Below are 72,089 nucleotides of genomic sequence, written 5' to 3' on the forward strand. Positions count from 1 at the left end.
AGACCCACTAGAACACACCTCCATCTCCATTAACTACAGAACACCTGTCCACTAGAACACACCTCCATCTCCATTAACTACATCACACCTGTTCCGACCCACTAGAACACACCTCCATCTCCATTAACTACATCACACCTCCCCAGACCCACTAGAACACACCTCCATCTCCATTAACTACATCACACCTGTCCACTAGAACACACCTCCATCTCCATTAACTACATCACACCTGCCCAGACCCACTAGAACACACCTCCATCTCCATTAACTACATCACACCTGCCCAGACCCACTAGAACACACCTCCATCTCCATTAACTACATCACACCTGTCCAGACCCACTAGAACACACCTCCATCTCCATTAACTACATCACACCTGTCCAGACCCACTAGAACACACCTCCATCTCCATTAACTACATCACACCTGTCCAGACCCACTAGAACACACTTCCATCTCCATTAACTACATCACACCTGTCCAGACCCAGTCGAACACACCTCCATCTCCATTAACTACATCACACCTGCCCAGACCCAGTAGAACACACCTCCATCTCCACTAACTACATCACACCTGTCCAGACCCACTAGAACACACCTCCATCTCCATTAACTACAGCACACCTGTCCAGACCCACTAGAACACACCTCCATCTCCATTAACTACATCACACCTGTCCAGACCCACTAGAACACACCTCCATCTCCATTAACTACATCACACCTGTCCAGACCCACTAGAACACACCTCCATCTCCATTAACTACAGAACACCTGTCCACTAGAACACACCTCCATCTCCATTAACTACATCACACCTGTCCCGACCCACTAGAACACACCTCCATCTCCATTAACTACATCACACCTCCCCAGACCCACTAGAACACACCTCCATCTCTATTAACTACATCACACCTGTCCAGACCCACTAGAACACACCTCCATCTCCATTAACTACATCACACCTGCCCAGACCCACTAGAACACACCTCCATCTCCATTAACTACATCACACCTGCCCAGACCCACTAGAACACACCTCCATCTCCATTAACTACATCACACCTGTCCACTAGAACACACCCCCATCTCCATTAACTACATCACACCTGCCCAGACCCACTAGAACACACCTCCATCTCCATTAACTACATCACACCTGTCCAGACCCACTAGAACACACCTCCATCTCCATTAACTACATCACACCTGTCCACTAGAACACACCTCCATCTCCATTAACTACATCACACCTGCCCAGACCCACTAGAACACACCTCCATCTCCATTAACTACATCACACCTGCCCAGACCCACTAGAACACACCTCCATCTCCATTAACTACATCACACCTGTCCACTAGAACACACCCCCATCTCCATTAACTACATCACACCTGCCCAGACCCACTAGAACACACCTCCATCTCCATTAACTACATCACACCTGTCCAGACCCACTAGAACACACCTCCATCTCCATTAACTACATCACACCTGTCCACTAGAACACACCTCCATCTCCATTAACTACATCACACCTGCCCAGACCCACTAGAACACACCTCCATCTCCATTAACTACATCACACCTGCCCAGACCCAGTAGAACACACCTCCATCTCCACTAACTACATCACACCTGTCCAGACCCACTAGAACACACCTCCATCTCCATTAACTACATCACACCTGTCCAGACCCACTAGAACACACCTCCATCTCCATTAACTACATCACACCTGTCCAGACCCAGTAGAACACACCTCCATCTCCATTAACTACATCACACCTGCCCAGACCCACTAGAACACACCTCCATCTCCATTAACTACATCACACCTGCCCAGACCCACTAGAACACACCTCCATCTCCATTAACTACATCACACCTGTCCAGACCCACTAGAACACACCTCCATCTCCATTAACTACATCACACCTGCCCAGACCCACTAGAACACACCTCCATCTCCATTAACTACATCACACCTGTCCAGACCCACTAGAACACACCTCCATCTCCATTAATTACATCACACCTGTCCAGACCCACTAGAACACACCTCCATCTCCATTAACTACATCACACCTGTCTAGACCCACTAGAACACACTTCCATCTCCATTAACTACATCACACCTGTCCAGACCCAGTAGAACACACCTCCATCTCCCTTAACTACATCACACCTGCCCAGACCCACTAGAACACACCTCCATCTCCATTAACTACATCACACCTGTCCACTAGAACACACCCCCATCTCCATTAACTACATCACACCTGCCCAGACCCACTAGAACACACCTCCATCTCCATTAACTACATCACACATGTCCAGACCCACTAGAACACACCTCCATCTCCATTAACTACATCACACCTATCCACTAGAACACACCTCCATCTCCATTAACTACATCACACATGCCCAGACCCACTAGAACACACCTCCATCTCCATTAACTACATCACACCTGCCCAGACCCACTAGAACACACCTCCATCTCCATTAACTACATCACACCTGTCCACTAGAACACACCTCCATCTCCATTAACTACATCACACCTGTCCAGACCCACTAGAACACACCTCCATCTCCATTAACTACATTACACCTGTCCAGACCCACTAGAACACACCTCCATCTCCATTAACTACATAACACCTGCCCAGACCCACTAGAACACACCTCCGCCTCTATTAACTACATCACACCTGCCCAGACCCACTAGAACACACCTCCATCTCCATTAACTACATCACACCTGTCCAGACCCACTAGAACACACCTCCATCTCCATTAACTACATCACACCTGTCCAGACCCACTAGAACACACCTCCATCTCTATTAACTACATTAGAACTGTCCACTAGAACACACCTCCATCTCCATTAACTACATCACACCTGCCCAGACCCACTAGAACACACCTCCATCTCCATTAACTACATCACACCTGTCCAGACCCACTAGAACACACCTCCATCTCTATTAACTACATTAGACCTGTCCACTAGAACACACCTCCATCTCCATTAACTACATCACACCTGCACCGGCCCCAGTAGAACACACCCCCATCTCCATTAACTACATCACACCTGTCCACTAGAACACACCTCCATCTCCATTAACTACATCACACCTGTCCAGACCCACTAGAACACACCTGCATCTCCATTAACTGCATCACACCTGTCCAGACCCACTAGAACACACCTCCATCTCCATTAACTACATTACACCTGTCCAGACCCAGTAGAACACACCTCCATCTCCATTAACTACATCACACCTCCCCAGACCCACTAGAACACACCTCCATCTCTATTAACTACATCACACCTGTCCAGACCCACTAGAACACACCTCCATCTCCATTAACTACATCACACCTGCCCAGACCCACTAGAACACACCTCCATCTCCATTAACTACATCACACCTGCCCAGACCCACTAGAACACACCTCCATCTCCATTAACTACATCACACCTGTCCACTAGAACACACCCCCATCTCCATTAACTACATCACACCTGCCCAGACCCACTAGAACACACCTCCATCTCCATTAACTACATCACACCTGTCCAGACCCACTAGAACACACCTCCATCTCCATTAACTACATCACACCTGTCCACTAGAACACACCTCCATCTCCATTAACTACATCACACCTGCCAAGACCCACTAGAAAACACCTCCATCTCCATTAACTACATCACACCTGCCCAGACCCACTAGAACACACCTCCATCTCCATTAACTACATCACACCTGCCCAGACCCACTAGAACACACCTCCATCTCCATTAACTACATCACACCTGTCCACTAGAACACACCTCCATCTCCATTAACTACATCACACCTGTCCAGACCCACTAGAACACACCTCCATCTCCATTAACTACATTACACCTGATCAGACCCACTAGAACACACCTCCATCTCCATTAACTACATCACACCTGCCCAGACCCACTAGAACACACCTCCGCCTCTATTAACTACATCACACCTGCCCAGACCCACTAGAACACACCTCCATCTCCATTAACTACATTACACCTGTCCAGACCCACTAGAACACACCTCCATCTCCATTAACTACATCACACCTGTCCAGACCCACTAGAACACACCTCCATCTCTATTAACTACATTAGAACTGTCCACTAGAACACAACTCCATCTCCATTAACTACATCACACCTGCCCAGACCCACCAGAACACACCTCCATCTCCATTAACTACATCACACCTGTCCAGACCCACTAGAACACACCTGCATCTCTATTAACTACATTAGACCTGTCCACTAGAACACACCTCCATCTCCATTAACTACATCACACCTGCCCAGACCCAGTAGAACACACCCCCATCTCCATTAACTACATCACACCTGTCCACTAGAACACACCTCCATCTCCATTAACTACATCACACCTGTCCAGACCCACTAGAACACACCTCCATCTCCATTAACTGCATCACACCTGTCCAGACCCACTAGAACACACCTCCATCTCCATTAACTACATCACACCTGTCCAGACCCAGTAGAACACACCTCCATCTCCATTAACTACATCACACCTGCCCAGACCCACTAGAACACACCTCCATCTCCATTAACTACATCACACCTGCCCAGACCCACTAGAACACACCTCCATCTCCATTAACTACATCACACCTGTCCAGACCCACTAGAACACACCTCCATCTCCATTAACTACATCACACCTGCCCAGACCCACTAGAACACACCTCCATCTCCATTAACTGCATCACACCTGTCCAGACCCACTAGAACACACCTCCATCTCCATTAACTACATTACACCTGTCCAGACCCACTAGAACACACCTCCATCTCCATTAACTACATCACACCTGCCCAGACCCACTAGAACACACCTCCGCCTCTATTAACTACATCACACCTGCCCAGACCCACTAGAACACACCTCCATCTCCATTAAATACATTACACCTGTCCAGACCCACTAGAACACACCTCCATCTCCATTAACTACATCACACCTGTCCAGACCCACTAGAACACACCTCCATCTCTATTAACTACATTAGAACTGTCCACTAGAACACAACTCCATCTCCATTAACTACATCACACCTGCCCAGACCCACCAGAACACACCTCCATCTCCATTAACTACATCACACCTGTCCAGACCCACTAGAACACACCTGCATCTCTATTAACTACATTAGACCTGTCCACTAGAACACACCTCCATCTCCATTAACTACATCACACCTGCCCAGACCCAGTAGAACACACCCCCATCTCCATTAACTACATCACACCTGTCCACTAGAACACACCTCCATCTCCATTAACTACATCACACCTGTCCAGACCCACTAGAACACACCTCCATCTCCATTAACTGCATCACACCTGTCCAGACCCACTAGAACACACCTCCATCTCCATTAACTACATCACACCTGTCCAGACCCAGTAGAACACACCTCCATCTCCATTAACTACATCACACCTGCCCAGATCCACTAGAACACACCTCCATCTCCATTAACTACATCACACCTGCCCAGACCCACTAGAACACACCTCCATCTCCATTAACTACATCACACCTGTCCAGACCCACTAGAACACACCTCCATCTCCATTAACTACATCACACCTGCCCAGACCCACTAGAACACACCTCCATCTCCATTAACTACATCACACCTGTCCAGACCCACTAGAACACACCTCCATCTCCATTAACTACATCACAGCTGTCCAGACCCACTAGAACACACCTCCATCTCCAATAACTACAACACACCTGTCCAGACCCACTAGAACACACTTCCATCTCCATTAACTACATCACACCTGTCCAGACCCAGTAGAACACACCTCCATCTCCATTAACTACATCACACCTGCCCAGACCCAGTAGAACACACCTCCATCTCCACTAACTACATCACACCTGTCCAGACCCACTAGAACACACCTCCATCTCCATTAACTACAGCACACCTGTCCAGACCCACTAGAACACACCTCCATCTCCATTAACTACATCACACCTGTCCAGACCCACTAGAACACACCTCCATCTCCATTAACTACATCACACCTGTCCAGACCCACTAGAACACACCTCCATCTCCATTAACTACATCACACCTGTCCACTAGAACACACCTCCATCTCCATTAACTACATCACACCTGTCCAGACCCACTAGAACACACCTCCATCTCCATTAACTACATCACACCTGTCCACTAGAACACACCTCCATCTCCATTAACTACATCACACCTGCCCAGACCCACTAGAACACACCTCCATCTCCATTAACTACATCACACCTGTCCACTAGAACACACCTCCATCTCCATTAACTACATCACACCTGTCCAGACCCACTAGAACACACCTCCATCTCCATTAACTACATCACACCTGTCCACTAGAACACACCTCCATCTCCATTAACTACATTACACCTGTCCAGACCCACTAGAACACACCTCCATCTCCATTAACTACATCACACCTGCCCAGACCCACTAGAACACACCTCCGCCTCTATTAACTACATCACACCTGCCCAGACCCACTAGAACACACCTCCATCTCCATTAAATACATTACACCTGTCCAGACCCACTAGAACACACCTCCATCTCCATTAACTACATCACACCTGTCCAGACCCACTAGAACACACCTCCATCTCTATTAACTACATTAGAACTGTCCACTAGAACACAACTCCATCTCCATTAACTACATCACACCTGCCCAGACCCACCAGAACACACCTCCATCTCCATTAACTACCTCACACCTGTCCAGACCCACTAGAACACACCTGCATCTCTATTAACTACATTAGACCTGTCCACTAGAACACACCTCCATCTCCATTAACTACATCACACCTGCCCAGACCCAGTAGAACACACCCCCATCTCCATTAACTACATCACACCTGTCCACTAGAACACACCTCCATCTCCATTAACTACATCACACCTGTCCAGACCCACTAGAACACACCTCCATCTCCATTAACTGCATCACACCTGTCCAGACCCACTAGAACACACCTCCATCTCCATTAACTACATCACACCTGTCCAGACCCAGTAGAACACACCTCCATCTCCATTAACTACATCACACCTGCCCAGACCCACTAGAACACACCTCCATCTCCATTAACTACATCACACCTGCCCAGACCCACTAGAACACACCTCCATCTCCATTAACTACATCACACCTGTCCAGACCCACTAGAACACACCTCCATCTCCATTAACTACATCACACCTGCCCAGACCCACTAGAACACACCTCCATCTCCATTAACTACATCACACCTGTCCAGACCCACTAGAACACACCTCCATCTCCATTAACTACATCACAGCTGTCCAGACCCACTAGAACACACCTCCATCTCCAATAACTACAACACACCTGTCCAGACCCACTAGAACACACTTCCATCTCCATTAACTACATCACACCTGTCCAGACCCAGTAGAACACACCTCCATCTCCATTAACTACATCACACCTGCCCAGACCCAGTAGAACACACCTCCATCTCCACTAACTACATCACACCTGTCCAGACCCACTAGAACACACCTCCATCTCCATTAACTACAGCACACCTGTCCAGACCCACTAGAACACACCTCCATCTCCATTAACTACATCACACCTGTCCAGACCCACTAGAACACACCTCCATCTCCATTAACTACATCACACCTGTCCAGACCCACTAGAACACACCTCCATCTCCATTAACTACATCACACCTGTCCACTAGAACACACCTCCATCTCCATTAACTACATCACACCTGTCCAGACCCACTAGAACACACCTCCATCTCCATTAACTACATCACACCTGTCCACTAGAACACACCTCCATCTCCATTAACTACATCACACCTGCCCAGACCCACTAGAACACACCTCCATCTCCATTAACTACATCACACCTGCCCAGACCCACTAGAACACACCTCCATCTCCATTAACTACATCACACCTGCCCAGACCCACTAGAACACACCTCCATCTCCATTAACTACATCACACCTGTCCACTAGAACACACCTCCATCTCCATTAACTACATCACACCTGTCCAGACCCACTAGAACACACCTCCATCTCCATTAACTACATCACACCTGCCCAGACCCACTAGAACACACCTCCATCTCCATTAACTACATCACACCTGTCCAGACCCACTAGAACACACCTCCATCTCCATTAACTACATCACACCTGTCCAGACCCACTAGAACACACTTCCATCTCCATTAACTACATCACACCTGTCCAGACCCACTAGAACACACCTCCATCTCCATTAACAACATCACACCTGCCCAGACCCACTAGAACACACCTCCATCTCCATTAACTACATCACACCTGCCCAGACCCACTTGAACACACCTCCATCTCCATTAACTACATCACACCTGCCCAGACCCACTAGAACACACCTCCATCTCCATTAACTACATCACACCTGCCCAGACCCACTAGAACACACCTCCATCTCCATTAACTACATCATACCTGACCACTAGAACACACCTCCATCTCCATTAACGACATCACACCTGCCCAGACCCACTAGAACACACCTCCATCTCCATTAACTACATCACACCTGCCCAGTCCCACTAGAACACACCTCCATCTCCATTAACTACATCACACCTGTCCACTAGAACACACCCCCATCTCCATTAACTACATCACACCTGCCCAGACCCACCTGAACACACTTCATTCTCCATTAACTACATCACACCTGTCCAGACCCAGTAGAACACACCTCCATCTCCATTAACTACATCACACCTGCCCAGACCCAGTAGAACACACCTCCATCTCCACTAACTACATCACACCTGTCCAGACCCACTAGAACACACCTCCATCTCCATTAATTACAGCACACCTGTCCAGACCCACTAGAACACACCTCCATCTCCATTAACTACATCACACCTGCCCAGACCCACTAGAACACACCTCCATCTCCATTAACTACATCACACCTGCCCAGACCCACTAGAACACACCTCCATCTCCATTAACTACATCACACCTGTCCAGACCCACTAGAACACACCTCCATCTCCATTAACTACATCACACCTGTCCAGACCCACTAGAACACACTTCCATCTCCATTAACTACATCACACCTGTCCAGACCCACTAGAACACACCTCCATCTCCATTAACAACATCACATCTGCCCAGACCCACTAGAACACACCTCCATCTCCATTAACTACATCACACCTGCCCAGACCCACTAGAACACACCTCCATCTCCATTAACTACATCACACCTGCCCAGACCCACTAGAACACACCTCCATCTCCATTAACTACATCATACCTGTCCACTAGAACACACCTCCATCTCCATTAACTACATCACACCTGCCCAGACCCACTAGAACACACCTCCATCTCCATTAACTACATCACACCTGCCCCGTCCCACTAGAACACACCTCCATCTCCATTAACTACATCACACCTGTCCACTAGAACACACCCCCATCTCCATTAACTACATCACACCTGCCCAGACCCACCTGAACACACTTCATTCTCCATTAACTACATCACACCTGTCCAGACCCAGTAGAACACACCTCCATCTCCATTAACTACATCACACCTGCCCAGACCCAGTAGAACACACCTCCATCTCCACTAACTACATCACACCTGTCCAGACCCACTAGAACACACCTCCATCTCCATTAACTACAGTACACCTGTCCAGACCCACTAGAACACAACTCCATCTCCATTAACTACATCACACCTGCCCAGACCCACTAGAACACACCTCCATCTCCATTAACTACATCACACCTGCCCAGACCCACTAGAACACACCTCCATCTCCATTAACTACATCACACCTGTCCACTAGAACACACCCCCATCTCCATTAACTACATCACACCTGCCCAGACCCACTAGAACACACCTCCATCTCCATTAACTACATCACACCTGCCCAGACCCACTAGAACACACCTCCATCTCCATTAACTACATCACACCTGCCCAGACCCACTAGAACACACCTCCATCTCCATTAACTACATCACACCTGCCCAGACCCACTAGAACACACCTCCATCTCCATTAACTACATCACACCTGCCCAGACCCACTCGAACACACCTCCATCTCCATTAACTACATCACACCTGTCCACTAGAACACACCCCCATCTCCATTAACTACATCACACCTGCCCAGACCCACTAGAACACACCTCCATCTCCATTAACTACATCACACCTGTCCAGACCCACTAGAACACACCTCCATCTCCATTAACTACATCACACCTGTCCACTAGAACACACCTCCATCTCCATTAACTACATCACACCTGCCCAGACCCACTAGAACACACCTCCATCTCCATTAACTACATCACACCTGCCCAGACCCACTAGAACACACCTCCATCTCCATTAACTACATCACACCTGCCCAGACCCACTAGAACACACCTCGATCTCCATTAACTACATCATACCTGTCCACTAGAACACACCTCCATCTCCATTAACTACATCACACCTGCCCAGACCCACTAGAACACACCTCCATCTCCATTAGCTACATCACACCTGCCCAGACCCACTCGAACACACCTCCATCTCCATTAACTACATCACACCTGTCCACTAGAACACACCCCCACCTCCATTAACTACATCACACCTGCCCAGACCCACTAGAACACACCTCCATCTCCATTAACTACATCACACCTGTCCAGACCCACTAGAACACACCTCCATCTCCATTAACTACATCACACCTGTCCAGACCCACTAGAACACACCTCCATCTCCATTAACTACATCACACCTGCCCAGACCCAGTAGAACACACCTCCATCTCCACTAACTACATCACACCTGTCCAGACCCACTAGAACACACCTCCATCTCCATTAACTACAGCACACCTGTCCAGACCCACTAGAACACACCTCCATCTCCATTAACTACATCACACCTGTCCAGACCCACTAGAACACAACTCCATCTCAATTAACTACATCACAGCTGTCCAGACCCACTAGAACACACCTCCATCTCCATTAACTACATCACACCTGTCCACTAGAACACACCTCCATCTCCATTAACTACATCACACCTGTCCAGACCCACTAGAACACACCTCCATCTCCATGAACTACATCACACCTGTCCACTAGAACACACCTCCATCTCCATTAACTACATCACACCTGCCCAGACCCACTAGAACACATCTCCATCTCCATTAACTACATCACACCTGCCCAGACCCACTAGAACACACCTCCATCTCCATTAACTACATCACACCTGCCCAGACCCAGTAGAACACACCTCCATCTCCACTAACTACATCACACCTGTCCAGACCCACTAGAACACACCTCCATCTCCATTAACTACAGCACACCTGTCCAGACCCACTAGAACACACCTCCATCTCCATTAACTACATCACACCTGTCCAGACCCACTAGAACACAACTCCATCTCAATTAACTACATCACAGCTGTCCAGACCCACTAGAACACACCTCCATCTCCATTAACTACATCACACCTGTCCACTAGAACACACCTCCATCTCCATTAACTACATCACACCTGTCCAGACCCACTAGAACACACCTCCATCTCCATGAACTACATCACACCTGTCCACTAGAACACACCTCCATCTCCATTAACTACATCACACCTGCCCAGACCCACTAGAACACATCTCCATCTCCATTAACTACATCACACCTGCCCAGACCCACTAGAACACACCTCCATCTCCATTAACTACATCACACCTGCCCAGACCCACTAGAACACACCTCCATCTCCATTAACTACATCACACCTGTCCACTAGAACACACCTCCATCTCCATTAACTACATCACACCTGTCCAGACCCACTAGAACACACCTCCATCTCCATTAACTACATCACACCTGCCCAGACCCACTAGAACACACCTCCATCTCCATTAACTACATCACACCTGTCCAGACCCACTAGAACACACCTCCATCTCCATTAACTACATCACACCTGTCCAGACCCACTAGAACACACTTCCATCTCCATTAACTACATCACACCTGTCCAGACCCACTAGAACACACCTCCATCTCCATTAACAACATCACACCTGCCCAGACCCACTAGAACACACCTCCATCTCCATTAACTACATCACACCTGCCCAGACCCACTAGAACACACCTCCATCTCCATTAACTACATCACACCTGCCCAGACCCACTAGAACACACCTCCATCTCCATTAACTACATCACAACTGCCCAGACCCACTAGAACACACCTCCATCTCCATTAACTACATCATACCTGACCACTAGAACACACCTCCATCTCCATTAACTACATCACACCTGCCCAGACCCACTAGAACACACCTCCATCTCCATTAACTACATCTACCCTGCCCCGTCCCACTAGAACACACCTCCATCTCCATTAACTACATCACACCTGTCCACTAGAACACACCCCCATCTCCATTAACTACATCACACCTGCCCAGACCCACCTGAACACACTTCATTCTCCATTAACTACATCACACCTGTCCAGACCCAGTAGAACACACCTCCATCTCCATTAACTACATCACACCTGCCCAGACCCAGTAGAACACACCTCCATCTCCACTAACTACATCACACCTGTCCAGACCCACTAGAACACACCTCCATCTCCATTAACTACAGCACACCTGTCCAGACCTACTAGAACACACCTCCATCTCCATTAACTACATCACACCTGCCCAGACCCACTAGAACACACCTCCATCTCCATTAACTACATCACACCTGCCCAGACCCACTAGAACACACCTCCATCTCCATTAACTACATCACACCTGTCCAGACCCACTAGAACACACCTCCATCTCCATTAACTACATCACACCTGTCCAGACCCACTAGAACACACTTCCATCTCCATTAACTACATCACACCTGTCCAGACCCACTAGAACACACCTCCATCTCCATTAACAACATCACACCTGCCCAGACCCACTAGAACACACCTCCATCTCCATTAACTACATCACACCTGCCCAGACCCACTAGAACACACCTCCATCTCCATTAACTACATCACACCTGCCCAGACCCACTAGAACACACCTCCATCTCCATTAACTACATCATACCTGTCCACTAGAACACACCTCCATCTCCATTAACTACATCACACCTGTCCAGACCCACTAGAACACACCTCCATCTCCATTAACTACATCACACCTGTCCAGACCCACTAGAACACACCTCCATCTCCATTACCTACATCACACCTGTCCAGACCCACTAGAACACACCTCCATCTCCATTAACTACATCACACCTGCCCAGACCCACTAGAACACACCTCCATCTCCATTAACTACATCACACCTGTCCAGACCCACTAGAACACACCTCCATCTCCATTAACTACATCACAGCTGTCCAGACCCACTAGAACACACCTCCATCTCCAATAACTACAACACACCTGTCCAGACCCACTAGAACACACTTCCATCTCCATTAACTACATCACACCTGTCCAGACCCAGTAGAACACACCTCCATCTCCATTAACTACATCACACCTGCCCAGACCCAGTAGAACACACCTCCATCTCCACTAACTACATCACACCTGTCCAGACCCACTAGAACACACCTCCATCTCCATTAACTACAGCACACCTGTCCAGACCCACTAGAACACACCTCCATCTCCATTAACTACATCACACCTGTCCAGACCCACTAGAACACAACTCCATCTCCATTAACTACATCACAGCTGTCCAGACCCACTAGAACACACCTCCATCTCCATTAACTACATCAAACCTGTCCACTAGAACACACCTCCATCTCCATTAACTACATCACACCTGTCCAGACCCACTAGAACACACCTCCATCTCCATTAACTACATCACACCTGTCCACTAGAACACACCTCCATCTCCATTAACTACATCACACCTGCCCAGACCCACTAGAACACACCTCCATCTCCATTAACTACATCACACCTGCCCAGACCCACTAGAACACACCTCCATCTCCATTAACTACATCACACCTGCCCAGACCCACTAGAACACACCTCCATCTCCATTAACTACATCACACCTGTCCACTAGAACACACCTCCATCTCCATTAACTACATCACACCTGTCCAGACCCACTAGAACACACCTCCATCTCCATTAACTACATCACACCTGCCCAGACCCACTAGAACACACCTCCATCTCCATTAACTACATCACACCTGTCCAGACCCACTAGAACACACCTCCATCTCCATTAACTACATCACACATGTCCAGACCCACTAGAACACACTTCCATCTCCATTAACTACATCACACCTGTCCAGACCCACTAGAACACACCTCCATCTCCATTAACAACATCACACCTGCCCAGACCCACTAGAACACACCTCCATCTCCATTAACTACATCACACCTGCCCAGACCCACTAGAACACACCTCCATCTCCATTAACTACATCACACCTGCCCAGACCCACTAGAACACACCTCCATCTCCATTAACTACATCACACCTGCCCAGACCCACTAGAACACACCTCCATCTCCATTAACTACATCATACCTGACCACTAGAACACACCTCCATCTCCATTAACTACATCACACCTGCCCAGACCCACTAGAACACACCTCCATCTCCATTAACTACATCACACCTGCCCCGTCCCACTAGAACACACCTCCATCTCCATTAACTACATCACACCTGTCCACTAGAACACACCCCCATCTCCATTAACTACATCACACCTGCCCAGACCCACCTGAACACACTTCATTCTCCATTAACTACATCACACCTGTCCAGACCCAGTAGAACACACCTCCATCTCCATTAACTACATCACACCTGCCCAGACCCAGTAGAACACACCTCCATCTCCACTAACTACATCACACCTGTCCAGACCCACTAGAACACACCTCCATCTCCATTAACTACAGCACACCTGTCCAGACCCACTAGAACACACCTCCATCTCCATTAACTACATCACACCTGCCCAGACCCACTAGAACACACCTCCATCTCCATTAACTACATCACACCTGCCCAGACCCACTAGAACACACCTCCATCTCCATTAACTACATCACACCTGTCCAGACCCACTAGAACACACCTCCATCTCCATTAACTACATCACACCTGTCCAGACCCACTAGAACACACTTCCATCTCCATTAACTACATCACACCTGTCCAGACCCACTAGAACACACCTCCATCTCCATTAACAACATCACATCTGCCCAGACCCACTAGAACACACCTCCATCTCCATTAACTACATCACACCTGCCCAGACCCACTAGAACACACCTCCATCTCCATTAACTACATCACACCTGTCCACTAGAACACACCTCCATCTCCATTAACTACATCACACCTGTCCAGACCCACTAGAACACACCTCCATCTCCATTAACTACATCACACCTGCCCAGACCCACTAGAACACACCTCCATCTCCATTAACTACATCACACCTGTCCAGACCCACTAGAACACACCTCCATCTCCATTAACTACATCACACCTGTCCACTAGAACACACCTCCATCTCCATTAACTACATCACACCTGTCCAGACCCACTAGAACACACCTCCATCTCCATTAACTACATCACACCTGCCCAGACCCACTAGAACACACCTCCATCTCCATTAACTACATCACACCTGCCCAGACCTACTAGAACACATCTCCATCTCCATTAACTACATCACACCTGCCCAGACCCACTAGAACACACCTCCATCTCCATTAACTACATCACACCTGCCCAGACCCACTAGAACACACCTCCATCTCCATTAACTACATCACACCTGTCCACTAGAACACACCTCCATCTCCATTAACTACATCACACCTGTCCAGACCCACTAGAACACACCTCCATCTCCATTAACTACATCACACCTGCCCAGACCCACTAGAACACACCTCCATCTCCATTAACTACATCACACCTGTCCAGACCCACTAGAACACACCTCCATCTCCATTAACTACATCACACCTGTCCAGACCCACTAGAACACACTTCCATCTCCATTAACTACATCACACCTGTCCAGACCCACTAGAACACACCTCCATCTCCATTAACAACATCACACCTGCCCAGACCCACTAGAACACACCTCCATCTCCATTAACTACATCACACCTGCCCAGACCCACTAGAACACACCTCCATCTCCATTAACTACATCACACCTGCCCAGACCCACTAGAACACACCTCCATCTCCATTAACTACATCACAACTGCCCAGACCCACTAGAACACACCTCCATCTCCATTAACTACATCATACCTGACCACTAGAACACACCTCCATCTCCATTAACTACATCACACCTGCCCAGACCCACTAGAACACACCTCCATCTCCATTAACTACATCACACCTGCCCCGTCCCACTAGAACACACCTCCATCTCCATTAACTACATCACACCTGTCCACTAGAACACACCCCCATCTCCATTAACTACATCACACCTGCCCAGACCCACCTGAACACACTTCATTCTCCATTAACTACATCACACCTGTCCAGACCCAGTAGAACACACCTCCATCTCCATTAACTACATCACACCTGCCCAGACCCAGTAGAACACACCTCCATCTCCACTAACTACATCACACCTGTCCAGACCCACTAGAACACACCTCCATCTCCATTAACTACAGCACACCTGTCCAGACCCACTAGAACACACCTCCATCTCCATTAACTACATCACACCTGCCCAGACCCACTAGAACACACCTCCATCTCCATTAACTACATCACACCTGCCCAGACCCACTAGAACACACCTCCATCTCCATTAACTACATCACACCTGTCCAGACCCACTAGAACACACCTCCATCTCCATTAACTACATCACACCTGTCCAGACCCACTAGAACACACTTCCATCTCCATTAACTACATCACACCTGTCCAGACCCACTAGAACACACCTCCATCTCCATTAACAACATCACACCTGCCCAGACCCACTAGAACACACCTCCATCTCCATTAACTACATCACACCTGCCCAGACCCACTAGAACACACCTCCATCTCCATTAACTACATCACACCTGCCCAGACCCACTAGAACACACCTCCATCTCCATTAACTACATCATACCTGTCCACTAGAACACACCTCCATCTCCATTAACTACATCACACCTGCCCAGACCCACTAGAACACACCTCCATCTCCATTAACTACATCACACCTGCCCCGTCCCACTAGAACACACCTCCATCTCCATTAACTACATCACACCTGTCCACTAGAACACACCCCCATCTCCATTAACTACATCACACCTGTCCAGACCCACTAGAACACACCTCCATCTCCATTAACTACATCACACCTGTCCAGACCCAGTAGAACACACCTCCATCTCCATTAACTACATCACACCTGCCCAGACCCACTAGAACACACCTCCATCTCCATTAACTACATCACACCTGCCCAGACCCACTAGAACACACCTCCATCTCCATTAACTACATCACACCTGTCCAGACCCACTAGAACACACCTCCATCTCCATTAACTACATCACACCTGCCCAGACCCACTAGAACACACCTCCATCTCCATTAACTACATCACACCTGTCCAGACCCACTAGAACACACCTCCATCTCCATTACCTACATCACACCTGTCCAGACCCACTAGAACACACCTCCATCTCCATTAACTACATCACACCTGCCCAGACCCACTAGAACACACCTCCATCTCCATTAACTACATCACACCTGTCCAGACCCACTAGAACACACCTCCATCTCCATTAACTACATCACAGCTGTCCAGACCCACTAGAACACACCTCCATCTCCAATAACTACAACACACCTGTCCAGACCCACTAGAACACACTTCCATCTCCATTAACTACATCACACCTGTCCAGACCCAGTAGAACACACCTCCATCTCCATTAACTACATCACACCTGCCCAGACCCAGTAGAACACACCTCCATCTCCACTAACTACATCACACCTGTCCAGACCCACTAGAACACACCTCCATCTCCATTAACTACAGCACACCTGTCCAGACCCACTAGAACACACCTCCATCTCCATTAACTACATCACACCTGTCCAGACCCACTAGAACACAACTCCATCTCCATTAACTACATCACAGCTGTCCAGACCCACTAGAACACACCTCCATCTCCATTAACTACATCACACCTGTCCACTAGAACACACCTCCATCTCCATTAACTACATCACACCTGTCCAGACCCACTAGAACACACCTCCATCTCCATTAACTACATCACACCTGTCCACTAGAACACACCTCCATCTCCATTAACTACATCACACCTGCCCAGACCCACTAGAACACACCTCCATCTCCATTAACTACATCACACCTGCCCAGACCCACTAGAACACACCTCCATCTCCATTAACTACATCACACCTGCCCAGACCCACTAGAACACACCTCCATCTCCATTAACTACATCACACCTGTCCACTAGAACACACCTCCATCTCCATTAACTACATCACACCTGTCCAGACCCACTAGAACACACCTCCATCTCCATTAACTACATCACACCTGCCCAGACCCACTAGAACACACCTCCATCTCCATTAACTACATCACACCTGTCCAGACCCACTAGAACACACCTCCATCTCCATTAACTACATCACACATGTCCAGACCCACTAGAACACACTTCCATCTCCATTAACTACATCACACCTGTCCAGACCCACTAGAACACACCTCCATCTCCATTAACAACATCACACCTGCCCAGACCCACTAGAACACACCTCCATCTCCATTAACTACATCACACCTGCCCAGACCCACTAGAACACACCTCCATCTCCATTAACTACATCACACCTGCCCAGACCCACTAGAACACACCTCCATCTCCATTAACTACATCACACCTGCCCAGACCCACTAGAACACACCTCCATCTCCATTAACTACATCATACCTGACCACTAGAACACACCTCCATCTCCATTAACTACATCACACCTGCCCAGACCCACTAGAACACACCTCCATCTCCATTAACTACATCACACCTGCCCCGTCCCACTAGAACACACCTCCATCTCCATTAACTACATCACACCTGTCCACTAGAACACACCCCCATCTCCATTAACTACATCACACCTGCCCAGACCCACCTGAACACACTTCATTCTCCATTAACTACATCACACCTGTCCAGACCCAGTAGAACACACCTCCATCTCCATTAACTACATCACACCTGCCCAGACCCAGTAGAACACACCTCCATCTCCACTAACTACATCACACCTGTCCAGACCCACTAGAACACACCTCCATCTCCATTAACTACATCACACCTGTCCAGACCCACTAGAACACACCTCCATCTCCATTAACTACATCACACCTGTCCAGACCCACTAGAACACACTTCCATCTCCATTAACTACATCACACCTGTCCAGACCCACTAGAACACACCTCCATCTCCATTAACAACATCACATCTGCCCAGACCCACTAGAACACACCTCCATCTCCATTAACTACATCACACCTGCCCAGACCCACTAGAACACACCTCCATCTCCATTAACTACATCACACCTGTCCACTAGAACACACCTCCATCTCCATTAACTACATCACACCTGTCCAGACCCACTAGAACACACCTCCATCTCCATTAACTACATCACACCTGCCCAGACCCACTAGAACACACCTCCATCTCCATTAACTACATCACACCTGTCCAGACCCACTAGAACACACCTCCATCTCCATTAACTACATCACACATGTCCAGACCCACTAGAACACACTTCCATCTCCATTAACTACATCACACCTGTCCAGACCCACTAGAACACACCTCCATCTCCATTAACAACATCACACCTGCCCAGACCCACTAGAACACACCTCCATCTCCATTAACTACATCACACCTGCCCAGACCCACTAGAACACACCTCCATCTCCATTAACTACATCACACCTGCCCAGACCCACTAGAACACACCTCCATCTCCATTAACTACATCATACCTGACCACTAGAACACACCTCCATCTCCATTAACTACATCACACCTGCCCAGACCCACTAGAACACACCTCCATCTCCATTAACTACATCACACCTGCCCCGTCCCACTAGAACACACCTCCATCTCCATTAACTACATCACACCTGTCCACTAGAACACACCCCCATCTCCATTAACTACATCACACCTGCCCAGACCCACCTGAACACACTTCATTCTCCATTAACTACATCACACCTGTCCAGACCCAGTAGAACACACCTCCATCTCCATTAACTACATCACACCTGCCCAGACCCAGTAGAACACACCTCCATCTCCACTAACTACATCACACCTGTCCAGACCCACTAGAACACACCTCCATCTCCATTAACTACAGCACACCTGTCCAGACCCACTAGAACACACCTCCATCTCCATTAACTACATCACACCTGCCCAGACCCACTAGAACACACCTCCATCTCCATTAACTACATCACACCTGTCCAGACCCACTAGAACACACCTCCATCTCCATTAACTACATCACACCTGTCCAGACCCACTAGAACACACTTCCATCTCCATTAACTACATCACACCTGTCCAGACCCACTAGAACACACCTCCATCTCCATTAACAACATCACATCTGCCCAGACCCACTAGAACACACCTCCATCTCCATTAACTACATCACACCTGCCCAGACCCACTAGAACACACCTCCATCTCCATTAACTACATCACACCTGTCCACTAGAACACACCTCCATCTCCATTAACTACATCACACCTGTCCAGACCCACTAGAACACACCTCCATCTCCATTAACTACATCACACCTGCCCAGACCCACTAGAACACACCTCCATCTCCATTAACTACATCACACCTGTCCAGACCCACTAGAACACACCTCCATCTCCATTAACTACATCACACATGTCCAGACCCACTAGAACACACTTCCATCTCCATTAACTACATCACACCTGTCCAGACCCACTAGAACACACCTCCATCTCCATTAACAACATCACACCTGCCCAGACCCACTAGAACACACCTCCATCTCCATTAACTACATCACACCTGCCCAGACCCACTAGAACACACCTCCATCTCCATTAACTACATCACACCTGCCCAGACCCACTAGAACACACCTCCATCTCCATTAACTACATCATACCTGACCACTAGAACACACCTCCATCTCCATTAACTACATCACACCTGCCCAGACCCACTAGAACACACCTCCATCTCCATTAACTACATCACACCTGCCCCGTCCCACTAGAACACACCTCCATCTCCATTAACTACATCACACCTGTCCACTAGAACACACCCCCATCTCCATTAACTACATCACACCTGCCCAGACCCACCTGAACACACTTCATTCTCCATTAACTACATCACACCTGTCCAGACCCAGTAGAACACACCTCCATCTCCATTAACTACATCACACCTGCCCAGACCCAGTAGAACACACCTCCATCTCCACTAACTACATCACACCTGTCCAGACCCACTAGAACACACCTCCATCTCCATTAACTACAGCACACCTGTCCAGACCCACTAGAACACACCTCCATCTCCATTAACTACATCACACCTGCCCAGACCCACTAGAACACACCTCCATCTCCATTAACTACATCACACCTGCCCAGACCCACTAGAACACACCTCCATCTCCATTAACTACATCACACCTGTCCAGACCCACTAGAACACACCTCCATCTCCATTAACTACATCACACCTGTCCAGACCCACTAGAACACACTTCCATCTCCATTAACTACATCACACCTGTCCAGACCCACTAGAACACACCTCCATCTCCATTAACAACATCACATCTGCCCAGACCCACTAGAACACACCTCCATCTCCATTAACTACATCACACCTGCCCAGACCCACTAGAACACACCTCCATCTCCATTAACTACATCACACCTGCCCAGACCCACTAGAACACACCTCCATCTCCATTAACTACATCATACCTGTCCACTAGAACACACCTCCATCTCCATTAACTACATCACACCTGCCCAGACCCACTAGAACACACCTCCATCTCCATTAACTACATCACACCTGCCCCGTCCCACTAGAACACACCTCCATCTCCATTAACTACATCACACCTGTCCACTAGAACACACCCCCATCTCCATTAACTACATCACACCTGCCCAGATCCACCTGAACACACTTCATTCTCCATTAACTACATCACACCTGTCCAGACCCAGTAGAACACACCTCCATCTCCATTAACTACATCACACCTGCCCAGACCCAGTAGAACACACCTCCATCTCCACTAACTACATCACACCTGTCCAGACCCACTAGAACACACCTCCATCTCCATTAACTACAGTACACCTGTCCAGACCCACTAGAACACACCTCCATCTCCATTAACTACATCACACCTGCCCAGACCCACTAGAACACACCTCCATCTCCATTAACTACATCACACCTGCCCAGACCCACTAGAACACACCTCCATCTCCATTAACTACATCACACCTGTCCACTAGAACACACCCCCATCTCCATTAACTACATCACACCTGCCCAGACCCACTAGAACACACCTCCATCTCCATTAACTACATCACACCTGCCCAGACCCACTAGAACACACCTCCATCTCCATTAACTACATCACACCTGCCCAGACCCACTAGAACACACCTCCATCTCCATTAACTACATAACACCTGCCCAGACCCACTAGAACACACCTCCATCTCCATTAACTACATCACACCTGCCCAGACCCACTCGAACACACCTCCATCTCCATTAACTACATTACACCTGTCCACTAGAACACACCCCCATCTCCATTAACTACATCACACCTGCCCAGACCCACTAGAACACACCTCCATCTCCATTAACTACATCACACCTGTCCAGACCCACTAGAACACACCTCCATCTCCATTAACTACATCACACCTGTCCACTAGAACACACCTCCATCTCCATTAACTACATCACACCTGCCCAGACCCACTAGAACACACCTCCATCTCCATTAACTACATCACACCTGCCCAGACCCACTAGAACACACCTCCATCTCCATTAACTACATCACACCTGCCCAGACCCACTAGAACACACCTCGATCTCCATTAACTACATCATACCTGTCCACTAGAACACACCTCCATCTCCATTAACTACATCACACCTGCCCAGACCCACTAGAACACACCTCCATCTCCATTAGCTACATCACACCTGCCCAGACCCACTCGAACACACCTCCATCTCCATTAACTACATCACACCTGTCCACTAGAACACACCCCCACCTCCATTAACTACATCACACCTGCCCAGACCCACTAGAACACACCTCCATCTCCATTAACTACATCACACCTGTCCAGACCCACTAGAACACACCTCCATCTCCATTAACTACATCACACCTGTCCAGACCCACTAGAACACACCTCCATCTCCATTAACTACATCACACCTGCCCAGACCCAGTAGAACACACCTCCATCTCCACTAACTACATCACACCTGTCCAGACCCACTAGAACACACCTCCATCTCCATTAACTACAGCACACCTGTCCAGACCCACTAGAACACACCTCCATCTCCATTAACTACATCACACCTGTCCACTAGAACGCACCTCCATCTCCATTAACTACATCACACCTGTCCAGACCCACTAGAACACACCTCCATCTCCATTAACTACATCACACCTGTCCACTAGAACACACCTCCATCTCCATTAACTACATCACACCTGCCCAGACCCACTAGAACACACCTCCATCTCCATTAACTACATCACACCTGCCCAGACCCACTAGAACACACCTCCATCTCCATTAACTACATCACACCTGCCCAGACCCACTAGAACACACCTCCATCTCCATTAACTACATCACACCTGTCCACTAGAACACACCTCCATCTCCATTAACTACATCACACCTGTCCAGACCCACTAGAACACACCTCCATCTCCATTAACTACATCACACCTGCCCAGACCCACTAGAACACACCTCCATCTCCATTAACTACATCACACCTGTCCAGACCCACTAGAACACACCTCCATCTCCATTAACTACATCACACCTGCCCAGACCCACTAGAACACACCTCCATCTCCATTAACTACATCACACCTGTCCAGACCCACTAGAACACACCTCCATCTCCATTAACTACATCACACCTGTCCAGACCCACTAGAACACACTTCCATCTCCATTAACTACATCACACCTGTCCAGACCCACTAGAACACACCTCCATCTCCATTAACAACATCACATCTGCCCAGACCCACTAGAACACACCTCCATCTCCATTAACTACATCACACCTGCCCAGACCCACTAGAACACACCTCCATCTCCATTAACTACATCACACCTGCCCAGACCCACTAGAACACACCTCCATCTCCATTAACTACATCACACCTGCCCAGACCCACTAGAACACACCTCCATCTCCATTAACTACATCACACCTGTCCACTAGAACACACCTCCATCTCCATTAACTACATCACACCTGTCCAGACCCACTAGAACACACCTCCATCTCCATTAACTACATCACACCTGCCCAGACCCACTAGAACACACCTCCATCTCCATTAACTACATCACACCTGTCCAGACCCACTAGAACACACCTCCATCTCCATTAACTACATCACACCTGTCCAGACCCACTAAAACACACTTCCATCTCCATTAACTACATCACACCTGTCCAGACCCACTAGAACACACCTCCATCTCCATTAACAACATCACACCTGCCCAGACCCACTAGAACACACCTCCATCTCCATTAACTACATCACACCTGCCCAGACCCACTAGAACACACCTCCATCTCCATTAACTACATCACACCTGCCCAGACCCACTAGAACACACCTCCATCTCCATTAACTACAGCACACCTGTCCAGACCCACTAGAACACACCTCCATCTCCATTAACTACATCACACCTGCCCAGACCCACTAGAACACACCTCCATCTCCATTAACTACATCACACCTGCCCAGACCCACTAGAACACACCTCCATCTCCATTAACTACATCACACCTGTCCAGACCCACTAGAACACACCTCCATCTCCATTAACTACATCACACCTGTCCAGACCCACTAGAACACACTTCCATCTCCATTAACTACATCACACCTGTCCAGACCCACTAGAACACACCTCCATCTCCATTAACAACATCACATCTGCCCAGACCCACTAGAACACACCTCCATCTCCATTAACTACATCACACCTGCCCAGACCCACTAGAACACACCTCCATCTCCATTAACTACATCACACCTGCCCAGACCCACTAGAACACACCTCCATCTCCATTAACTACATCATACCTGTCCACTAGAACACACCTCCATCTCCATTAACTACATCACACCTGCCCAGACCCACTAGAACACACCTCCATCTCCATTAACTACATCACACCTGCCCCGTCCCACTAGAACACACCTCCATCTCCATTAACTACATCACACCTGTCCACTAGAACACACCCCCATCTCCATTAACTACATCACACCTGCCCAGACCCACCTGAACACACTTCATTCTCCATTAACTACATCACACCTGTCCAGACCCAGTAGAACACACCTCCATCTCCATTAACTACATCACACCTGCCCAGACCCAGTAGAACACACCTCCATCTGCACTAACTACATCACACCTGTCCAGACCCACTAGAACACACCTCCATCTCCATTAACTACATCACACCTGTCCAGACCCACTAGAACACACCTCCATCTCCATTAACTACATCACACCTGCCCAGACCCACTAGAACACACCTCCATCTCCATTAACTACATCACACCTGCCCAGACCCACTAGAACACACCTCCATCTCCATTAACTACATCACACCTGTCCACTAGAACACACCCCCATCTCCATTAACTACATCACACCTGCCCAGACCCACTAGAACACACCTCCATCTCCATTAACTACATCACACCTGCCCAGACCCACTAGAACACACCTCCATCTCCATTAACTACATCACACCTGCCCAGACCCACTAGAACACACCTCCATCTCCATTAACTACATCACACCTGCCCAGACCCACTAGAACACACCTCCATCTCCATTAACTACATCACACCTGCCCAGACCCACTCGAACACACCTCCATCTCCATTAACTACATCACACCTGTCCACTAGAACACACCCCCATCTCCATTAACTACATCACACCTGCCCAGACCCACTAGAACACACCTCCATCTCCATTAACTACATCACACCTGTCCAGACCCACTAGAACACACCTCCATCTCCATTAACTACATCACACCTGTCCACTAGAACACACCTCCATCTCCATTAACTACATCACACCTGCCCAGACCCACTAGAACACACCTCCATCTCCATTAACTACATCACACCTGCCCAGACCCACTAGAACACACCTCCATCTCCATTAACTACATCACACCTGCCCAGACCCACTAGAACACACCTCGATCTCCATTAACTACATCATACCTGTCCACTAGAACACACCTCCATCTCCATTAACTACATCACACCTGCCCAGACCCACTAGAACACACCTCCATCTCCATTAGCTACATCACACCTGCCCAGACCCACTCGAACACACCTCCATCTCCATTAACTACATCACACCTGTCCACTAGAACACACCCCCACCTCCATTAACTACATCACACCTGCCCAGACCCACTAGAACACACCTCCATCTCCATTAACTACATCACACCTGTCCAGACCCACTAGAACACACCTCCATCTCCATTAACTACATCACACCTGTCCAGACCCACTAGAACACACCTCCATCTCCATTAGCTACATCACACCTGCCCAGACCCACTCGAACACACCTCCATCTCCATTAACTACATCACACCTGTCCACTAGAACACACCCCCACCTCCATTAACTACATCACACCTGCCCAGACCCACTAGAACACACCTCCATCTCCATTAACTACATCACACCTGTCCAGACCCACTAGAACACACCTCCATCTCCATTAACTACAGCACACCTGTCCAGACCCACTAGAACACACCTCCATCTCCATTACCAACATCACACCTGTCCAGACCCACTAGAACACAACTCCATCTCCATTAACTACATCACAGCTGTCCAGACCCACTAGAACACACCTCCATCTCCATTAACTACATCACACCTGCCCAGACCCACTAGAACACACCTCCATCTCCATTAACTACATCACACCTGTCCAGACCCACTAGAACACACCTCCATCTCCATTAACTACATCACACCTGTCCAGACCCACTAGAACACACTTCCATCTCCATTAACTACATCACACCTGTCCAGACCCACTAGAACACACCTCCATCTCCATTAACAACATCACACCTGCCCAGACCCACTAGAACACACCTCCATCTCCATTAACTACATCACACCTGCCCAGACCCACTAGAACACACCTCCATCTCCATTAACTACATCACACCTGCCCAGACCCACTAGAACACACCTCCATCTCCATTAACTACAGCACACCTGTCCAGACCCACTAGAACACACCTCCATCTCCATTAACTACATCACACCTGCCCAGACCCACTAGAACACACCTCCATCTCCATTAACTACATCACACCTGCCCAGACCCACTAGAACACACCTCCATCTCCATTAACTACATCACACCTGTCCAGACCCACTAGAACACACCTCCATCTCCATTAACTACATCACACCTGTCCAGACCCACTAGAACACACTTCCATCTCCATTAACTACATCACACCTGTCCAGACCCACTAGAACACACCTCCATCTCCATTAACAACATCACATCTGCCCAGACCCACTAGAACACACCTCCATCTCCATTAACTACATCACACCTGCCCAGACCCACTAGAACACACCTCCATCTCCATTAACTACATCACACCTGCCCAGACCCACTAGAACACACCTCCATCTCCATTAACTACATCATACCTGTCCACTAGAACACACCTCCATCTCCATTAACTACATCACACCTGCCCAGACCCACTAGAACACACCTCCATCTCCATTAACTACATCACACCTGCCCCGTCCCACTAGAACACACCTCCATCTCCATTAACTACATCACACCTGTCCACTAGAACACACCCCCATCTCCATTAACTACATCACACCTGCCCAGACCCACTAGAACACACCTCCATCTCCATTAACTACATCACACCTGCCCAGACCCACTAGAACACACCTCCATCTCCATTAACTACATCACACCTGTCCACTAGAACACACCCCCATCTCCATTAACTACATCACACCTGCCCAGACCCACTAGAACACACCTCCATCTCCATTAACTACATCACACCTGCCCAGACCCACTAGAACACACCTCCATCTCCATTAACTACATCACACCTGCCCAGACCCACTAGAACACACCTCCATCTCCATTAACTACATCACACCTGCCCAGACCCACTAGAACACACCTCCATCTCCATTAACTACATCACACCTGCCCAGACCCACTCGAACACACCTCCATCTCCATTAACTACATCACACCTGTCCACTAGAACACACCCCCATCTCCATTAACTACATCACACCTGCCCAGACCCACTAGAACACACCTCCATCTCCATTAACTACATCACACCTGTCCAGACCCACTAGAACACACCTCCATCTCCATTAACTACATCACACCTGTCCACTAGAACACACCTCCATCTCCATTAACTACATCACACCTGCCCAGACCCACTAGAACACACCTCCATCTCCATTAACTACATCACACCTGCCCAGACCCACTAGAACACACCTCCATCTCCATTAACTACATCACACCTGCCCAGACCCACTAGAACACACCTCGATCTCCATTAACTACATCATACCTGTCCACTAGAACACACCTCCATCTCCATTAACTACATCACACCTGCCCAGACCCACTAGAACACACCTCCATCTCCATTAGCTACATCACACCTGCCCAGACCCACTCGAACACACCTCCATCTCCATTAACTACATCACACCTGTCCACTAGAACACACCCCCACCTCCATTAACTACATCACACCTGCCCAGACCCACTAGAACACACCTCCATCTCCATTAACTACATCACACCTGTCCAGACCCACTAGAACACACCTCCATCTCCATTAACTACATCACACCTGTCCAGACCCACTAGAACACACCTCCATCTCCATTAACTACATCACACCTGCCCAGACCCAGTAGAACACACCTCCATCTCCACTAACTACATCACACCTGTCCAGACCCACTAGAACACACCTCCATCTCCATTAACTACAGCACACCTGTCCAGACCCACTAGAACACACCTCCATCTCCATTAACTACATCACACCTGTCCAGACCCACTAGAACACAACTCCATCTCCATTAACTACATCACAGCTGTCCAGACCCACTAGAACACACCTCCATCTCCATTAACTACATCACACCTGTCCACTAGAACACACCTCCATCTCCATTAACTACATCACACCTGTCCAGACCCACTAGAACACACCTCCATCTCCATTAACTACATCACACCTGTCCACTAGAACACACCTCCATCTCCATTAACTACATCACACCTGCCCAGACCCACTAGAACACACCTCCATCTCCATTAACTACATCACACCTGCCCAGACCCACTAGAACACACCTCCATCTCCATTAACTACATCACACCTGCCCAGACCCACTAGAACACACCTCCATCTCCATTAACTACATCACACCTGTCCACTAGAACACACCTCCATCTCCATTAACTACATCACACCTGTCCAGACCCACTAGAACACACCTCCATCTCCATTAACTACATCACACCTGCCCAGACCCACTAGAACACACCTCCATCTCCATTAACTACATCACACCTGTCCAGACCCACTAGAACACACCTCCATCTCCATTAACTACATCACACCTGTCCAGACCCACTAGAACACACTTCCATCTCCATTAACTACATCACACCTGTCCAGACCCACTAGAACACACCTCCATCTCCATTAACAACATCACACCTGCCCAGACCCACTAGAACACACCTCCATCTCCATTAACTACATCACACCTGCCCAGACCCACTAGAACACACCTCCATCTCCATTAACTACATCACACCTGCCCAGACCCACTAGAACACACCTCCATCTCCATTAACTACATCACACCTGCCCAGACCCACTAGAACACACCTCCATCTCCATTAACTACATCATACCTGACCACTAGAACACACCTCCATCTCCATTAACTACATCACACCTGCCCAGACCCACTAGAACACACCTCCATCTCCATTAACTACATCACACCTGCCCCGTCCCACTAGAACACACCTCCATCTCCATTAACTACATCACACCTGTCCACTAGAACACACCCCCATCTCCATTAACTACATCACACCTGCCCAGACCCACCTGAACACACTTCATTCTCCATTAACTACATCACACCTGTCCAGACCCAGTAGAACACACCTCCATCTCCATTAACTACATCACACCTGCCCAGACCCAGTAGAACACACCTCCATCTCCACTAACTACATCACACCTGTCCAGACCCACTAGAACACACCTCCATCTCCATTAACTACAGCACACCTGTCCAGACCCACTAGAACACACCTCCATCTCCATTAACTACATCACACCTGCCCAGACCCACTAGAACACACCTCCATCTCCATTAACTACATCACACCTGCCCAGACCCACTAGAACACACCTCCATCTCCATTAACTACATCACACCTGTCCAGACCCACTAGAACACACCTCCATCTCCATTAACTACATCACACCTGTCCAGACCCACTAGAACACACTTCCATCTCCATTAACTACATCACACCTGTCCAGACCCACTAGAACACACCTCCATCTCCATTATCAACATCACACCTGCCCAGACCCACTAGAACACACCTCCATCTCCATTAACTACATCACACCTGCCCAGACCCACTAGAACACACCTCCATCTCCATTAACTACATCACACCTGCCCAGACCCACTAGAACACACCTCCATCTCCATTAACTACATCATACCTGTCCACTAGAACACACCTCCATCTCCATTAACTACATCACACCTGCCCAGACCCACTAGAACACACCTCCATCTCCATTAACTACATCATACCTGTCCACTAGAACACACCTCCATCTCCATTAACTACATCACACCTGCCCAGACCCACTAGAACACACCTCCATCTCCATTAACTACATCACACCTGTCCAGACCCACTAGAACACACCTCCATCTCCATTAACTACATCACACCTGTCCAGACCCACTAGAACACACCTCCATCTCCGTTAACTACATCACACCTGTCCAGACCCAGTAGAACACACCTCCATCTCCATTAACTACATCACACCTGCCCAGACCCACTAGAACACACCTCCATCTCCATTAACTACATCACACCTGCCCAGACCCACTAGAACACACCTCCATCTCCATTAACTACATCACACCTGTCCAGACCCACTAGAACACACCTCCATCTCCATTAACTACATCACACCTGCCCAGACCCACTAGAACACACCTCCATCTCCATTAACTACATCATACCTGTCCAGACCCACTAGAACACACCTCCATCTCCATTAACTACATCACACCTGTCCAGACCCACTAGAACACACCTCCATCTCCATTAACTACATCACACCTGTCCACTAGAACACACCTCCATCTCCATTAACTACATCACACCTGCCCAGACGCACTAGAACACACCTCCATCTCCATTAACTACATCACACCTGCCCAGACCCACTAGAACACACCTCCATCTCCATTAACTACATCACACCTGCCCAGACCCACTAGAACACACCTCCGCCTCTATTAACTACATCACACCTGCCCAGACCCACTAGAACACACCTCCATCTCCATTAACTACATCACACCTGTCCAGACCCACTAGAACACACCTCCATCTCTATTAACTACATTAGACCTGTCCACTAGAACACACCTCCATCTCCATTAACTACATCACACCTGTCCACTAGAACACACCTCCATCTCCATTAACTACATCACACCTGCCCAGACCCACTAGAACACACCTCCATCTCCATTAACTACATCACACCTGCCCAGACCCACTAGAACACACCTCCATCTCCATTAACTACATCACACCTGTCCAGACCCAGTAGAACACACCTCCATCTCCATTAACTACATCACACCTGCCCAGACCCAGTAGAACACACCTCCATCTCCACTAACTACATCACACCTGTCCAGACCCACTAGAACACACCTCCATCGCCATTAACTACAGTACACCTGTCCAGACCCACTAGAACACACCTCCATCTCCATTAACTACATCACACCTGCCCAGACCCACTAGAACACACCTCCATCTCCATTAACTACATCACACCTGCCCAGACCCACTAGAACACACCTCCATCTCCATTAACTACATCACACCTGTCCACTAGAACACACCCCCATCTCCATTAACTACATCACACCTGCCCAGACCCACTAGAACACACCTCCATCTCCATTAACTACATCACACCTGTCCAGACCCACTAGAACACACCTCCATCTCCATTAACTACATCACACCTGTCCACTAGAACACACCTCCATCTCCATTAACTACATCACACCTGCCCAGACCCACTAGAACACACCTCCATCTCCATTAACTACATCACACCTGCCCAGACCCACTAGAACACACCTCCATCTCCATTAACTACATCACACCTGCCCAGACCCACTAGAACACACCTCCATCTCCATTAACTACATCACACCTGCCCAGACCCACTCGAACACACCTCCATCTCCATTAACTACATCACACCTGTCCACTAGAACACACCCCCATCTCCATTAACTACATCACACCTGCCCAGACCCACTAGAACACACCTCCATCTCCATTAACTACATCACACCTGTCCAGACCCACTAGAACACACCTCCATCTCCATTAACTACATCAAAACCTGTCCACTAGAACACACCTCCATCTCCATTAACTACATCACACCTGCCCAGACCCACTAGAACACACCTCCATCTCCATTAACTACATCACACCTGTCCACTAGAACACACCCCCATCTCCATTAACTACATCACACCTGCCCAGACCCACTAGAACACACCTCCATCTCCATTAACTACATCACACCTGTCCAGACCCACTAGAACACACCTCCATCTCCATTAACTACATCACACCTGTCCACTAGAACACACCTCCAACTCCATTAACTATATCACACCTGCCCAGACCCACTAGAACACACCTCCATCTCCATTAACTACATCACACCTGCCCAGACCCACTAGAACACACCTCCATCTCCATTAACTACATCACACCTGCCCAGACCCACTAGAACACACCTCCATCTCCATTAACTACATCACACCTGTCCACTAGAACACACCTCCATCTCCATTAACTACATCACACCTGTCCAGACCCACTAGAACACACCTCCATCTCCATTAACTACATTACACCTGTCCAGACCCACTAGAACACACCTCCATCTCCATTAACTACATCACACCTGTCCAGACCCACTAGAACACACCTCCATCTCCATTAACTACATCACACCTGTGCAGACCCACTAGAACACACCTCCATCTCTATTAACTACATTAGAACTGTCCACTAGAAAACACCTCCATCTCCATTAACTACATCACACCTGCCCAGACCCACTAGAACACACCTCCATCTCCATTAACTACATCACACCTGCCCAGACCCACTAGAACACACCTCCATCTCCATTAACTACATCACACCTGCCCAGACCCACTCGAACACACCTCCATCTCCATTAACTACATCACACCTGTCCACTAGAACACACCCCCATCTCCATTAACTACATCACACCTGCCCAGACCCACTAGAACACACCTCCATCTCCATTAACTACATCACACCTGTCCAGACCCACTAGAACACACCTCCATCTCCATTAACTACATCAAAACCTGTCCACTAGAACACACCTCCATCTCCATTAACTACATCACACCTGCCCAGACCCACTAGAACACACCTCCATCTCCATTAACTACATCACACCTGTCCACTAGAACACACCCCCATCTCCATTAACTACATCACACCTGCCCAGACCCACTAGAACACACCTCCATCTCCATTAACTACATCACACCTGTCCAGACCCACTAGAACACACCTCCATCTCCATTAACTACATCACACCTGTCCACTAGAACACACCTCCAACTCCATTAACTATATCACACCTGCCCAGACCCACTAGAACACACCTCCATCTCCATTAACTACATCACACCTGCCCAGACCCACTAGAACACACCTCCATCTCCATTAACTACATCACACCTGCCCAGACCCACTAGAACACACCTCCATCTCCATTAACTACATCACACCTGTCCACTAGAACACACCTCCATCTCCATTAACTACATCACACCTGTCCAGACCCACTAGAACACACCTCCATCTCCATTAACTACATTACACCTGTCCAGACCCACTAGAACACACCTCCATCTCCATTAACTACATCACACCTGTCCAGACCCACTAGAACACACCTCCATCTCCATTAACTACATCACACCTGTGCAGACCCACTAGAACACACCTCCATCTCTATTAACTACATTAGAACTGTCCACTAGAAAACACCTCCATCTCCATTAACTACATCACACCTGCCCAGACCCACTAGAACACACCTCCATCTCCATTAACTACATCACACCTGCCCAGACCCACTAGAACACACCTCCATCTCCATTAACTACATCACACCTGTCCACTAGAACACACCTCCATCTCCATTAACTACATTACACCTGTCCAGACCCACTAGAACACACCTCCATCTCCATTAACTACATCACACCTGTCCAGACCCACTAGAACACACCTCCATCTCCATTAACTACATCACACCTGTGCAGACCCACTAGAACACACCTCCATCTCTATTAACTACATTAGAACTGTCCACTAGAACACATCTCCATCTCCATTAACTACATCACACCTGCCCAGACCCACTAGAACACACCTCCATCTCCATTAACTACATCACACCTGCCCAGACCCACTAGAACACACCTCCATCTCCATTAACTACATTACACCTGTCCAGACCCACTAGAACACACCTCCATCTCCATTAACTACATCACACCTGCCCAGACCCACTAGAACACACCTCCGCCTCTATTAACTACATCACACCTGCCCAGACCCACTAGAACACACCTCCATCTCCATTAACTACATCACACCTGTCCAGACCCACTAGAACACACCTCCATCTCCATTAACTACATCACACCTGTCCAGACCCACTAGAACACACCTCCATCTCTATTAACTACATTAGACCTGTCCACTAGAACACACCTCCATCTCCATTAACTACATCACACCTGCCCAGACCCAGTAGAACACACCCCCATCTCCATTAACTACATCACACCTGTCCACTAGAACACACCTCCATCTCCATTAACTACATCACACCTGTCTAGACCCACTAGAACACACCTCCATCTCCATTAACTGCATCACACCTGTCCAGACCCACTAGAACACACCTCCATCTCCATTAACTACATCACACCTGTCCAGACCCAGTAGAACACACCTCCATCTCCATTAACTACATCACACCTGCCCAGACCCACTAGAACACACCTCCATCTCCATTAACTACATCACACCTGCCCAGACCCACTAGAACACACCTCCATCTCCATTAACTACATCACACCTGTCCAGACCCACTAGAACACACCTCCATCTCCATTAACTACATCACACCTGCCCAGACCCACTAGAACACACCTCCATCTCCATTAACAACATCACACCTGTCCAGACCCACTAGAACACACCTCCATCTCCATTAACTACATCACACCTGTCCAGACCCACTAGAACACACCTCCATCTCCATTAACTACAACACACCTGTCCAGACCCACTAGAACACACTTCCATCTCCATTAACTACATCACACCTGTCCAGACCCAGTAGAACACACCTCCATCTCCATTAACTACATCACACCTGCCCAGACCCAGTAGAACACACCTCCATCTCCACTAACTACATCACACCTGTCCAGACCCACTAGAACACACCTCCATCTCCATTAACTACAGCACACCTGTCCAGACCCACTAGAACACACCTCCATCTCCATTAACTACATCACACCTGTCCAGACCCACTAGAACACACCTCCATCTCCATTAACTACATCACACCTGTCCAGACCCACTAGAACACACCTCCATCTCCATTAACTACATCACACCTGTCCACTAGAACACACCTCCATCTCCATTAACTACATCACACCAGTCCAGACCCACTAGAACACACCTCCATCTCCATTAACTACATTACACCTGTCCAGACCCACTAGAACACACCTCCATCTCAATTAACTACATCACACCTGCCCAGACCCACTAGAACACACCTCCGCCTCTATTAACTACATCACACCTGCCCAGACCCACTAGAACACACCTCCATCTCCATTAACTACATCACACCTGTCCAGACCCACTAGAACACACCTCCATCTCCATTAACTACATCACACCTGTCCAGACCCACTAGAACACACCTCCATCTCTATTAACTACATTAGAACTGTCCACTAGAACACACCTCCATCTCCATTAACTACATCACACCTGCCCAGACCCACTAGAACACACCTCCATCTCCATTAACTACAGGACACCTGTCCAGACCCACTAGAACACACCTCCATCTCCATTAACTACATCACACCTGTCCAGACCCACTAGAACACACCTCCATCTCCATTAACTACATCACACCTGTCCAGACCCACTAGAACACACCTCCATCTCCATTAACTACATCACACCTGTCCACTAGAACACACCTCCATCTCCATTAACTACATCACACCAGTCCAGACCCACTAGAACACACCTCCATCTCCATTAACTACATTACACCTGTCCAGACCCACTAGAACACACCTCCATCTCCATTAACTACATCACACCTGCCCAGACCCACTAGAACACACCTCCGCCTCTATTAACTACATCACACCTGCCCAGACCCACTAGAACACACCTCCATCTCCATTAACTACATCACACCTGTCCAGACCCACTAGAACACACCTCCATCTCCATTAACTACATCACACCTGTCCAGACCCACTAGAACACACCTCCATCTCTATTAACTACATTAGAACTGTCCACTAGAACACACCTCCATCTCCATTAACTACATCACACCTGCCCAGACCCACTAGAACACACCTCCATCTCCATTAACTACATCACACCTGTCCAGACCCACTAGAACACACCTCCATCTCTATTAACTACATTAGACCTGTCCACTAGAACACACCTCCATCTCCATTAACTACATCACACCTGTCCAGACCCACTAGAACACACCTCCATCTCCATTAACTGCATCACACCTGTCCAGACCCACTAGAACACACCTCCATCTCCATTAACTACATCACACCTGTCCAGACCCAGTAGAACACACCTCCATCTCCATTAACTACATCACACCTGCCCAGACCCACTAGAACACACCTCCATCTCCATTAACTACATCACACCTGCCCAGACCCACTAGAACACACCTCCATCTCCATTAACTACAGCACACCTGTCCAGACCCACTAGAACACACCTCCATCACCATTAACTACATCACACCTGCCCAGACCCACTAGAACACACCTCCATCTCCATTAACTACATCACACCTGCCCAGACCCACTAGAACACACCTCCATCTCCATTAACTACATCACACCTGTCCACTAGAACACACCCCCATCTCCATTAACTACATCACACCTGCCCAGACCCACTAGAACACACCTCCATCTCCATTAACTACATCACACCTGTCCAGACCCACTAGAACACACCTCCATCTCCATTAACTACATCACACCTGTCCACTAGAACACACCTCCATCTCCATTAACTACATCACACCTGCCCAGACCCACTAGAACACACCTCCATCTCCATTTACTACATCACACCTGCCCAGACCCACTAGAACACACCTCCATCTCCATTAACTACATCACACCTGCCCAGACCCACTAGAACAATTCTCCATCTCCATTAACAACATCACACCTGCCCAGACCCACTAGAACACACCTCCATCTCCATTAACTACATCACACCTGCCCAGACCCACTAGAACACACCTCCATCTCCATTAACTACATCATACCTGTCCACTAGAACACACCTCCATCTCCATTAACTACATCACACCTGCCCAGACCCACTAGAACACACCTCCATCTCCATTAACTACATCACACCTGCCCCGTCCCAAAAGAACACACCTCCATCTCCATTAACTACATCACACCTGTCCAGACCCACTAGAACACACCTCCATCTCCATTAACTACAGCACACCTGTCCAGACCCACTAGAACACACCTCCATCACCATTAACTACATCACACCTGCCCAGACCCACTAGAACACACCTCCATCTCCATTAACTACATCACACCTGCCCAGACCCACTAGAACACACCTCCATCTCCATTAACTACATCACACCTGTCCACTAGAACACACCCCCATCTCCATTAACTACATCACACCTGCCCAGACCCACTAGAACACACCTCCATCTCCATTAACTACATCACACCTGTCCAGACCCACTAGAACACACCTCCATCTCCATTAACTACATCACACCTGTCCACTAGAACACACCTCCATCTCCATTAACTACATCACACCTGCCCAGACCCACTAGAACACACCTCCATCTCCATTTACTACATCACACCTGCCCAGACCCACTAGAACACACCTCCATCTCCATTAACTACATCACACCTGCCCAGACCCACTAGAACACACCTCCATCTCCATTAACTACATCACACCTGCCCAGACCCACTAGAACACACCTCCATCTCCATTAACTACATCACACCTGCCCAGACCCACTAGAACACACCTCGATCTCCATTAACTACATCATACCTGTCCACTAGAACACACCTCCATCTCCATTAACTACATCACACCTGCCCAGACCCACTAGAACACACCTCCATCTCCATTAACTACATCACACCTGTCCCGACCCAGTAGAACACACCTCCATCTCCATTAACTACATCACACCTCCCCAGACCCACTAGAACACACCTCCATCTCTATTAACTACATCACACCTGTCCAGACCCACTAGAACACACCTCCATCTCCATTAACTACATCACACCTGCCCAGACCCACTAGAACACACCTCCATCTCCATTAACTACATCACACCTGTCCACTAGAACACACCCCCATCTCCATTAACTACATCACACCTGCCCAGACCCACTAGAACACACCTCCATCTCCAATAACTACATCACACCTGTCCAGACCCACTAGAACACACCTCCATCTCCATTAACTACATCACACCTGTCCACTAGAACACACCTACATCTCCATTAACTACATCACACCTGCCCAGACCCACTAGAACACACCTCCATCTCCATTAACTACATCACACCTGTCCAGACCCACTAGAACACACCTCCATCTCTATTAACTACATTAGACCTGTCCACTAGAACACACCTCCATCTCCATTAAATACATCACACCTGCCCAGACCCACTAGAACACACCTCCATCTCCATTAACTACATAACACCTGTCCAGACCCACTAGAACACACCTCCATCTCCATTAACTACATCACACCTGCCCAGACCCACTAGAACACACCTCCATCTCCATTAACTACATCACACCTGTCCAGACCCACTAGAACACACCTCCATCTCCATTAACTACATCACACCTGTCCAGACCCACTTGAACACACCTCCATCTCCATTAACTACATCACACCTGTCCAGACCCACTTGAACACACCTCCATCTCCATTAACTACATCACACCTGTCCAGACCCACTAGAACACACCTCCATCTCTATTAACTACATTAGAACTGTCCACTAGAACACACCTCCATCTCCATTAACGACATCACACCTGCCCAGACCCACTAGAACACACCTCCATCTCCATTAACTACATCACACCTGTCCAGACCCACTAGAACACACCTCCATCTCTATTAACTACATTAGACCTGTCCACTAGAACACACCTCCATCTCCATTAACTACATCACACCTGCCCAGACCCAGTAGAACACACCCCCATCTCCATTAACTACATCACACCTGTCCACTAGAACACACCTCCATCTCCATTAAATACATCACACCTGCCCAGACCCACTAGAACACACCTCCATCTCCATTAACTACATCACACCTGTCCAGACCCACTAGAACACACCTCCATCTCTATTAACTACATCACACCTGCCCAGACCCAGTAGAACACACCCCCATCTCCATTAACTACATCACACCTGTCCACTAGAACACACCTCCATCTCCATTAAATACATCACACCTGCCCAGACCCACTAGAACACACCTCCATCTCCATTAACTACATGACACCTGTCCCGACCCACTAGAACACACCTCCATCTCCATTAACTACATCACACCTCCCCAGACCCACTAGAACACACCTCCATCTCTATTAACTACATCACACCTGTCCAGACCCACTAGAACACACCTCCATCTCCATTAACTACATCACACCTGTCCAGACCCACTAGAACACACCTCCATCTCCATTAACTACATCACACCTGTCCACTAGAACACACCTACATCTCCATTAACTACATCACACCTGCCCAGACCCACTAGAACACACCTCCATCTCCATTAACTACATCACACCTGTCCAGACCCACTAGAACACACCTCCATCTCTATTAACTACATTAGACCTGTCCACTAGAACACACCTCCATCTCCATTAAATACATCACACCTGCCCAGACCCACTAGAACACACCTCCATCTCCATTAACTACATAACACCTGTCCAGACCCACTAGAACACACCTCCATCTCCATTAACTACATCACACCTGCCCAGACCCACTAGAACACACCTCCATCTCCATTAACTACATCACACCTGTCCAGACCCACTAGAACACACCTCCATCTCCATTAACTACATCACACCTGTCCAGACCCACTTGAACACACCTCCATCTCCATTAACTACATCACACCTGTCCAGACCCACTTGAACACACCTCCATCTCCATTAACTACATCACACCTGTCCAGACCCACTAGAACACACCTCCATCTCTATTAACTACATTAGAACTGTCCACTAGAACACACCTCCATCTCCATTAACGACATCACACCTGCCCAGACCCACTAGAACACACCTCCATCTCCATTAACTACATCACACCTGTCCAGACCCACTAGAACACACCTCCATCTCTATTAACTACATTAGACCTGTCCACTAGAACACACCTCCATCTCCATTAACTACATCACACCTGCCCAGACCCAGTAGAACACACCTCCATCTCCATTAACTACATCACACCTGTCCACTAGAACACACCTCCATCTCCATTAAATACATCACACCTGCCCAGACCCACTAGAACACACCTCCATCTCCATTAACTACATCACACCTGTCCAGACCCACTAGAACACACCTCCATCTCTATTAACTACATCACACCTGCCCAGACCCAGTAGAACACACCCCCATCTCCATTAACTACATCACACCTGTCCACTAGAACACACCTCCATCTCCATTAAATACATCACACCTGCCCAGACCCACTAGAACACACCTCCATCTCCATTAACTACATGACACCTGTCCCGACCCACTAGAACACACCTCCATCTCCATTAACTACATCACACCTCCCCAGACCCACTAGAACACACCTCCATCTCTATTAACTACATCACACCTGTCCAGACCCACTAGAACACACCTCCATCTCCATTAACTACACTACACCTGCCCAGACCCACTAGAACACACCTCCATCTCCATTAACTACATCACACCTGTCCACTAGAACACACCCCCATCTCCATTAACTACATCACACCTGCCCAGACCCACTAGAACACACCTCCATCTCCATTAACTACATTACACCTGTCCAGACCCACTAGAACACACCTCCATCTCCATTAACTACATCACACCTGTCCACTAGAACACACCTCCATCTCCATTAACTGCATCACACCTGCCCAGACCCACTAGAACACACCTCCATCTCCATTAACTACATCACACCTGCTCAGACCCACTAGAACACACCTCCATCTCCATTAACTACATCATACCTGCCCAGACCCACTAGAACACACCTCCATCTCCATTAACTACATCACACCTGTCCACTAGAACACACCTCCATCTCCATTAACTACATCACACATGTCCAGACCCACTAGAACACACCTCCATCTCCATTAACTACATTACACATGTCCAGACCCACTAGAACACACCTCCATCTCCATTAACTACATCACACCTGCCCAGACCCACTAGAACACACCTCCATCTCCATTAACTACATCACACCTGTCCAGACCCACTTGAACACACCTCCATCTCCATTAACTACATCACACCTGTCCAGACCCACTAGAACACACCGCCATCTCTATTAACTACATTAGAACTGTCCACTAGAACACACCTCCATCTCCATTAACGACATCACACCTGCCCAGACCCACTAGAACACACCTCCATCTCCATTAACTACATCACACCTGTCCAGACCCACTAGAACACACCTCCATCTCTATTAACTACATTAGACCTGTCCACTAGAACACACCTCCATCTCCATTAACTACATCACACCTGCCCAGACCCAGTAGAACACACCCCCATCTCCATTAACTACATCACACCTGTCCACTAGAACACACCTCCATCTCCATTAAATACATCACACCTGCCCAGACCCACTAGAACACACCTCCATCTCCATTAACTACATAACACCTGTCCAGACCCACTAGAACACACCTCCATCTCCATTAACTACATCACACCTGCCCAGACCCACTAGAACACACCTCCATCTCCATTAACTACATCACACCTGCCCAGACCCACTAGAACACACCTCCATCTCCATTAACTACATCACACCTGTCCACTAGAACACACCTCCATCTCCATTAACTACATCACACCTGTCCAGACCCACTAGAACACACCTCCATCTCCATTAACTACATCACACCTGCCCAGACCCACTAGAACACACCTCCATCTCCATTAACTACATCACACCTGTCCAGACCCACTAGAACACACCTCCATCTCCATTAACTACATCACACCTGTCCAGACCCACTAGAACACACTTCCATCTCCATTAACTACATCACACCTGTCCAGACCCACTAGAACACACCTCCATCTCCATTAACTACATCACACCTGCCCAGACCCACTAGAACACACCTCCATCTCCATTAACTACATCACACCTGTCCAGCCCCACTAGAACACACCTCCATCTCCATTAACTACATCACACCTGTCCAGACCCACTAGAACACACCTCCATCTCTATTAACTACATTAGAACTGTCCACTAGAACACACCTCCATCTCCATTAACGACATCACACCTGCCCAGACCCACTAGAACACACCTCCATCTCCATTAACTACATCACACCTGTCCAGACCCACTAGAACACACCTCCATCTCTATTAACTACATTAGACCTGTCCACTAGAACACACCTCCATCTCCATTAACTACATCACACCTGCCCAGACCCAGTAGAACACACCCCCATCTCCATTAACTACATCACACCTGTCCACTAGAACACACCTCCATCTCCATTAAATACATCACACCTGCCCAGACCCACTAGAACACACCTCCATCTCCATTAACTACATCACACCTGCCCAGACCCACTAGAACACACCTCGATCTCCATTAACTACATCATACCTGTCCACTAGAACACAACTCCATCTCCATTAACTACATCACACCTGCCCAGACCCACTAGAACACACCTCCATCTCCATTAACTACATGACACCTGTCCCAACCCACTAGAACACACCTCCATCTCCATTAACTACATCACACCTGTCCAGACCCACTAGAACACACCTCCATCTCCATTAACTACATCACACCTGCCCAGACCCACTAGAACACACCTCCATCTCCATTAACTACATCACACCTGTCCACTAGAACACACCCCCATCTCCATTAACTACATCACACCTGCCCAGACCCACTAGAACACACCTCCATCTCCATTAACTACATCACACCTGTCCAGACCCACTAGAACACACCTCCATCTCCATTAACTACATCACACCTGTCCACTAGAAAACACCTCCATCTCCATTAACTACATCACACCTGCCCAGACCCACTAGAACACACCTCCATCTCCATTAACTACATCACACCTGCCCAGACCCACTAGAACACACCTCCATCTCCATTAACTACATCATACCTGCCCAGACCCACTAGAACACACCTCCATCTCCATTAACTACATCACACCTGTCCACTAGAACACACCTCCATCTCCATTAACTACATCACACCTGTCCAGACCCACTAGAACACACCTCCATCTCCATTAACTACATTACACCTGTCCAGACCCACTAGAACACACCTCCATCTCCATTAACTACATCACACCTGCCCAGACCCACTAGAACACACCTCCATCTCCATTAACTACATCACACCTGTCCAGACCCACTTGAACACACCTCCATCTCCATTAACTACATCACACCTGTCCAGACCCACTAGAACACACCTCCATCTCTATTAACTACATTAGAACTGTCCACTAGAACACACCTCCATCTCCATTAACGACATCACACCTGCCCAGACCCACTAGAACACACCTCCATCTCCATTAACTACATCACACCTGTCCAGACCCACTAGAACACACCTCCATCTCTATTAACTACATTAGACCTGTCCACTAGAACACACCTCCATCTCCATTAACTACATCACACCTGCCCAGACCCAGTAGAACACACCCCCATCTCCATTAACTACATCACACCTGTCCACTAGAACACACCTCCATCTCCATTAAATACATCACACCTGCCCAGACCCACTAGAACACACCTCCATCTCCATTAACTACATAACACCTGTCCAGACCCACTAGAACACACCTCCATCTCCATTAACTACATCACACCTGCCCAGACCCACTAGAACACACCTCCATCTCCATTAACTACATCACACCTGCCCAGACCCACTAGAACACACCTCCATCTCCATTAACTACATCACACCTGTCCACTAGAACACACCTCCATCTCCATTAACTACATCACACCTGTCCAGACCCACTAGAACACACCTCCATCTCCATTAACTACATTACACCTGTCCAGACCCACTAGAACACACCTCCATCTCCATTAACTACATCACACCTGCCCAGACCCACTAGAACACACCTCCATCTCCATTAACTACATCACACCTGTCCAGACCCACTTGAACACACCTCCATCTCCATTAACTACATCACACCTGTCCAGACCCACTAGAACACACCTCCATCTCTATTAACTACATTAGAACTGTCCACTAGAACACACCTCCATCTCCATTAACGACATCACACCTGCCCAGACCCACTAGAACACACCTCCATCTCCATTAACTACATCACACCTGTCCAGACCCACTAGAACACACCTCCATCTCTATTAACTACATTAGACCTGTCCACTAGAACACACCTCCATCTCCATTAACTACATCACACCTGCCCAGACCCACTAGAACACACCTCCATCTCCATTAACTACATCACACCTGTCCACTAGAACACACCTCCATCTCCATTAACTACATCACACCTGTCCAGACCCACTAGAACACACCTCCATCTCCATTAACTACATCACACCTGCCCAGACCCACTAGAACACACCTCCATCTCCATTAACTACATCACACCTGCCCAGACCCACTAGAACACACCTCCATCTCCATTAACTACATCACACCTGTCCAGCCCCACTAGAACACACCTCCATCTCCATTAACTACATCACACCTGCCCAGACCCACTAGAACACACCTCCATCTCCATTAACTACATCACACCTGTCCACTAGAACACACCCCCATCTCCATTAACTACATCACACCTGCCCAGACCCACTAGAACACACCTCCATCTCCATTAACTACATCACACCTGTCCAGACCCACTAGAACACACCTCCATCTCCATTAACTACATCACACCTGTCCACTAGAAAACACCTCCATCTCCATTAACTACATCACACCTGCCCAGACCCACTAGAACACACCTCCATCTCCATTAACTACATCACACCTGCCCAGACCCACTAGAACACACCTCCATCTCCATTAACTACATCATACCTGCCCAGACCCACTAGAACACACCTCCATCTCCATTAACTACATCACACCTGTCCACTAGAACACACCTCCATCTCCATTAACTACATCACACCTGTCCAGACCCACTAGAACACACCTCCATCTCCATTAACTACATTACACCTGTCCAGACCCACTAGAACACACCTCCATCTCCATTAACTACATCACACCTGCCCAGACCCACTAGAACACACCTCCATCTCCATTAACTACATCACACCTGTCCAGACCCACTTGAACACACCTCCATCTCCATTAACTACATCACACCTGTCCAGACCCACTAGAACACACCTCCATCTCTATTAACTACATTAGAACTGTCCACTAGAACACACCTCCATCTCCATTAACGACATCACACCTGTCCAGACCCACTAGAACACACCTCCATCTCTATTAACTACATTAGACCTGTCCACTAGAACACACCTCCATCTCCATTAACTACATCACACCTGCCCAGACCCAGTAGAACACACCCCCATCTCCATTAACTACATCACACCTGTCCACTAGAACACACCTCCATCTCCATTAAATACATCACACCTGCCCAGACCCACTAGAACACACCTCCATCTCCATTAACTACATAACACCTGTCCAGACCCACTAGAACACACCTCCATCTCCATTAACTACATCACACCTGCCCAGACCCACTAGAACACACCTCCATCTCCATTAACTACATCACACCTGCCCAGACCCACTAGAACACACCTCCATCTCCATTAACTACATCACACCTGTCCACTAGAACACACCCCCATCTCCATTAACTACATCACACCTGCCCAGACCCACTAGAACACACCTCCATCTCCATTAACTACATCACACCTGTCCAGACCCACTAGAACACACCTCCATCTCCATTAACTACATCACACCTGTCCACTAGAAAACACCTCCATCTCCATTAACTACATCACACCTGCCCAGACCCACTAGAACACACCTCCATCTCCATTAACTACATCACACCTGCCCAGACCCACTAGAACACACCTCCATCTCCATTAACTACATCATACCTGCCCAGACCCACTAGAACACACCTCCATCTCCATTAACTACATCACACCTGTCCACTAGAACACACCTCCATCTCCATTAACTACATCACACCTGTCCAGACCCACTAGAACACACCTCCATCTCCATTAACTACATTACACCTGTCCAGACCCACTAGAACACACCTCCATCTCCATTAACTACATCACACCTGCCCAGACCCACTAGAACACACCTCCATCTCCATTAACTACATCACACCTGTCCAGACCCACTTGAACACACCTCCATCTCCATTAACTACATCACACCTGTCCAGACCCACTAGAACACACCTCCATCTCTATTAACTACATTAGAACTGTCCACTAGAACACACCTCCATCTCCATTAACGACATCACACCTGCCCAGACCCACTAGAACACACCTCCATCTCCATTAACTACATCACACCTGTCCAGACCCACTAGAACACACCTCCATCTCTATTAACTACATTAGACCTGTCCACTAGAACACACCTCCATCTCCATTAACTACATCACACCTGCCCAGACCCAGTAGAACACACCCCCATCTCCATTAACTACATCACACCTGTCCACTAGAACACACCTCCATCTCCATTAAATACATCACACCTGCCCAGACCCACTAGAACACACCTCCATCTCCATTAACTACATAACACCTGTCCAGACCCACTAGAACACACCTCCATCTCCATTAACTACATCACACCTGCCCAGACCCACTAGAACACACCTCCATCTCCATTAACTACATCACACCTGCCCAGACCCACTAGAACACACCTCCATCTCCATTAACTACATCACACCTGTCCACTAGAACACACCTCCATCTCCATTAACTACATCACACCTGTCCAGACCCACTAGAACACACCTCCATCTCCATTAACTACATTACACCTGTCCAGACCCACTAGAACACACCTCCATCTCCATTAACTACATCACACCTGCCCAGACCCACTAGAACACACCTCCATCTCCATTAACTACATTACACCTGTCCAGACCCACTTGAACACACCTCCATCTCCATTAACTACATCACACCTGTCCAGACCCACTAGAACACACCTCCATCTCTATTAACTACATTAGAACTGTCCACTAGAACACACCTCCATCTCCATTAACGACATCACACCTGCCCAGACCCACTAGAACACACCTCCATCTCCATTAACTACATCACACCTGTCCAGACCCACTAGAACACACCTCCATCTCTATTAACTACATTAGACCTGTCCACTAGAACACACCTCCATCTCCATTAACTACATCACACCTGCCCAGACCCAGTAGAACACACCCCCATCTCCATTAACTACATCACACCTGTCCACTAGAACACACCTCCATCTCCATTAAATACATCACACCTGCCCAGACCCACTAGAACACACCTCCATCTCCATTAACTACATAACACCTGTCCAGACCCACTAGAACACACCTCCATCTCCATTAACTACATCACACCTGCCCAGACCCACTAGAACACACCTCCATCTCCATTAACTACATCACACCTGCCCAGACCCACTAGAACACACCTCCATCTCCATTAACTACATCACACCTGTCCACTAGAACACACCTCCATCTCCATTAACTACATCACACCTGTCCAGACCCACTAGAACACACCTCCATCTCCATTAACTACATCACACCTGCCCAGACCCACTAGAACACACCTCCATCTCCATTAACTACATCACACCTGCCCAGACCCACTAGAACACACCTCCATCTCCATTAACTACATCACACCTGTCCAGCCCCACTAGAACACACCTCCATCTCCATTAACTACATCACACCTGTCCAGACCCACTAGAACACACCTCCATCTCCATTAACTACATCACACCTGTCCAGACCCACTAGAACACACTTCCATCTCCATTAACTACATCACACCTGTCCAGACCCACTAGAACACACCTCCATCTCCATTAACTACATCACACCTGCCCAGACCCACTAGAACACACCTCCATCTCCATTAACTACATCACACCTGTCCAGCCCCACTAGAACACACCTCCATCTCCATTAACTACATCACACCTGTCCAGACCCACTAGAACACACCTCCATCTCTATTAACTACATTAGAACTGTCCACTAGAACACACCTCCATCTCCATTAACGACATCACACCTGCCCAGACCCACTAGAACACACCTCCATCTCCATTAACTACATCACACCTGTCCAGACCCACTAGAACACACCTCCATCTCTATTAACTACATTAGACCTGTCCACTAGAACACACCTCCATCTCCATTAACTACATCACACCTGCCCAGACCCAGTAGAACACACCCCCATCTCCATTAACTACATCACACCTGTCCACTAGAACACACCTCCATCTCCATTAAATACATCACACCTGCCCAGACCCACTAGAACACACCTCCATCTCCATTAACTACATCACACCTGTCCAGACCCACTAGAACACACCTCCATCTCCATTAACTACATCACACCTGCCCAGACCCACTAGAACACACCTCCATCTCCATTAACTACATCACACCTGTCCAGCCCCACTAGAACACACCTCCATCTCCATTAACTACATCACACCTGTCCAGACCCACTAGAACACACCTCCATCTCCATTAACTACATCACACCTGTCCAGACCCACTAGAACACACTTCCATCTCCATTAACTACATCACACCTGTCCAGACCCACTAGAACACACCTCCATCTCCATTAACTACATCACACCTGCCCAGACCCACTAGAACACACCTCCATCTCCATTAACTACATCACACCTGTCCAGCCCCACTAGAACACACCTCCATCTCCATTAACTACATCACACCTGTCCAGACCCACTAGAACACACCTCCATCTCTATTAACTACATTAGAACTGTCCACTAGAACACACCTCCATCTCCATTAACGACATCACACCTGCCCAGACCCACTAGAACACACCTCCATCTCCATTAACTACATCACACCTGTCCAGACCCACTAGAACACACCTCCATCTCTATTAACTACATTAGACCTGTCCACTAGAACACACCTCCATCTCCATTAACTACATCACACCTGCCCAGACCCAGTAGAACACACCCCCATCTCCATTAACTACATCACACCTGTCCACTAGAACACACCTCCATCTCCATTAAATACATCACACCTGCCCAGACCCACTAGAACACACCTCCATCTCCATTAACTACATCACACCTGTCCAGACCCACTAGAACACACCTCCATCTCCATTAACTACATCACACCTGCCCAGACCCACTAGAACACACCTCCATCTCCATTAACTACATCACACCTGCCCAGACCCACTAGAACACACCTCCATCTCCATTAACTACATCACACCTGCCCAGACCCACTAGAACACACCTCCATCTCCATTAACTACATCACACCTGTCCACTAGAACACACCTCCATCTCCATTAACTACATCACACCTGTCCAGACCCACTAGAACACACCTCCATCTCCATTAACTACATTACACCTGTCCAGACCCACTAGAACACACCTCCATCTCCATTAACTACATCACACCTGCCCAGACCCACTAGAACACACCTCCGCCTCTATTAACTACATCACACCTGCCCAGACCCACTAGAACACACCTCCATCTCCATTAACTACATCACACCTGTCCAGACCCACTAGAACACACCTCCATCTCCATTAACTACATTAGAACTGTCCACTAGAACACACCTCCAACTCCATTAACTACATCACACCTGCCCAGACCCACTAGAACACACCTCCATCTCTATTAACTACATTAGACCTGTCCACTAGAACACACCTCCATCTCCATTAACTACATCACACCTGCCCAGACCCAGTAGAACACACCCCCATCTCCATTAACTACATCACACCTGTCCACTAGAACACACCTCCATCTCCATTAAATACATCACACCTGCCCAGACCCACTAGAACACACCTCCATCTCCATTAACTACATCACACCTGTCCAGACCCACTAGAACACACCTCCATCTCCATTAACTACATCACACCTGCCCAGACCCACTAGAACACACCTCCATCTCCATTAACTACATCACACCTGCCCAGACCCACTAGAACACACCTCCATCTCCATTAACTACATCACACCTGCCCAGACCCACTAGAACACACCTCCATCTCCATTAACTACATCACACCTGTCCACTAGAACACACCTCCATCTCCATTAACTACATCACACCTGTCCAGACCCACTAGAACACACCTCCATCTCCATTAACTACATTACACCTGTCCAGACCCACTAGAACACACCTCTATCTCCATTAACTACATCACACCTGCCCAGACCCACTAGAACACACCTCCGCCTCTATTAACTACATCACACCTGCCCAGACCCACTAGAACACACCTCCATCTCCATTAACTACATCACACCTGTCCAGACCCACTAGAACACACCTCCATCTCCATTAACTACATCACACCTGTCCAGACCCACTAGAACACACTTCCATCTCCATTAACTACATCACACCTGTCCAGACCCACTAGAACACACCTCCATCTCCATTAACTACATCACACCTGCCCAGACCCACTAGAACACACCTCCATCTCCATTAACTACATCACACCTGTCCAGCCCCACTAGAACACACCTCCATCTCCATTAACTACATCACACCTGTCCAGACCCACTAGAACACACCTCCATCTCTATTAACTACATTAGAACTGTCCACTAGAACACACCTCCATCTCCATTAACGACATCACACCTGCCCAGACCCACTAGAACACACCTCCATCTCCATTAACTACATCACACCTGTCCAGACCCACTAGAACACACCTCCATCTCTATTAACTACATTAGACCTGTCCACTAGAACACACCTCCATCTCCATTAACTACATCACACCTGCCCAGACCCAGTAGAACACACCCCCATCTCCATTAACTACATCACACCTGTCCACTAGAACACACCTCCATCTCCATTAAATACATCACACCTGCCCAGACCCACTAGAACACACCTCCATCTCCATTAACTACATAACACCTGTCCAGACCCACTAGAACACACCTCCATCTCCATTAACTACATCACACCTGCCCAGACCCACTAGAACACACCTCCATCTCCATTAACTACATCACACCTGCCCAGACCCACTAGAACACACCTCCATCTCCATTAACTACATCACACCTGCCCAGACCCACTAGAACACACCTCCATCTCCATTAACTACATCACACCTGTCCACTAGAACACACCTCCATCTCCATTAACTACATCACACCTGTCCAGACCCACTAGAACACACCTCCATCTCCATTAACTACATTACACCTGTCCAGACCCACTAGAACACACCTCCATCTCCATTAACTACATCACACCTGCCCAGACCCACTAGAACACACCTCCGCCTCTATTAACTACATCACACCTGCCCAGACCCACTAGAACACACCTCCATCTCCATTAACTACATCACACCTGTCCAGACCCACTAGAACACACCTCCATCTCCATTAACTACATCACACCTGTCCAGACCCACTAGAACACACCTCCATCTCTATTAACTACATTAGAACTGTCCACTAGAACACACCTCCATCTCCATTAACTACATCACACCTGCCCAGACCCACTAGAACACACCTCCATCTCCATTAACTACATCACACCTGTCCAGACCCACTAGAACACACCTCCATCTCCATTAACTACATCACACCTGCCCAGACCCACTAGAACACACCTCCATCTCCATTAACTACATCACACCTGCCCAGACCCACTAGAACACACCTCCATCTCCATTAACTACATCACACCTGTCCACTAGAACACACCTCCATCTCCATTAACTACATCACACCTGTACAGACCCACTAGAACACACCTCCATCTCCATTAACTACATCACACCTGCCCAGACCCACTAGAACACACCTCCATCTCCATTAACTACATCACACCTGCCCAGACCCACTAGAACACACCTCCATCTCCATTAACTACATCACACCTGTCCAGCCCCACTAGAACACACCTCCATCTCCATTAACTACATCACACCTGTCCAGACCCACTAGAACACACCTCCATCTCCATTAACTACATCACACCTGTCCAGACCCACTAGAACACACTTCCATCTCCATTAACTACATCACACCTGTCCAGACCCACTAGAACACACCTCCATCTCCATTAACTACATCACACCTGTCCACTAGAACACACCTCCATCTCCATTAACTACATCACACCTGTCCAGACCCACTAGAACACACCTCCATCTCCATTAACTACATTACACCTGTCCAGACCCACTAGAACACACCTCCATCTCCATTAACTACATCACACCTGCCCAGACCCACTAGAACACACCTCCGCCTCTATTAACTACATTACACCTGCCCAGACCCACTAGAACACACCTCCATCTCCATTAACTACATCACACCTGTCCAGACCCACTAGAACACACCTCCATCTCCATTAACTACATCACACCTGTCCAGACCCACTAGAACACACCTCCATCTCTATTAACTACATTAGAACTGTCCACTAGAACACACCTCCATCTCCATTAACTACATCACACCTGCCCAGACCCACTAGAACACACCTCCATCTCCATTAACTACATCACACCTGTCCAGACCCACTAGAACACACCTCCATCTCCATTAACTACATCACACCTGCCCAGACCCACTAGAACACACCTCCATCTCCATTAACTACATCACACCTGCCCAGACCCACTAGAACACACCTCCATCTCCATTAACTACATCACACCTGTCCACTAGAACACACCTCCATCTCCATTAACTACATCACTTCTGTCCAGACCCACTAGAACACACCTCCATCTCCATTAACTACATCACACCTGCCCAGACCCACTAGAACACACCTCCATCTCCATTAACTACATCACACCTGCCCAGACCCACTAGAACACACCTCCATCTCCATTAACTACATCACACCTGTCCAGCCCCACTAGAACACACCTCCATCTCCATTAACTACATCACACCTGTCCAGACCCACTAGAACACACCTCCATCTCCATTAACTACATCACACCTGTCCAGACCCACTAGAACACACTTCCATCTCCATTAACTACATCACACCTGTCCAGACCCACTAGAACACACCTCCATCTCCATTAACAACATCACACCTGCCCAGACCCACTAGAACACACCTCCATCTCCATTAACTACATCACACCTGCCCAGACCCACTAGAACACACCTCCATCTCCATTAACTACATCACACCTGCCCCGTCCCACTAGAACATACCTCCATCTCCATTAACTACATCACACCTGTCCACTAGAACACACCCCCATCTCCATTAACTACATCACACCTGCCCAGACCCACTAGAACACACTTCATTCTCCATTAACTACATCACACCTGTCCAGACCCAGATAGAACACACCTCCATCTCCATTAACTACATCACACCTGCCCAGACCCAGTAGAACACACCTCCATCTCCACTAACTACATCACACCTGTCCAGACCCACTAGAACACACCTCCATCTCCATTAACTACAGCACACCTGTCCAGACCCACTAGAACACACCTCCATCTCCATTAACTACATCACACCTGCCCAGACCCACTAGAACACACCTCCATCTCCATTAACTACATCACACCTGCCCAGACCCACTAGAACACACCTCCATCTCCATTAACTACATCACACCTGTCCACTAGAACACACCCCCATCTCCATTAACTACATCACACCTGCCCAGACCCACTAGAACACACCTCCATCTCCATTAACTACATCACACCTGTCCAGACCCACTAGAACACACCTCCATCTCCATTAACTACATCACACCTGTCCACTAGAAAACACCTCCATCTCCATTAACTACATCACACCTGCCCAGACCCACTAGAACACACCTCCATCTCCATTAACTACATCACACCTGCCCAGACCCACTAGAACACACCTCCATCTCCATTAACTACATCATACCTGCCCAGACCCACTAGAACACACCTCCATCTCCATTAACTACATCACACCTGTCCACTAGAACACACCTCCATCTCCATTAACTACATCACACCTGTCCAGACCCACTAGAACACACCTCCATCTCCATTAACTACATTACACCTGTCCAGACCCACTAGAACACACCTCCATCTCCATTAACTACATCACACCTGCCCAGACCCACTAGAACACACCTCCATCTCCATTAACTACATCACACCTGTCCAGACCCACTTGAACACACCTCCATCTCCATTAACTACATCACACCTGTCCAGACCCACTAGAACACACCTCCATCTCTATTAACTACATTAGAACTGTCCACTAGAACACACCTCCATCTCCATTAACGACATCACACCTGCCCAGACCCACTAGAACACACCTCCATCTCCATTAACTACATCACACCTGTCCAGACCCACTAGAACACACCTCCATCTCTATTAACTACATTAGACCTGTCCACTAGAACACACCTCCATCTCCATTAACTACATCACACCTGCCCAGACCCAGTAGAACACACCCCCATCTCCATTAACTACATCACACCTGTCCACTAGAACACACCTCCATCTCCATTAAATACATCACACCTGCCCAGACCCACTAGAACACACCTCCATCTCCATTAACTACATAACACCTGTCCAGACCCACTAGAACACACCTCCATCTCCATTAACTACATCACACCTGCCCAGACCCACTAGAACACACCTCCATCTCCATTAACTACATCACACCTGCCCAGACCCACTAGAACACACCTCCATCTCCATTAACTACATCACACCTGTCCACTAGAACACACCTCCATCTCCATTAACTACATCACACCTGTCCAGACCCACTAGAACACACCTCCATCTCCATTAACTACATCACACCTGCCCAGACCCACTAGAACACACCTCCATCTCCATTAACTACATCACACCTGCCCAGACCCACTAGAACACACCTCCATCTCCATTAACTACATCACACCTGTCCAGCCCGACTAGAACACACCTCCATCTCCATTAACTACATCACACCTGTCCAGACCCACTAGAACACACCTCCATCTCCATTAACTACATCACACCTGTCCAGACCCACTAGAACACACTTCCATCTCCATTAACTACATCACACCTGTCCAGACCCACTAGAACACACCTCCATCTCCATTAACTACATCACACCTGCCCAGACCCACTAGAACACACCTCCATCTCCATTAACTACATCACACCTGTCCAGCCCCACTAGAACACACCTCCATCTCCATTAACTACATCACACCTGTCCAGACCCACTAGAACACACCTCCATCTCTATTAACTACATTAGAACTGTCCACTAGAACACACCTCCATCTCCATTAACGACATCACACCTGCCCAGACCCACTAGAACACACCTCCATCTCCATTAACTACATCACACCTGTCCAGACCCACTAGAACACACCTCCATCTCTATTAACTACATTAGACCTGTCCACTAGAACACACCTCCATCTCCATTAACTACATCACACCTGCCCAGACCCAGTAGAACACACCCCCATCTCCATTAACTACATCACACCTGTCCACTAGAACACACCTCCATCTCCATTAAATACATCACACCTGCCCAGACCCACTAGAACACACCTCCATCTCCATTAACTACATCACACCTGTCCAGACCCACTAGAACACACCTCCATCTCCATTAACTACATCACACCTGCCCAGACCCACTAGAACACACCTCCATCTCCATTAACTACATCACATCTGTCCAGCCCCACTAGAACACACCTCCATCTCCATTAACTACATCACACCTGTCCAGACCCACTAGAACACACCTCCATCTCCATTAACTACATCACACCTGTCCAGACCCACTAGAACACACTTCCATCTCCATTAACTACATCACACCTGTCCAGACCCACTAGAACACACCTCCATCTCCATTAACTACATCACACCTGCCCAGACCCACTAGAACACACCTCCATCTCCATTAACTACATCACACCTGTCCAGCCCCACTAGAACACACCTCCATCTCCATTAACTACATCACACCTGTCCAGACCCACTAGAACACACCTCCATCTCTATTAACTACATTAGAACTGTCCACTAGAACACACCTCCATCTCCATTAACGACATCACACCTGCCCAGACCCACTAGAACACACCTCCATCTCCATTAACTACATCACACCTGTCCAGACCCACTAGAACACACCTCCATCTCTATTAACTACATTAGACCTGTCCACTAGAACACACCTCCATCTCCATTAACTACATCACACCTGCCCAGACCCAGTAGAACACACCCCCATCTCCATTAACTACATCACACCTGTCCACTAGAACACACCTCCATCTCCATTAAATACATCACACCTGCCCAGACCCACTAGAACACACCTCCATCTCCATTAACTACATCACACCTGTCCAGACCCACTAGAACACACCTCCATCTCCATTAACTACATCACACCTGCCCAGACCCACTAGAACACACCTCCATCTCCATTAACTACATCACACCTGCCCAGACCCACTAGAACACACCTCCATCTCCATTAACTACATCACACCTGCCCAGACCCACTAGAACACACCTCCATCTCCATTAACTACATCACACCTGTCCACTAGAACACACCTCCATCTCCATTAACTACATCACACCTGTCCAGACCCACTAGAACACACCTCCATCTCCATTAACTACATTACACCTGTCCAGACCCACTAGAACACACCTCCATCTCCATTAACTACATCACACCTGCCCAGACCCACTAGAACACACCTCCGCCTCTATTAACTACATCACACCTGCCCAGACCCACTAGAACACACCTCCATCTCCATTAACTACATCACACCTGTCCAGACCCACTAGAACACACCTCCATCTCCATTAACTACATTAGAACTGTCCACTAGAACACACCTCCAACTCCATTAACTACATCACACCTGCCCAGACCCACTAGAACACACCTCCATCTCTATTAACTACATTAGACCTGTCCACTAGAACACACCTCCATCTCCATTAACTACATCACACCTGCCCAGACCCAGTAGAACACACCCCCATCTCCATTAACTACATCACACCTGTCCACTAGAACACACCTCCATCTCCATTAAATACATCACACCTGCCCAGACCCACTAGAACACACCTCCATCTCCATTAACTACATCACACCTGTCCAGACCCACTAGAACACACCTCCATCTCCATTAACTACATCACACCTGCCCAGACCCACTAGAACACACCTCCATCTCCATTAACTACATCACACCTGCCCAGACCCACTAGAACACACCTCCATCTCCATTAACTACATCACACCTGCCCAGACCCACTAGAACACACCTCCATCTCCATTAACTACATCACACCTGTCCACTAGAACACACCTCCATCTCCATTAACTACATCACACCTGTCCAGACCCACTAGAACACACCTCCATCTCCATTAACTACATTACACCTGTCCAGACCCACTAGAACACACCTCTATCTCCATTAACTACATCACACCTGCCCAGACCCACTAGAACACACCTCCGCCTCTATTAACTACATCACACCTGCCCAGACCCACTAGAACACACCTCCATCTCCATTAACTACATCACACCTGTCCAGACCCACTAGAACACACCTCCATCTCCATTAACTACATCACACCTGTCCAGACCCACTAGAACACACTTCCATCTCCATTAACTACATCACACCTGTCCAGACCCACTAGAACACACCTCCATCTCCATTAACTACATCACACCTGCCCAGACCCACTAGAACACACCTCCATCTCCATTAACTACATCACACCTGTCCAGCCCCACTAGAACACACCTCCATCTCCATTAACTACATCACACCTGTCCAGACCCACTAGAACACACCTCCATCTCTATTAACTACATTAGAACTGTCCACTAGAACACACCTCCATCTCCATTAACGACATCACACCTGCCCAGACCCACTAGAACACACCTCCATCTCCATTAACTACATCACACCTGTCCAGACCCACTAGAACACACCTCCATCTCTATTAACTACATTAGACCTGTCCACTAGAACACACCTCCATCTCCATTAACTACATCACACCTGCCCAGACCCAGTAGAACACACCCCCATCTCCATTAACTACATCACACCTGTCCACTAGAACACACCTCCATCTCCATTAAATACATCACACCTGCCCAGACCCACTAGAACACACCTCCATCTCCATTAACTACATAACACCTGTCCAGACCCACTAGAACACACCTCCATCTCCATTAACTACATCACACCTGCCCAGACCCACTAGAACACACCTCCATCTCCATTAACTACATCACACCTGCCCAGACCCACTAGAACACACCTCCATCTCCATTAACTACATCACACCTGCCCAGACCCACTAGAACACACCTCCATCTCCATTAACTACATCACACCTGTCCACTAGAACACACCTCCATCTCCATTAACTACATCACACCTGTCCAGACCCACTAGAACACACCTCCATCTCCATTAACTACATTACACCTGTCCAGACCCACTAGAACACACCTCCATCTCCATTAACTACATCACACCTGCCCAGACCCACTAGAACACACCTCCGCCTCTATTAACTACATCACACCTGCCCAGACCCACTAGAACACACCTCCATCTCCATTAACTACATCACACCTGTCCAGACCCACTAGAACACACCTCCATCTCCATTAACTACATCACACCTGTCCAGACCCACTAGAACACACCTCCATCTCTATTAACTACATTAGAACTGTCCACTAGAACACACCTCCATCTCCATTAACTACATCACACCTGCCCAGACCCACTAGAACACACCTCCATCTCCATTAACTACATCACACCTGTCCAGACCCACTAGAACACACCTCCATCTCCATTAACTACATCACACCTGCCCAGACCCACTAGAACACACCTCCATCTCCATTAACTACATCACACCTGCCCAGACCCACTAGAGCACACCTCCATCTCCATTAACTACATCACACCTGTCCACTAGAACACACCTCCATCTCCATTAACTACATCACACCTGTCCAGACCCACTAGAACACACCTCCATCTCCATTAACTACATCACACCTGCACAGACCCACTAGAACACACCTCCATCTCCATTAACTACATCACACCTGCCCAGACCCACTAGAACACACCTCCATCTCCATTAACTACATCACACCTGTCCAGCCCCACTAGAACACACCTCCATCTCCATTAACTACATCACACCTGTCCAGACCCACTAGAACACACCTCCATCTCCATTAACTACATCACACCTGTCCAGACCCACTAGAACACACTTCCATCTCCATTAACTACATCACACCTGTCCAGACCCACTAGAACACACCTCCATCTCCATTAACTACATCACACCTGTCCACTAGAACACACCTCCATCTCCATTAACTACATCACACCTGTCCAGACCCACTAGAACACACCTCCATCTCCATTAACTACATTACACCTGTCCAGACCCACTAGAACACACCTCCATCTCCATTAACTACATCACACCTGCCCAGACCCACTAGAACACACCTCCGCCTCTATTAACTACATTACACCTGCCCAGACCCACTAGAACACACCTCCATCTCCATTAACTACATCACACCTGTCCAGACCCACTAGAACACACCTCCATCTCCATTAACTACATCACACCTGTCCAGACCCACTAGAACACACCTCCATCTCTATTAACTACATTAGAACTGTCCACTAGAACACACCTCCATCTCCATTAACTACATCACACCTGCCCAGACCCACTAGAACACACCTCCATCTCCATTAACTACATCACACCTGTCCAGACCCACTAGAACACACCTCCATCTCCATTAACTACATCACACCTGCCCAGACCCACTAGAACACACCTCCATCTCCATTAACTACATCACACCTGCCCAGACCCACTAGAACACACCTCCATCTCCATTAACTACATCACACCTGTCCACTAGAACACACCTCCATCTCCATTAACTACATCACACCTGTCCAGACCCACTCGAACACACCTCCATCTCCATTAACTACATCACACCTGCCCAGACCCACTAGAACACACCTCCATCTCCATTAACTACATCACACCTGCCCAGACCCACTAGAACACACCTCCATCTCCATTAACTACATCACACCTGTCCAGCCCCACTAGAACACACCTCCATCTCCATTAACTACATCACACCTGTCCAGACCCACTAGAACACACCTCCATCTCCATTAACTACATCACACCTGTCCAGACCCACTAGAACACACTTCCATCTCCATTAACTACATCACACCTGTCCAGACCCACTAGAACACACCTCCATCTCCATTAACAACATCACACCTGCCCAGACCCACTAGAACACACCTCCATCTCCATTAACTACATCACACCTGCCCAGACCCACTAGAACACACCTCCATCTCCATTAACTACATCACACCTGCCCCGTCCCACTAGAACACACCTCCATCTCCATTAACTACATCACACCTGTCCACTAGAACACACCCCCATCTCCATTAACTACATCACACCTGCCCAGACCCACTAGAACACACTTCATTCTCCATTAACTACATCACACCTGTCCAGACCCAGATAGAACACACCTCCATCTCCATTAACTACATCACACCTGCCCAGACCCAGTAGAACACACCTCCATCTCCACTAACTACATCACACCTGTCCAGACCCACTAGAACACACCTCCATCTCCATTAACTACAGCACACCTGTCCAGACCCACTAGAACACACCTCCATCTCCATTAACTACATCACACCTGCCCAGACCCACTAGAACACACCTCCATCTCCATTAACTACATCACACCTGCCCAGACCCACTAGAACACACCTCCATCTCCATTAACTACATCACACCTGTCCACTAGAACACACCCCCATCTCCATTAACTACATCACACCTGCCCAGACCCACTAGAACACACCTCCATCTCCATTAACTACATCACACCTGTCCAGACCCACTAGAACACACCTCCATCTCCATTAACTACATCACACCTGCCCAGACCCACTAGAACACACCTCCATCTCCATTAACTACATCACACCTGTCCAGACCCACTAGAACACACCTCCATCTCTATTAACTACATTAGAACTGTCCACTAGAACACACCTCCATCTCCATTAACGACATCACACCTGCCCAGACCCACTAGAACACACCTCCATCTCCATTAACTACATCACACCTGTCCAGACCCACTAGAACACACCTCCATCTCCATTAACTACATCACACCTGCCCAGACCCACTAGAACACACCTCCATCTCCATTAACTACATCACACCTGTCCAGACCCACTAGAACACACCTCCATCTCCATTAACTACATCACACCTGTCCAGACCCACTAGAACACACCTCCATCTCTATTAACTACATTAGAACTGTCCACTAGAACACACCTCCATCTCCATTAACTACATCACACCTGCCCAGACCCACTAGAACACACCTCCATCTCCATTAACTACATCACACCTGTCCAGACCCACTAGAACACACCTCCATCTCCATTAACAACATCACACCTGCCCAGACCCACTAGAACACACCTCCATCTCCATTAACTACATCACACCTGCCCAGACCCACTAGAACACACCTCCATCTCCATTAACTACATCACACCTGCCCCGTCCCACTAGAACACACCTCCATCTCCATTAACTACATCACACCTGTCCACTAGAACACACCCCCATCTCCATTAACTACATCACACCTGCCCAGACCCACTAGAACACACTTCATTCTCCATTAACTACATCACACCTGTCCAGACCCAGATAGAACACACCTCCATCTCCATTAACTACATCACACCTGCCCAGACCCAGTAGAACACACCTCCATCTCCACTAACTACATCACACCTGTCCAGACCCACTAGAACACACCTCCATCTCCATTAACTACAGCACACCTGTCCAGACCCACTAGAACACACCTCCATCTCCATTAACTACATCACACCTGCCCAGACCCACTAGAACACACCTCCATCTCCATTAACTACATCACACCTGCCCAGACCCACTAGAACACACCTCCATCTCCATTAACTACATCACACCTGTCCACTAGAACACACCCCCATCTCCATTAACTACATCACACCTGCCCAGACCCACTAGAACACACCTCCATCTCCATTAACTACATCACACCTGTCCAGACCCACTAGAACACACCTCCATCTCCATTAACTACATCACACCTGCCCAGACCCACTAGAACACACCTCCATCTCCATTAACTACATCACACCTGTCCAGACCCACTAGAACACACCTCCATCTCTATTAACTACATTAGAACTGTCCACTAGAACACACCTCCATCTCCATTAACGACATCACACCTGCCCAGACCCACTAGAACACACCTCCATCTCCATTAACTACATCACACCTGTCCAGACCCACTAGAACACACCTCCATCTCCATTAACTACATCACACCTGCCCAGACCCACTAGAACACACCTCCATCTCCATTAACTACATCACACCTGTCCAGACCCACTAGAACACACCTCCATCTCCATTAACTACATCACACCTGTCCAGACCCACTAGAACACACCTCCATCTCTATTAACTACATTAGAACTGTCCACTAGAACACACCTCCATCTCCATTAACTACATCACACCTGCCCAGACCCACTAGAACACACCTCCATCTCCATTAACTACATCACACCTGTCCAGACCCACTAGAACACACCTCCATCTCCATTAACTACATCACACCTGCCCAGACCCACTAGAACACACCTCCATCTCCATTAACTACATCACACCTGCCCAGACCCACTAGAACACACCTCCATCTCCATTAACTACATCACACCTGTCCACTAGAACACACCTCCATCTCCATTAACTACATCACACCTGTCCAGACCCACTAGAACACACCTCCATCTCCATTAACTACATCACACCTGCCCAGACCCACTAGAACACACCTCCATCTCCATTAACTACATCACACTTGCCCAGACCCACTAGAACACACCTCCATCTCCATTAACTACATCACACCTGTCCAGACCCACTAGAACACACCTCCATCTCCATTAACTACATCACACCTGTCCAGACCCACTAGAACACACCTCCATCTCCATTAACTACATCACACCTGTCCAGACCCACTAGAACACACTTCCATCTCCATTAACTACATCACACCTGTCCAGACCCACTAGAACACACCTCCATCTCCATTAACAACATCACACCTGCCCAGACCCACTAGAACACACCTCCATCTCCATTAACTACATCACACCTGCCCAGACCCACTAGAACACACCTCCATCTCCATTAACTACATCACACCTGCCCAGACCCACTAGAACACACCTCCATCTCCATTAACTACATCACACCTGCCCAGACCCACTAGAACACACCTCCATCTCCATTAACTACATCATACCTGTCCACTAGAACACACCTCCATCTCCATTAACTACATCACACCTGCCCAGACCCACTAGAACACACCTCCATCTCCATTAACTACATCACACCTGCCCCGTCCCACTAGAACACACCTCCATCTCCATTAACTACATCTCACCTGTCCACTAGAACACACCCCCATCTCCATTAACTACATCACACCTGCCCAGACCCACTAGAACACACTTCATTCTCCATTAACTACATCACACCTGTCCAGACCCAGTAGAACACACCTCCATCTCCATTAACTACATCACACCTGCCCAGACCCAGTAGAACACACCTCCATCTCCACTAACTACATCACACCTGTCCAGACCCACTAGAACACACCTCCATCTCCATTAACTACAGCACACCTGTCCAGACCCACTAGAACACACCTCCATCTCCATTAACTACATCACACCTGCCCAGACCCACTAGAACACACCTCCATCTCCATTAACTACATCACACCTGCCCAGACCCACTAGAACACACCTCCATCTCCATTAACTACATCACACCTGTCCACTAGAACACACCCCCATCTCCATTAACTACATCACACCTGCCCAGACCCACTAGAACACACCTCCATCTCCATTAACTACATCACACCTGTCCAGACCCACTAGAACACACCTCCATCTCCATTAACTACATCACACCTGCCCAGACCCACTAGAACACACCTCCATCTCCATTAACTACATTACACCTGTCCAGACCCACTAGAACACACCTCCATCTCCATTAACTACATCACACCTGCCCAGACCCACTAGAACACACCTCCATCTCCATTAACTACATCACACCTGTCCAGCCCCACTAGAACACACCTCCATCTCCATTAACTACATCACACCTGTCCAGACCCACTAGAACACACCTCCATCTCTATTAACTACATTAGAACTGTCCACTAGAACACACCTCCATCTCCATTAACGACATCACACCTGCCCAGACCCACTAGAACACACCTCCATCTCCATTAACTACATCACACCTGTCCAGACCCACTAGAACACACCTCCATCTCTATTAACTACATTAGACCTGTCCACTAGAACACACCTCCATCTCCATTAACTACATCACACCTGCCCAGACCCAGTAGAACACACCCCCATCTCCATTAACAACATCACACCTGTCCACTAGAACACACCTCCATCTCCATTAAATACATCACACCTGCCCAGACCCACTAGAACACACCTCCATCTCCATTAACTACATAACACCTGTCCAGACCCACTAGAACACACCTCCATCTCCATTAACTACATCACACCTGCCCAGACCCACTAGAACACACCTCCATCTCCATTAACTACATCACACCTGCCCAGACCCACTAGAACACACCTCCATCTCCATTAACTACATCACACCTGCCCAGACCCACTAGAACACACCTCCATCTCCATTAACTACATCACACCTGTCCACTAGAACACACCTCCATCTCCATTAACTACATCACACCTGTCCAGACCCACTAGAACACACCTCCATCTCCATTAACTACATCACACCTGTCCAGACCCACTAGAACACACCTCCATCTCTATTAACTACATTAGAACTGTCCACTAGAACACACCTCCATCTCCATTAACTACATCACACCTGCCCAGACCCACTAGAACACACCTCCATCTCCATTAACTACATCACACCTGTCCAGACCCACTAGAACACACCTCCATCTCCATTAACTACATCACACCTGCCCAGACCCACTAGAACACACCTCCATCTCCATTAACTACATCACACCTGCCCAGACCCACTAGAACACACCTCCATCTCCATGAACTACATCACACCTGTCCACTAGAACACACCTCCATCTCCATTAACTACATCACACCTGTCCAGACCCACTAGAACACACCTCCATCTCCATTAACTACATCACACCTGCCCAGACCCACTAGAACACACCTCCATCTCCATTAACTACATCACACCTGCCCAGACCCACTAGAACACACCTCCATCTCCATTAACTACATCACACCTGTCCAGCCCCACTAGAACACACCTCCATCTCCATTAACTACATCACACCTGTCCAGACCCACTAGAACACACCTCCATCTCCATTAACTACATCACACCTGTCCAGACCCACTAGAACACACTTCCATCTCCATTAACTACATCACACCTGTCCAGACCCACTAGAACACACCTCCATCTCCATTAACAACATCACACCTGCCCAGACCCACTAGAACACACCTCCATCTCCATTAACTACATCACACCTGCCCAGACCCACTAGAACACACCTCCATCTCCATTAACTACATCACACCTGTCCAGACCCACTAGAACACACCTCCATCTCCATTAACTACATCACACCTGTCCACTAGAACAGACCTCCATCTCCATTAACTACATCACACCTGCCCAGACCCACTAGAACACACCTCCATCTCCATTAACTACATCACACCTGCCCAGACCCACTAGAACACACCTCCATCTCCATTAACTACATCACACCTGTCCACTAGAACACACCCCCATCTCCATTAACTACATCACACCTGCCCAGACCCACTAGAACACACCTCCATCTCCATTAACTACATCACACCTGTCCAGACCCACTAGAACACACCTCCATCTCCATTAACTACATCACACCTGTCCAGACCCACTAGAACACACCTCATCTCCATTAACTACATTACACCTGTCCAAACCCACTAGAACACACCTCCATCTCCATTAACTACATCACACCTGTCCAGACCCAGTAGAACACACCTCCATCTCCATTAACTACATCACACCTGCCCAGACCCACTAGAACACACCTCCATCTCCATTAACTACATCACACCTGCCCAGACCCACTAGAACACACCTCCATCTCCATTAACTACATCACACCTGTCCAGACCCACTAGAACACACCTTCATCTCCATTAACTACATCACACCTGCCCAGACCCACTAGAACACACCTCCATCTCCATTAACTACATCACACCTGTCCAGACCCACTAGAACACACCTCCATCTCCATTAACTACATCACACCTGTCCAGACCCACTAGAACACACCTCCATCTCCATTAACTACATCACACCTGTCCAGACCCACTAGAACATACCTCCATCTCCATTAACTACATCACACCTGTCCAGACCCACTAGAACACACCTCCATCTCCATTAACTACATCACACCTGTCCAGACCCAGTAGAACACACCTCCATCTCCATTAACTACATCACACCTGCCCAGACCCACTAGAACACACCTCCATCTCCATTAACTACATCACACCTGCCCAGACCCACTAGAACACACCTCCATCTCCATTAACTACATCACACCTGTCCAGACCCACTAGAACACACCTCCATCTCCATTAACTACATCACACCTGTCCACTAGAACAGACCTCCATCTCCATTAACTACATCACACCTGCCCAGACCCACTAGAACACACCTCCATCTCCATTAACTACATCATACCTGCCCAGACCCACTAGAACACACCTCCATCTCCATTAACTACATCACACCTGTCCACTAGAACACACCTCCATCTCCATTAACTACATCACACCTGTCCAGACCCACTAGAACACACCTCCATCTCCATTAACTACATTACACCTGTCCAGACCCACTAGAACACACCTCCATCTCCATTAACTACATCACACCTGTCCAGACCCAGTAGAACACACCTCCATCTCCATTAACTACATCACACCTGCCCAGACCCACTAGAACACACCTCCATCTCCATTAACTACATCACACCTGCCCAGACCCACTAGAACACACCTCCATCTCCATTAACTACATCACACCTGTCCAGACCCACTAGAACACACCTTCATCTCCATTAACTACATCACACCTGCCCAGACCCACTAGAACACACCTCCATCTCCATTAACTACATCACACCTGTCCAGACCCACTAGAACACACCTCCATCTCCATTAACTACATCACACCTGTCCAGACCCACTAGAACACACCTCCATCTCCATTAACTACATCACACCTGTCCAGACCCACTAGAACACACCTCCATCTCCATTAACTACATCACACCTGTCCAGACCCAGTAGAACACACCTCCATCTCCATTAACTACATCACACCTGCCCAGACCCACTAGAACACACCTCCATCTCCATTAACTACATCATACCTGTCCAGACCCACTAGAACACACCTCCATCTCCATTAACTACAGCACACCTGTCCAGACCCACTAGAACACACCTCCATCTCCATTAACTACATCACACCTGTCCAGACCCACTAGAACACACCTCCATCTCCATTAACTACATCACACCTGTCCACTAGAACACACCCCCATCTCCATTAACTACATCACACCTTCCCAGACCCACTAGAACACACCTCCATCTCCATTAACTACATCACACCTCCCCAGACCCACTAGAACACACCTCCATCTCTATTAACCACATCACACCTGTCCAGACCCACTAGAACACACCTCCATCTCCATTAACTACATCACACCTGCCCAGACCCACTAGAACACACCTCCATCTCCATTAACTACATCACACCTGTCCAGACCCACTAGAACACACCTCCATCTCCATTAACTACATCACACCTGTCCACTAGAATAGACCTCCATCTCAAATAACTACATCACACCTGCCCAGACCCACTAGAACACACCTCCATCTCCATTAACTACATCACACCTGCCCAGACCCACTAGAACACACCTCCATCTCCATTAACTACATCACACCTGTCCACTAGAACACACCCCCATCTCCATTAACTACATCACACCTGCCCAGACCCACTAGAACACACCTCCATCTCCATTAACTACATCACACCTGTCCAGACCCACTAGAACACACCTCCATCTCCATTAACTACATCACACCTGTCCAGACCCACTAGAACACACCTCCATCTCCATTAACTACATTACACCTGTCCAGACCCACTAGAACACACCTCCATCTCCATTAACTACATCTCGCCTGTCCAGACCCAGTAGAACACACCTCCATCTCCATTAACTACATCACACCTGAACAGACCCACTAGAACACACCTCCATCTCCATTAACTACATCACACCTGCCCAGACCCACTAGAACACACCTCCATCTCCATTAACTACATCACACCTGTCCAGACCCACTAGAACACACCTCCATCTCCATTAACTACATCACACCTGCCCAGACCCACTAGAACACACCTCCATCTCCATTAACTACATCACACCTGTCCAGACCCACTAGAACACACCTCCATCTCCATTAACTACATCACACCTGTCCAGACCCACTAGAACACACCTCCATCTCCATTAACTACATCACACCTGTCCAGACCCAGTAGAACACACCTCCATCTCCATTAACTACATCACACCTGCCCAGACCCACTAGAACACACCTCCATCTCCATTAACTACATCACACCTGCCCAGACCCACTAGAACACACCTCCATCTCCATTAACTACATCTTACCTGTCCAGACCCACTAGAACACACCTCCATCTCCATTAACTACATCACACCTGCCCAGACCCACTAGAACACACCTCCATCTCCATTAACTACATCACACCTGTCCAGACCCACTAGAACACACCTCCATCTCCATTAACTACATCACACCTGTCCAGACCCACTAGAACACACCTCCATCTCCATTAACTACATCACACCTGTCCAGACCCACTAGAACACACTTCCATCTCCATTAACTACATCACACATGTCCAGACCAACTAGAACACACCTCCATCTCCATTAACAACATCACACCTGCCCAGACCCACTAGAACACACCTCCATCTCCATTAACTACATCACACCTGCCCAGACCCACTAGAACACACCTCCATCTCCATTAACTACATCACACCTGCCCAGACCCACTAGAACACACCTCCATCTCCATTAACTACATCACACCTGCCCAGACCCACTAGAACACACCTCCATCTCCATTAACTACATCATACCTGTCCACTAGAACACACCTCCATCTCCATTAACTACATCACACCTGCCCAGACCCACTAGAACACACCTCCATCTCCATTAACTACATCACACCTGCCCAGACCCACTAGAACACACCTCCATCTCCATTAACTACATCACACCTGTCCACTAGA

This window comes from Salmo salar, chromosome 02 (genome assembly GCF_965601325.2).
Source record: "Salmo salar chromosome 02, fSalSal1, whole genome shotgun sequence".
NCBI lineage: Eukaryota > Metazoa > Chordata > Actinopteri > Salmoniformes > Salmonidae > Salmo > Salmo salar.